Source organism: Budorcas taxicolor, chromosome 17 (assembly GCF_023091745.1).
Source record: "Budorcas taxicolor isolate Tak-1 chromosome 17, Takin1.1, whole genome shotgun sequence".
NCBI classification, from domain to species: domain Eukaryota; kingdom Metazoa; phylum Chordata; class Mammalia; order Artiodactyla; family Bovidae; genus Budorcas; species Budorcas taxicolor.
This window is the reverse complement of record NC_068926.1, coordinates 62,266,191-62,338,279: the sequence shown is the minus strand read 5'-3', so window position 1 is coordinate 62,338,279 and position 72,089 is coordinate 62,266,191. Positions and strand designations below refer to the sequence as shown.

The following is a 72,089-nucleotide window of genomic DNA, read 5'->3' as shown; positions in this document are numbered from 1 at the left end:
AAAAAGCAAAGAGATTTTAAGTGGAAATACATTCACTGTTTCACTAATTAATACACTGTTTGGCATTACATTTTGGTAAATGGTCTTTACCTGGTTATGCATATCCTCCCCTTCATGGATCACAGCCTTGTTGTGGTGAAGGGGTTTGTGTAACTCAACGAAGCTATGAGCCATGCCATGCAGGGCCAACCAAGATGGACTGGTCACAGTGGAGAGTTCTAACAAAACGTGGTCTACTGGAGGAGGCATGGCAAACCACTCCAGTATTCTTGCCTCAAGAACTCCATGAACAGAATGAAAAGGCAAAAAACATGACACTGGAAGATGTGCCCCCCAGATCGGAAGGTGTCCAATATGCTACAAGGGAAGGGTGGAGAAATAGCTACAGAAAGAATGAAGAGGTTGGGCCAAAGCAGAAACAACGCTCAGTTATGGATGTCTGCAGGTGAAAGTAAAGTCCAATGCTCTAAAGAACAATATTGCATAGGAAACTGGAATGTTAGATCCATGAGCCAGAGTAAATTGGACATGATCATGTAGGAAATGATAGCAAGAGTGAATGTCAACATCTTAGGAATCAGTGAACTAAAATGGTTGGGAACAGGCAAATTTAATACAGATGACCATTATACCTACTATGGTGGGCAAGAATCCCTTAGAAGAAATAGGAATAGCCCTCATGGTCAACAGAAGAGTTAGAAATACAGTACTTGGGTACAATCTCAAAAACAACAGAATGATCTTGGTTTGTATCCAAGGCAAACCATTCAACATCACAATAATCCCCACCTGTGCCCTACCACTAATGCTGAAGAAGATGAAGTTGAACGGTTCTACAAAGATCTACAAGACCTTCCAGAACTAACACCCAAAAAAGATGTTCTTTTCATCACAGGGGACTGGGATGAAAAGTAGGAAGCAACTTGCCTGGAGTAACAGGCAAGTTTGGCCTTGGAGTACAGAATGAAGCAGGCAAAGGCTAACAGAGTTTTGTCAAAAGAACATGCTGGTCATAGCAAACATCCTCTTCCAACAACACCAGAGACAACTCTACACATGGGCATCACCAGATGGTTAATACTGAAATAAGATTAATTATGTTCTCTGCAGTCAAAGACGGAGAAGCTCTATACATTAGCAAACACAAGACTGGAGCTGACCATGGCTCACATCATGAGCTCCTTATTGCAAAACTCAGGCTTAAATTGAAGAAAGTAGGGAAAGCCATTAGGCCATTCCAGTAAAACCTAAATCAAATTCATTATGATTATAAAGTAGAGGTGACAACAGATTGAAGGCGTCAGATCTGGTATACAGAGTGCCTAAAGAAGTATGGACAGAGGTTCATAACATTGTATAGGAGGCAGCGACCAAAACTATCCCAAAGAAAAAGAAATGAAAGAAGGCAAATTGGTTGTCTGAGGAGATTTTACAAATACCTGAGAAAAGAAGAGAAGCAAAAAACAAAGGAGAAAGGGAAATATAAACCCAAATGAATACAGAATTCCAGACAACAGCAAGGAGAGATAAGAAAGCCTTTTTAAGTGAACAATTCAAAGAAACAGAGGAACATAAGAGAATAGGAAAGACTAGAGACCTCTTCAAGAAAATTGGAGAGATCCAGGGAACATTTCAAGCAAGGACAGGCCAAGTAAAGGGCACAAATGGTAAGGATAATAGAAGCAGAAAGGACTAAGAAGAGGTAGCAAGAATACATAGAACTATACAAAAAGGGTCTTAATGACCCAGATAACCACGACAGTGTGGTCACTCACCTGGAGCCAGACGTCCTGGAGTGTGAAGTCAAGTGGAAGCATTACTACAAACAGGAAGCATTACTACAGACAAAGCTAGAGGAAGTGGTGGAATTCAAGCTGAGCTATTTACAATCCTAAAAGATGATGCTGTTAAAGTGTTGCACTCAATATGTCATCAAATTTGGAAAACTCATAGGACTGGAGAAGGTCTTTTCATTCCAATTGCAAAGAAGGGCAATGCCAAAAAAAGCTCAAACTACTGTGCAATTGCACTCATTTCACATGCTAACAAGGTAATGTTCAAAATCCTTTAAGTTATGCTTCAGCAGTACATGAATAGAGAACTTCCAGATGTACAATCTGGATTTAGAAAAGGCAGCAGAACCAGAGATCAAGTTGCCAGCATTTGTTGGATCATAAAGGGAATTCCAGAGAAACATATTACTTCTGCTTCGTTGACTGTGTGAATCACAACAAACTGTGGAAAATTCTTAAAAGAGATGGGAATACCAGAATACCTTACCTGTCTCATGAGAAGCCCATATGCAGGTCAAGAAACAACAGTTAGAACTGACTGTGGGAAAATGAACCAGTTCAAAACTGGGAAAGGAGTAAGACGAAGCTGTATATTGTCATCCTGCTTATTTAATTTATATGTAGAGTACATTGTGTGAAATGCCACACTGGATGAATCACAAGATGGAAGCAAGATTGCCAGGAGAAAGCACCTCAGATATGCAGATGATACCACTCTAATGGCAGAAAGTGAAGAGGAACTAAAGAGCTTCTTATTGAAGATGAAAGAGGAGAGTGAAAAAGCTGGCTGAAAACCTAACATTCATAAAATGAAGATCATGGCACCAGTCCCATCACTCCATGGCAAACAGAAGGGGAAATGGGGGAAATAGCGACAGATTTTATTTTCTTGGGCTCCAAAATCACTGCAGACGGTGACTGCAGCCATGATATTCAAAGATGCTTGCTCCTTGGAAGGAAAGCTATGACAAACCTAGACAGTGTATTAAAAAGCAGAGACATCACTTTGCTGACAAAGGTCCATATGGTCAAAGCCACGGTTTTTCCAGTAGTCATATATGGATGTGAGAGTTGGATCATAAAGAAGGCTGAGAGCTGAAGAATTTATGCTTTCGAATTGTGGTGCTAGAAAAGAATCTTAAGAGTCCCATGGACTGCAAGGAGATCAAACCAGTCAATCCTAAAGGAAAACAACCCTGAGTATTCTTTGGAAGGATTGATGCTGAGGTTGAAGCTCCAATACTTTGGCCACCTGATGTGAAGAGCTGAGTTACTGGAAAAGACCCTAATGCTGGGGAAGATTGATGGCAGGAGAAGAGGGCAACAGAGGATGAAATGGTTAGATAGCATTGCCAACACAGTGGACATGAGTTTGGGAAAACTCTGGGAGATAGTGAAGGATGGGATTGCAAAGAGTCTGACACGATTTAGCGACTGGACAACAATAACAATGTAGCATTTTCGTATTCCCATTAAAGTTTTAAAATATGAATAACTAGCGACTTTTAACAACTTTTGGGCATGTACTCATATGTTCATTTTATTTCTCTTTTAGTTTGTGATGTGATGAATTATGATAATGTATTTCTTAATGCTAAACTCATGCTTATGTTTCTGGCATAAACTTTTTTTAGCATGGTGTTTGCCTTGAATATTGTACAAGATTTTAATTATAATATATTTCTAAAATTGTTTTAATCTACATCCAGAAAAAGTGAAATTTATTTCTGACTTTTTAGAAATGCCAGCTCTATCAAGTTAGGGAATTAAGATTATATTACCTCCACAAAGAATTTTTCACATTTTCCTTTAGATTTTAAAATTTAGTAATGAAGGAGTTGCACAAATAGTCTTATATAATTTAAAATCTTCTGTACACATATTATACATTTCTAACTTACTCACTTCTTATTGTGGTAAGAATACAACAATTCTTAACAAAATTTTAAGTGTATAATACAGTACTGTTGACTCTAGGTACAATGCTGTACAGCAGATCTGCAGAATTTATTAATCTTGCTGAACTGAAATTTTTTTATCATTAGTGGGTAAAGCTCCATTTCCTCATAGCCCTACTCTATGGCAATCACCATTCAACTCTCAGATTCTATAAATATGACTAATTTAGATGCCTCATGTAAATAGAATGATGAGGTATTTGTATTTCTATGACTGGTCTATTTGACTCAGCATAACATCCTCAAGGTTCATCCATGTTGTCACATGTTGCAAGATATCTTTATTTTTTAAGGCTCAGGAGTATGATATCAGAGAAGGCAATGGTACCCCACTCCAGTACTCTTGCCTGGAGACTCCCATGGATGGAGGAGCCTGGTAGGCTACAGTCCATGGGGTCGCTGAGTCGGATGCGACTGAGCGACTTCACTTTCGCTTTTCACTTTCATGCACTGGGGAAGGAAATGGCAACCCATTCCAATGTTCTTGCCTGGAGAATCCCAGGGACAGAGGAGCCTATTGGGCTGCCACTATGGGGTCGCACAGAGTTGGACACGACTGATGCGACTTAGCAGCAGCAGCGGCAGTATGATATATATCACATTTTCTGTATCTGTTGAAAAAACATTACCTTGTTGTGAATCTTGGTCACAGTGAACAAGGAAATGCTAATATCTTTTTAATACCATTCTGGCCTACAAAGTTCTTGCTGGAAAAACTAATGAGAATTTTTGGACATTTCTTAACAAAGAAAAATTCTGAGTAGTCAATTTTCTATAGCCTCTTTCAAAGTCCACTCTTTGACTTTAGATAATTTGTTTATATGCGTCTCAGTGTGAATTATCTTCAGATTCATTTTGCTTGGTGATCTCTGGGGTTTGTGGATATGTATGGCCATTTGCTTCTCTACATTTGGGAAATTTTCAAAATTTTTAACAAGCTGTTTGGTCTTATTTTCTCTGTTCCAATTAGAACTCCTAAAATGTGTCTATTGGTTGGCTTGATGATACTGCATAAAATCCTTAAGCTGTCTTCACTGCTTTTCATTCTTCCTTTTTCCTTCTCTGCCTGAATTACTTCCAGTGCTCTTTGAGTTCACTGATCCTTTCTTCTGCTTGATCTACTCTAATGTTGAACCCTTCTATTGACTTTCTTTTTCAGTTTAATTATTGTGTTCTTAAGTTTCATGACTTAGTTATGGAGTCCATGGGGATAGTTAGTTAGTTGTGGGGTCACAAAGAGTCATGACTTAGTGACTGAGCAACAATAACAATGTAGTATCTTTGTATTCCCATTATAGTTTTAAAGTATGAATACCTAGTGAGTTTTTAGTATCTGATACTTTTTAGTATCTTCCATCTCCCTGTTGAAATTCTCACTTTGTTCATGTGCTGTTCTCTTTGACTTCAGTTTGGACATGGAACAACAGACTGGTTTCAAATAGGAAAAGGAGTGCGTCAAGGCTGTATATTGTCACCCTGCTTATTTAACTTATATGCAGAGTACATCATGAGAAACGCTGGACTGGAAGAAACACAAGCTGGAATCAAGACTGCCGGGAGAAGTATCAATAACCTCAGATGTGCAGATGACACCACCCTTATGGCAGAAAGTGAAGAGGAACTAAAAAGCCTCTTGATGAAAGTGAAAGAGGAGAGTGAAAAAGTTGGCTTAAAGCTCAACATTCAGAAAACTAAGATCATGGCATCCGGTCCCATCACTTCATGGCAAATAGATGGGGAAACTGTGTCAGACTTTATTTTTTTGGGCTCCAAACTCACTGCAGATGGTGACTGCAGCCATGAAATTAAAAGATGCTTACTCCTTGGAAGAAAAGTTATGACCAACCTAGATAGCATATTGAAAAGCAGAGACATTACTTTGCCAACTAAAGTCCATCTAGTCAAGGCTATGGTTTTTCCTGTGGTCATGTATGGACGTGAGAGTTGGACTGTGAAGAAGGCTGAGCGCTGAAGAATTGATGCGTTTGAACTGTGGTGTTGGAGAAGACTCTTGAGAGTCCCTTCAACTGCAAGGAGATCCAACCAGTCCATTCTGAAGGAGATCAGCCCTGGGATTTCTTTGGAAGGATGATGCTAAAGCTGAAACTCCAATACTTTGGCCACCTCATGTGAAGAGTTGACTCATTGGAAAAGACTCTGACGCTGGGAGGGATTGGGGGCAGGAGGAGAAGGGGACGACAGAGGATGAGATGGCTGGATGGCATCACGGACTCGATGGACGTGAGTCTGAGTGAACTCCGGGAGTTGGTGATGGACAGGGAGGCCTGGAGTGACATGACTGAGTGACTGAACTGAACTGAGCATTTTCATAAGTTATTTTGGATTCTCTATCAGGTAAATAATCTACCTCCATTTCATTAGGGTCAGTTTCTGGAGATCTATCTTGTTCCTTTATGTGAAACATGTTTGCCTGATTCTTCATTTCTTTAACTTTCTCTGTTGGTGTCTGTGTCAGACAAACCAGGTACCTCTCTGTCTTCACAGACTGGCCAAATACAGGACAAGACCTCCACCAGTAACTCTGGCCAGAGATTCCTGGGGCCTTTCCCAACTTTTTCTCTCCCCCAGGAAGCAGCAGGAAGTGAGTCACAGCTACCTCTCAACTCTGTCTCCGCAGGAGATCCTCCTACAGTAGCAGGTAAATCTAGCCCAGTCTTTTAGGTTGTTTTTGTTCAGTTGCTGAATCGTGCCCTACTCTTTACAACCCCATGAACTATAGCACACCAGGCTACTCTGTTCCTCCCACATTATTCATTCCCAAAATTATTTAAATTTGAGTTTGTTCAAATTCATGTCCATTGAGTCGGTGATGTTAACTAACCATCTCAACCTCTGTCGCCCTCTTCTACTGCCCTCAATCATTCCCAGAAACAGTGGGAAGTTGCTGTGGGAAGTTCCAGTGCACTGGCTCTTCCCATCAGGTGGCCAAAGTACTGGAACTTCAGCAACACTTTCTTTTGAGGTCCCTGCTTTATTCCTTGGGTCCTGGTGCATACAAGACCTTGTATGTGCCCTCCAAGAGTGGAGTTTTTGTTTCCCCCAGTCCTGTGGAATTCCTATAATCAAGCTTCACTGGCCTTCAAAGCCAGATTTTCTGGGGCCGCCTCCTCCTGTTGCCAGACATCCAGGCAGGGGAGCCTCACATGGGGCTCAATATTTTCACTCCTGTGGGAGAACTTCTGTGGTATAATTATTTTCTAGTTTGTGAACTGCCCACCTGGTGGGTATGGGATTTGATTTTATTACACTTGCACCCCTCCTACCGTCTCACTGACTGGAAAATCCCATGGATGGAGGAGCCTGGCAGGCTACAGTCCATGGGGTCACAAAGAGTCGGACAAGACTGAGCAACTTCACTTCACTTCACCATCTCATTTGTGGCTTCTTTCTCTTTGGATGAAGGGGATCATTTTTGGTAGGTTCCAGCAATTTTTGTTGGTGGTTGTTCAGTAGTTAGTTGTGATTTGGTGTTTTCATAAGAAGCGGTAAGCTCACATTCTTCTACTCTTGCCATCTTGTCTCTGTCTCAGCTTAAGGTTCTTGACAAAAGCTTTTACTTTGATTAGGTCCAATTTATGGATTTTAAAATTTTATGGATCATGCTTTTGGTGCCACGTTTAAGAATTCTTCAGCAAGTCTTTGATCTAAAATATATGCTATGTTTTTTTCTAAAAAGTTTTATATTTTACATTTATATCTATGATCCATTTTGAGGTAATTTTTGTATGAAGTGTTAGGTTTAGGTTAAAGTTCCTCTTTTTTGTCCATGTATGTCCAATTTTCCAGCAAGATTTGTTGAAAAGACTATTCTCCTTCCACAGAATTGCTTTTCCCCTTTTGTCAAAAATCAGATGACCATACATGTGGGTTCTCTATTTCTGAATTCTTTATTCTGTTCCATTGATCTATGTGTCTATCCCATCACCAATACCACACAGTCTTGAAACTCAGTAGAGTGGTTCCTCCCACATTATTCATTCCCAAAATTATTTAAACTATTCTATTTATTGTCTTTTATAAAATTTATATTCACAATAAATATTTCACAATTATACATACATCAAATCATGTTGTACACTTCAAATACATTTTATTTGTAAATTATACTTCAATAAAGCTACAGGGAGAAAATTGAGAAAAAAATACCAAGAGCTTGATAAGAAAAAATATTAACAATTATTAAAAGATACAAAAATGGCTTTTAAACATATTCAATATTTAAATTCACTCAAAATTAAAAAAAGTAAATGTTAATACTGACATGCTACTTATACTCTATCAGTTTGGTGAACTGATATATTGCGAACATTCTGTTGCTTAGATTTTGGGGAAACAGGCATTCTAATACATTGCTAGTGGGAATTAAAAGTGGCAAAAAGCTTCTGAAGTTCCCTTCATACATTTGGGAATATCAGACAAGCTATAACTGTCATTAGTATGAACACAATCTTCTCATTTCTAAGAATATTCTTCCACAAAATAATGTATGTGCAACATTATTTGCTGGTGATAGTGTATTAATTTCAAAATAAACAACCTAAAAGCCCACATATAGGAGAGTGACTGAATAAATTATGGTATATCCATAAATCTAAATACTACACAATTATAAAAAAGAGAATGAGGAAGATTTTTTATAAACTGATATGAAGTGATTTACAAGCTATATCTTTAAGTTTAGAAAGGAAAGTGAAAGTTCAGGGCAAGGTCGGGCGTGTTGAGGCATGCCTGGGCATGCCCGGGCATGTTGGGACACGCCCCGGAGGCGGGCCGACAACCAAGCCGTCCAATCAGGAGCCGACACGGAGCCCTCGCCGTCCAATCAGGAGCCGACAGGGAGCCCTTGGACACCAATCACCGCTGAGCCCGCGTTTTCTTCCTTATATGGGAGCCCGGCCCGGGCTATAAAACCCTTCCCCACCCCTCATACCTCGCAGACTCCCTTTGCTTCGCAGACCCCCCTCGCTCCCTTGCTTACCCGCCCCTGGGAGTTCTGCCCGAGAGCGACCGCCCAATAAAAGGCCCTGATCAATGGTCCATAGGGGTGGCTCCTTCTTCCCGCGGCGTTTCTTACATCTGGCGCCCAACGTGGGGCTCGAGGTGAGGGCCTCCGACACTCACTGTAGAGGCCCCCTCGAGCTCCACCGCCGCGGTAGCCCCCAGACCCAGGCGGCTGACCGACCCCCCGGACGGCAGGATCCGGGGTAAGTCCCTTCGGCTTTGGGGCCCGCCCTCCCTGGCGACCACTTCCTAGGACCTGGTAACAAGTGGCCACTTACTGGGCCCTCCCAGTCACCAGCTCGTGACGGAGACGTCCCGAACGGCTGTGTAGACCTCCGGCTTCGGCCTCCCCGGTCCCCAGCTCGGGAGGGAGACGTCCCGAACGGTTGTACGGACCTCCGGCTTCGGCCTCCGGCTTTGGCCTTTCCGGTCCCCCAGCTCGGGAGGAAGACGTTCCGAACGGCTGTACGGACCTCCGGCTTCCTTGGCGCACCCGAAGACGTTCGGGCAGCGGGGGTTGCCTCCAAGCTCAGTGATCGCCATGGGATCGACGGCCTCCAAACCCGATCCCCAATACTCCACCCCCTTAGAGTGCCTGCTGGCTAACCTGCGGACCCTAAGACTAAAGGGATATATCCGCCCCAAGCAGCTTACTTTTCTGTGTTCACAAGCCTGGCCTCAGTATCCCCTAGATAATGGCTCACAGTGGCCAGCCACAGTGACATTTGACTTTGACGTCCTCTGTGATTTAGATAACTACTGCCGGAGAACGGGAAACTGGTCTGAGGCCCCCTATGTTCAGGCCTTTTGGGCGTTGCGCTCTTGCCCCACCCTGTGCACCACGTGCACTCCCCGCCAAATCCTGCTTACCATGGCTCCCCCAATTCCACCCTCCCGGGCCAAACCAGCTCCTCCCGTCTCTGAGTCCTCTGCTTTCTCTGTTCCCCTGGAAGATCTGGTGGCCCCTCCTCCCTATACCTCTCCCACGGCCCTTACCCCTTCCACTCCAGTTTCTGCTACCTCTCCCTCCACTCCGGACTCTCCTACCTCCGCTCCAGCCCCCGAGACTCCACCGCTGGACCCGGATCCTCCGGCCCTTAACCCTATCTTGTATCCTCCTCTTCCCCTCGTCACTCCCTCCCCTTCTCCGGTTAGCTCCCACACTCGCTCCCACAGCAATCCTCCGGGAGCCTCCCCTCCCCCTCCCCCAGCCCCGCTACTCCCTCTCCGACAAGTAGCCGGAGTTGAGGGCCTAGCCCAAGTCCATGTCCCCTTCTCCCTCTAAGACTTAGCACAGATTGAGGCTAAACTGGGTTCCTTCTCCTCCAACCCCACTCAGTACATTAAGCAGTTTACTGGTCTGACCCGGGCCTACGCCTTGACATGGCAGGACATATATGTCATCCTAGGGTCTACCACCACCCCCGAAGAGAGGCAGGCTATCTGGACGGCAGCCAAGGCTCAGGCCAACCAGCGGCACTATGCCAACCCCTCCCCCGAGCGCCCCCCCGGGGGCTCAGGCGGTTCCTGACACTGACCCTGATTGGAACTACCAGGAAAGGGGTGGTGGCCAGCTGCGAGTACGCTATATGATAGAGTGTGTCCTTGACAGGATGGAAACGTCCTCTCATAAGGTTGTAAACCTCCTCAAACTAGATGAGGTGACCCAGGGGCCCGACGAAAACCCAGCCATGTTCCTTAATTGGCTGACCGAGGCCCTCGTCCAATACACCAGGCTGTCACCTGAGTCCCCCATCGGGGCGGCCACCTTGGCCAATCGTTTTATTTCCCAGTCTGCCCCCGATATCCGAAAAAAGTTGGCCAAGGCCGAGGACAGCCCTTAGACCCCTATCCGAGACCTGGTAAAAATGGCTTTTAAGGTCTACCATGCCCGCGAGGAAACTGCTGAGGCCAGCCGAAAGGCAAGGCTCAAGCAAAAGGCCGAATTTCAGGCAAGCCTCCTAAACCAGCAAACCCAGGCCTTGGTAGCGGCCCTGCGGCCGGTGGCGGGCTCAGGGCCCCAAAACCCCCCTCTGGGGGCCTGCTTCAAGTGCGGCCAAGAAGGGCACTGGGCCAGGATGTGCCCCGGTCCACGACCTCCTTCCACGCCGTGCCCGTTGTGCAAACGACGAGGACACTGGGCTAGTGACTGTCCCCAGGCCTCTCGGGCCTCGACCTCTAGGGGCCGGGGACCAGAGCGCCCCAGGGAGACCTCCTGCCCTCTTTCGGCTTCGGAGCTGCTGAACTTCGATGGTGACTGACGCCGCCCAGACTCAGGGACCCCAATAACCCAAGCCGAGCCCAGGGTAATGCTCCAGGTAGCGGGTAAGTCCATCAATTTTTTGGTTGATACGGGGGCTACTTATTCGGTCCTTCCCTCTTTTGGAGGCACTTTACGTCCTTCCCAGGTTTCGGTTATGGGCATTGACGGCCAACCCTCGTGTCCGCTCCAAACCCAACCACTATCCTGTCAATTAGATTCCTGTCTATTTACCCACTCCTTTTCAGTCATCCCCTCCTGCCCTGCTCCTCTCTTGGGAAGAGATATACTTGCTAAGCTGAAGGCCACTCTTCAGCTAGCTCCAGGATCGGCTCGCATGTCAGGGGCCTTTCTAATGCTACTGGTTGACCCTCCAACCCCTTCTGTTAATCCTGAGGTCTGGGACACCCGAGTCCCGGTGGTGGCTCGACATCACCCTCCGGTCCTCATCCGGCTAAGGGACTCCACCTGTTTCCCAGCCCGGTCCCAGTTTCCTTTGTCTACTCGCAACCTCATGGGGCTAAAGCCCATCATCGACCGTCTCATGGGACAGGGTCTCCTGATCCCCATGACCTCCCCCTGTAACACGCCTATCCTCCCTGTTTGGAAGGCTTCAGGAGACTACCGGCTAGTGCAGGATCTCCGCCTGATCAACGCGGCGGTAATCCCTGCCCATCCACTTGTCCCTAACCCCTACACCCTCCTTTCTTCCATACCTCCTCAGACCTCTCATTTCACCGTTATTGACCTCAAGGATGCCTTTTTTACCATCCCACTCCACCCCGACTGCCAATTCCTCTTTGCGTTCACCTGGACTGACCCCTACACCCAGCTGACCACACAACTCACATGGACCGTACTCCCTCAGGGGTTCAGAGACAGTCCCCACTACTTCGGGCAAGCTCTGTCCCGGGATCTGGCTAGGTGCTCACTTCGCCCTAGCACCCTCCTCCAATATGTAGACGACTTGCTCCTTTGCAGCCCCTCAGAAGAGACCTCCTGACAACATACTACAACTCTCCTCAATTTCCTTGGTTCCCAGGGTTACAGAGCCTCACAATCCAAAGCCCAACTGACTCAGACTTCTGTCGTCTATCTGGGCCTCCAAATCACTCTGACCACTAAAGCCCTGACAGCAGAGCGGTGTAGCCTCCTCCGGTCCATTTGCCCTCCGGCCGACGGAGATCAGATATTGTCCTTCTTAGGACTGACGGGATTCTTCCGACACTGGGTCCCAAATTATGCTACCCTGGCCAAACCTCTATATGCGGCAGCTAAAGAGACTCCCACAGGGCCGCTGTCTTCCCCCACCGAAGTGATTCGGGTCTTCCACGCTTTACGCTCAACTCTACTGGCTGCACCCCCTCTCTTTCTCCCAAATCCCAACTATCTGCACCATCTATACTCTAATGAAAAGGGAGGGATAGCCTTTGGAGCCTTGGTGCAACCGATTGGCCCCGAATTGCTGCCTATTGCTTACATATCCAAACAACTTGACCCCACAGCCAGGGGATGGTTCCCCTGCCTGCGGGCACTAGCGGCGGCGACAACGTTGTACGCCGATGCAAGAAAGCTGATTCATGACCAACCCCTGACCATCTTCTTGCCTCACCGTCTTGGTGACCTTTTAGCCTCTAGATTTCTTTCTGAACTCAGCGAGTCCAGGCTCCAACAATTTCACCTGGTATTCCTGGACAATCCTCAGGTTTCCGTGGGCCGCTCCCCACAATTAAACCCGCTTTCCTCGCTACCCTCACTCCCTCTCTCCTCAGAACCCCCAGCCCACTCATGCTCGGAGGTCCTTGAGTCCCTTATGCAACCACCCCACAACCTGTTCTCCAAACCTCTACCAAATCCAGAGCTAACTGTTCATCGATGGGAGCTCAAAGCGAGATCCCAATGGAAACCAAAGGGCGGCTTATGCTGTGGTAACCACCCGGGAAGTCCTGGAGGCTCAGCCCTTGCCACCCGGGACGACTTCTCAGAAGGCTGAACTAACAGCCCTAACTAGAGCCTTACACCTAGCAGAAGGAAAAAGGGCCAATATTTACACAGACTCCAAATATGCCTTCTTGATTGCCCATTCTCACGCGGCAATCTGGAAAGAACGGGGCTTCCTGACCACTAAAGGATCCCCCATCTGTAATGCCCCCCACATTACTCGACTGTTGGATGCCTTGTCCCTGCCCAAAGAGGTCACTATCATACACTGCAAGGGACACCAAAATACTCATGACACTGTCGCTCTGGGTAACAACATGGCAGATCAAGTGGCTCGACAAATTACCTTACAACAAGCCCCCGAGCCCCTGCTGACTTTGAGATCCACCCTCAACCCAGATTATTCAAGCAAGGAAGCCAGAGCCTTGCTGGCGCAAGAAGGGGCTCAGAGCACCCGTTGGGATGGATACTACTCCATAATAAACCGGTGCTTCCTGAGCGCCAGGCTAAGACCATAATATCCCAAATTCACAATACCCTCCACATCGGACCAAGGGCTCTCTTTTCCTTCCTCAGCCCTGTCTTTTCTCCCTTACATCTCAGACAGACCATATATGCCGTCCACCAATCCTGCCTAACATGCGCCTCCACCTCTCCTCAGAGAGGACTCCGACCCCCACAGGAGACTCACCAGTTGAGGGGACATATGCCCAGGCAGGATTGGCAGATAGACTTCACCCACATGCCCAGATATCGAACCTACCGCTATCTGCTAGCCTTGGTGGACACCTTTTCAGGATGGGTCGAGGCCTTCCCCACAGCCTGGGAGACGGCAGCGGCAGTGGCGGAGGTCTTGACGGCTCATCTCATTCCCAGATTTGGGTTGCCAAACTCTCTCCAGTCTGACAATGGGCCTGCATTTATCTCACAGATCTCTCAGCAGGTAGCTGCGGCCCTAGGTATCGGCTGGCATCTCCACATCCCCTATCGGCCCCAATCGTCAGGCAAGGTAGAGCGGGTGAACGGCATCATCAAGACACATCTGTCCAAGCTAGCCTCAGAACTGTGGCTGTCTTGGGTCGACCTCCTTCCTCTGGCGCTCACTCGCATTCGCACCACACCACACTCCAAAACAGGTTTGACCCCTTTTGAACTGCTCTATGGCAGGCCCTATCTCCTGACTTACCTCCCAGAGGGAGAGGCTCCCCCACTCGTGGGGTACCTCCCCCTCTTCTCCCTCCTACGATCCTTGCTGAGGGAACACGCAGATCGGGTCCTGCCACAACCGACAGATGATGAGGGGCCCACCCAGCCTCTGGCCCCAGGAGATCAGGTACTGCTAAAAACCCTGAGTCCCCGCCCACTACAGCCTCGCTGGACGGGACCCCATACTGTAATCCTCACCACTCCTACAGCAGACAAACTCCTGGGACACGAGCCCTGGTACCACCTGACCCAACTCAAACGAGCTCCCCCGGGTCTCCCGGAGACAGGGGTGGCCCTGGCCCCGACTCCTTCTCCCGATCACTCCTATCGCTCCACCCCCACGGGGCTGACCAAACTGACCATTACCCAAACCCCTGTTGCCGATTCCTGAGTGACTGAGAGACCATCGTCCAAATCTTTTATTAAGGGGGGACAGTTTGGGGAGGCCTCTCACTGCACAGCCTGTTCATTGGTGCTGCTTCCTGAGTCCTGTGGAGACCTTTCTGTCCCCAGGCTGAGAAGGCTGGGCTGGAAGAGGCTGGGGGTGGGACACACACACACCAGGAAGGGGCACGCCTGACACAGGAGAGGGTGTGCAGAAAGAGGCAGCAAGGAACAGGAAAGAGAAATGAAAGAAAAGGTATCCAAGTAGGAAGGAATCGAGAAAGAATCAGCAGAAGAGAAAGAGGAGAGGGAGGAAGACATTAGGGAGAGCAACAGAGAGAGAGGACAGAAGGAGTAAGACAGAGAGGAGGAGACACAGAGAAAGGAAGGAAGACGAGGGAAGGAAAGAACAAGGGGGAAATGAAACCAGAGAAAGAGCTGAAGAGAGCAAAAGAAAGTCAGAGAAAGGAAAGAGAAAGAGAGAAAGGAAAGAGAAAGAGCTGAAGAGCGAAAAGGAGAGGAACGGAGGAGGAGAGAGAAATAGAGTAGCGGAGAGAGCGAGGAGAGAAAGAGGAGATGAAGAGAAACAGAGAAAGAGAAAAGGAACGTAGAGAGGAAGAAAGATAAAGACTGAAACTGAAAAAGGAAAGAGAGACAGAAAGGAGTTAGAGAGTGAGACAGGAGAGAAAGGAGAGAGCAAGGCAGAGAAGCAGAGAAGAGAGACAGAATCGAAGGAAGCGAGAGACAGAGAATACAGAGGATCAAAGGAAGGAAGGAAGGCAAAAAGTGAGAGAGAGGGAGGCTCAGCAGGGCTGGTTCGAGTCCTGGTTCCAGACCTCGCCTTGACTGACAACTTTGCTATCCTCCCTAATGGGACCGATCATCATTCTGCTGCTCCTGACTTTCGAGCCCTGGATCCTAAATAAGCTTTTGGCTTTCATCAAACAACGGCTCAGCACGGTCCAGCTGATGGTACGCCGACAGCAGTACCAAGGGCTTCCAACAAGCACTCCGTGGCAAGATTAACGGCAGACGCCCCCTGTCATCCTGGCCTCACCCTACCCCTCGTCGCCCCCGTTCAGCAGGAAGTAGCCAGAGAGAATCGGCGCCCCTTGTCCTGTATCAAAAAGGCCGGGATGAAAGGTCAGGGCAAGGTCGGGCGTGTTGAGGCATGCCTGGGCATGCCCGGGCATGTCGGGACATGTCCCGGCCGAGAGTGCTGCAGACACGCCCCGGAGGAGGGCTGACAACCAAGCCGTCCAATCAGGAGCCGACACAGAGCCCTCGCCGTCCAATCAGGAGCCGACACGGAGCCCTTGGACACCAATCACCGCTGAGCCCGTGTTTTCTTCCTTATATGGGAGCCCGGCCCGGGCTATAAAACCCTTCCCCACCCCTCATACCTCGCAGACTCCCTTTGCTTCACAGAACCCCCTCGCTCCCTTGCTTACCCGCCCCCGGGAGTTCTGCCCGAGAGCAACCGCCCAATAAAAGGCCCTGACCAACAGTCCATAGGGGTGGCTCCTTCTTCCCGCGGCGTTTCTTACAGAAAGTAGATAATGTTATGCTATATTTACATATGAAAAATGGGAATGTAAGGAAATACACATGTATATACTTACTGCTACTGCTAAGTCGCTTCAGTCGTGTCCGACTCTGTGCGACCCCATAGACGACAGCCCACCAGGCTTCCCCGTCCCTGGGATTCTCCAGGCAAGAACACTAGAGTGGGTTGCCATTTCCTTCTCCAATGCATGAAAGTTGAAAGTGAAAGTGAAGTCGCTCAGTCGTGTCCAACTCTTTGCGACCCCATGGACTGCAGCCCACCAGACTCCTCCATCCATGGGATTTTCCAGGCAAAAGTACTGGAAAATCTGCTTATTTGTGCAGAAAGAAATACAGGAAAAATAAACCAAGTACTATTGAGACTGATGACTGAAAACTGAGTGGAAAGAATGAGGACATGGGAACAGATTAAAGGCTCAAGGAGGTGTACTATGAATACACTTTTTTGGTATAGTAGGTGGCACTAGTGGTAAAGAACTCACTTGCCAATGCATGAAATGTAAGAGACGTGGGTTCAATCCCTGGGTTGGGAAGATCCCTTTGAGGAGAGCATTGCAACGCACTCCAGTATTTCTCATGACAGAAGCATCTCGTGGACAAAGGAGCCTGGCAGGCTACAGTCCACAGTGTCACAACGAGTCAGACACAACTGAAGCAACTTAGCATGCACTGACTTTTAGAATCATGGTAACATTTCACATACTCCCTCAAAATAATAAGCATCATCCAAAATATGGGAGCAAATCAGAATGAAATACAAAAAGTAACATATGACCTTAACTGTATTAGAAATGAATAACATGACCACACTGAATAGGTCTGGATAAAACAGTACCAATCTAAATAATTCTTGGAAACATTATTTTGACCTCATATGTAAGGCTAAAAATAAAGGAACTGAACATAAACTCTGTTCTCTAGTTCATAGACTTCCTTTTCACAGAGGCCTGGGTTAGTTCCTCTAAAAATACTTCACATGTATTCTAGGATTGAGCAAATAAACAAACATTGTGAATAATGTAAAAAAAGGAAAAGGACTGGAGGTTTGAAATGGGCTATAAGATATAGAGCAGAGAATGGTGTAAATGGCATTAAACAGCAGAGGCCGGTGACTTACTCAGAAATCCACGAACCCCTGCTCTGGAAACTTTATAGTGTCAATATTCAAAAGCGTACTAGATGATAGGAGGAGAAAGCTGTTCCACAGAAACTAGGACTGAGGGAAGAGGTTATATACTTTTCTTTTCTTGGGGCCTGATCTGTTATCACTGTACTGGCTGGACGTCTAAAAGTTTCCTCTCCTTGATATACCTTTCTATGAAGACAGCAGGAACTCGGCTAAAGAGTACTGCTGCTGCTAAGTCGCTTCAGTCATGCCTGACTCTGTGTGACCCCACAGACAGCAGCCCACCAGGCTCCCCCATCCCTGGGATTCTCCAGGCAAGAACACTGGAGTGGGTTGCCATTTCCTTCTCCAATGCATGAAAGTGAAAAGCGAAAGTGAAGTCGCTCAGTCATGTCTGACTCATAGTGACCCTATGGACTGCAGCCCACCAGGCTCCTCCATCCATGGGATTCTCCAGGCAAGAGTACTGGAGTGGGGTGCCATTGCCTTCTCCAAAGAGTACTACAACTGCTGTTTTTTGAGGGTGGTTACAAAGTGAGGACACCCCTAAAGAGTGAGAGCTCGAGAGGAATAGGAAGTGACATAGACAAAAGGTAGGTGTCATCATGTAGTACTCTGAGGGTGGGAGCAGCTATTCTTCTTGCAGGCAACACACTTTTGATCTTTGTCTAAACAACTGTGTCACTGACAAATAACTGTGTCCCAGGGAAATCAACTCACAATCAATTTGCTGTTTCACTTGGGCCATGATAATGACGACCCCAGTTTGTTACTCTGCCTGCCTCCTATCCTTTCTTCTATGAAATCAAGTGATAATGGGTTAAGTTTTGGAGTGATTTCTCTTTTAGGAATCCCACTTAGGGCATTTGAGAATGGGCCCTTCCCATATAAAGCCTAGTGTCACTTGACTGGTAATTCTGACTGTTTTTCCAGGGATACATTGTAGCATGAATCTCTTTATTATAAAAGTCTTTCCTAGGAACCTGATGATATTCAGAGGACAAGAAGAAAAAGCATAAAAAGTGTACAAAGTCCTGCCCAAACAAGGGAAATGACATATTATTATTAATTTGAAGCAAAAAAAAGGATTATTTGTTTCTGTTTTACACAAGTTCCCTCTTCATACATGTCAAAATGGGAAACTAGTCTTGCTTTTATTCAGGATGACTGAGTACTCAGAGGATGACCTGGATTCTTTTGCGATAATCAGCCCTTGCTCCGGTCAAAAGGGAATCCTGACCTTATATGGCACTGTCTTTAGCATCAAGCCTATACATCCTCAGCATATGGTTTATGCATATCTTCAAAATCAGGTTAGTCTTGTGTAATCCGTGAAGATAAATAAGAGGAACTCTTAAGCATGTCACAATTTCAGAGCAGAACAGGACTTCCTCAGTTCCTATGCCTTATATATGGCCACTTCCCAAGTATGTTCAAGTTGACTGTGGTTGACAGTGATTCCAAATGTGGGAATAATAAGTTACCAAGATCCCAAAGATGTTAACAGATTCCATGCTCTGGTCAATAGGTGGTGGTGGTGGTTTAATCACTAAGTCATGTCCGACTCTTGAGACACCACGGACTAAAAGCCTGCCAGGCTCCTCTGTCCACGGGATTCTCGAGGCAAGAATAGTGGATTGGGTTGCCATTTCCTTCTCCACTGGTCAACAGGTACACCAAGGATATAACATGAAAGTGGTACTTACTAAGTTAGAGATATGGGCAGAAAACAACCATTGTGCAAATCTTCCTGAATTTGTACCAAACACTTAAAAATTTTAACCACTAGAGAGACTGGCATCTCTTGGGAGAGGTGAACATGATGCTGCTCATGTGACTACTGGCCAAAGTTTTGGGAATTACCAGGGCCATGCATTATTTCTGTGGTATCTGCACTGCCAAGAATGCAACCTTGATGAATCTTTCTTTCAAAAAGATACACCAAACTTCACAGCTTTCATAGCTCATGAGGTTGGCCATCATTTGGGAATGAAGCATGACCATGTGGTCTGTAAATTCCATGGCCAGAATCTCTATACAGCCCATGAATTTATTATAGATATGAGCTTCAGCAATTGCAGCTTCCGTATTTCCACATGTTGTTGCACAGAAAGGGCTGCCTATTTAATAAACCTGAGGTCCAAAGCTCCTTTTGAACGCTGTACTGTGGGAAAAAGACAGTAGATAAGGGTGAAGAATGTGACTATGGCAGTGTTCTTCAAAAGAATCACTGTTGTCTGCCCTCATGCCAGCTGAAGAAGGGGTCAGATTTTGCATTTGGATCTTGCTGCAAAAACCACAAATCTCTAAAGACAACCACACCTTGCCCCCTCAGTGTGGATGAGCGTGACCTCCCAGAATACTGTAATGTCACCCCAAGTGGTGCCACACAGATACCTACAAGCAAAATGGCACCCCTTGCAAGGAACAAGCTTATTGTTGCCAAGGCCAGGGTTGAAGCCTAGACAATCTCTTTGTTAAAATCTTTGAAAGGGGTACAAAGGTTGCCCAGGAAAGTTGCTAATGTGAATGAATACCAAGGGAGACAGGTTTTGGAACTGTGGCAGTGAAGTCTTCAGCCAGTGCAACGCCAAAGATGTAAAATGTGGGAGGTGCCTATGTGAAAATATCCAAAGGCTCTCATGCATTGAAAAAAACCTCAAACATTTACCCATTTCTCCATGCAGGACATGTGGTGGTGCAGTGCAGAGATTTTTGAAGCCACGGACAGGGCTAATGAGGGGAAGGTGACAGATGATACAACATGTGGTCTAAGAAAGATCTGTATTAATCAAAGCTGCATAGATATCACTGTATCCCACTAGGACTGCAACCTAGACAAGTATCAGAGTCACAGGAGGGGTGTTCACAGAAATTTTAAGAACTGCCACTGTTATCTATGTCTATGCTCCTCCTACATGTGAATTCAAGGGCGACAGGGGCAGTCTGAATAGTGGCCCTCCTACTCTCAGTATAATGAAGAGCTGATGATCCTAATCTTGCCTAACCTTCTATTATTTTTCATTCCTACTATCTTTTTGCTTGCCTACATCTATAGAATATCCAAGACCAGTGTCAATGCAAAAAATTCATCAGAGAAAATAAACAAACCTGACAGACATTTGATAATTATCTTCTTTTTGGAAATAAAGTCAAATATAAAGTGATACTGATAGGACTTTTTAAGAAATGGGCTCCTTACCTCAGGTATCCCTCAAGGCCTATGGAAAGAATTCTTGTTTCCATCTGTCTTTCTATATGCTGAATTCTTATTAGTTTTTAAATTAAAAGAAGTGAAGGCAGCTCTCTAGGTGAGGTATCTTTATCATTCTGTGCTACCCAAAAATCTGTGCTACACCCCTTGAAAGGCCTCAAGATATCTTGATAGAATGAGGTCAGGTTACCATCCTTAGAAAGGCTGAAGCTCATGGCCTAAAACCTAAAGAGTTTCCTAACATTTCTATTGGTTGGATGGCATCACCAACTCAATGGACATGAGTTTGAGCAAACTCCTGGAACAGTAAAGGACAGGGAAGCCTGGCATGCTGCAGTTCATGGGATCGCAAAAAGTCAGACATGACTTAGCAACTGAACAACATTTCTATTGAGAATTCCTTTGGGAAGATCTCTGGTACTTACTTTTCAGAGTATATTGTCTTCAGTTCAGTTCAGTCGCCTAGTCGTGTCCAACTCTTTGTGACCCCATGGGCTGCAGCACACCAGGCTTCCCTGTCTATCACCAACTCCCGGAGCTTACTTAAACTCATGTCCATCGAGTCGGTGATGCCATCCAACCATCTCATCCTCTGTCGTCCCCTTCTCCTCCTGCCTTCAATCTTTCCCAGCATCAGGGTCTTTTCTAATGAGTCAGTTCTTCGCATCAGGTGGCTGAAGTATTGGAGTTTCAGCTTCAACATCAGTCCTTCCAATGAATATTCAGGACTGATTTCTAATATATAATCTAATATATTTCTAATATATTGTATACTGTTTTATCTCCCATTATAATCTACTCTGTCAATTTTCTCTAATCTTAATGATTTTAGCTTGCACAGGCCAAGGAAATATATTAGGCGAAAAGTATCTGATTTAATAAACATTCTAGATGTTTTAGTTGATTATCATTCTAGTTTTTGTCCATTTGGCTTTCCCCTTTGTTTAGACATCACAGCATCTGATGCCCTGGCCCTGGTTTGGCTTTGCTCTTGACTTAACTGGAGAGACCAAACATCATTTGTTACATGACTAAAGAGGAAGAAACATTAAACATCCCTACCCACGAATGAGCCTCTTCAGTGTGGGAGTCTTTTCTTTCCCAAAGGTTCAATTCTACTTGTTAGTCATTCATTCACCTGTTTATTCATTTATTCAATAAACATATATTTAGCACTTCCAGTCAGGTTGAACCATGTAAAATAGATGACATTAGACCATTTTAACCTACAAAAATGGCAAGTTCATAATGTTCAATCTAATTCCACATCTAAGCACTATGAAACCTACAACCTAGGATTTCTGCTTATAAATGAGAGTTGAGAAGTTTTTGTTTCAGTTTTAGTCCTGATTTCTCTGAAATCTTATTATCCACTGTAACTTCAAAAGACTGGCCTTAACTTTCTAGAAGGGAATGGTTTCTATTCTTAAGACCTAGAACAGCATGGAATATATACGAGACTAGGATGTCAAGTGTCTGAGGATCTCCCTATCACTTTTTTGACACCTTCTGTCCTTGCTTCTTCTGAATTTCCAAAACTCTGTTCAAAGAATGTAAAACCAGGACTTTCTTTGTTCAACAGAAGGAAAAGCAATGTAAATATCTGAGAAAGTTGTTGCATGCCACACTGCTTCCCCCACAACCACTCAGTAGAGGGCCTGGAAATATTTTGTATAAATAATAACTAATAATAACTTGAAATTTATTTTTTTCCAGAAGAGACTCCACAAATCTAATATCTATTCAAGTAATATGAGTGTATCTTAGGTGGAAAGTAGCTTCATCTCCCTGAACAGTGACTTAATCTGTGGATCTAAGAATAATGGATAGATTCCACCCACTTCAACTACAGTAGCTACTAATCATGGTACTATATTCTCTTTCACTTCTATACCTTAAGGTATGGTTAGAAAAGACTTAAGATGTTGGCCGCAAACACTCTGCCCAAACCACTAGTGCAGAATAATTCCAGTTCTGGATGTTCTAGTTTTTAGTTTCAAAGAATGGTAGAGGTGCTAGTAGCAAAAGCAAGAGTTGACTCCAACGGATCCAGGCCCCTGCAATAGAATCTTTTCTGTGAGCATAATAATGGTGTCTGGGTGTCTGCATCACGCCGAGCCTCTTGCTTTAGTTGGTAGAACTTGTACTGTGTCCAGCCATATACTCCACAGTTGAGCAGACCCAGAGATGATGTTGTTAGAGCCTGGAGGAGATGAAGGGGTGATGGAGCCCATCCTTCAGGTTTTCAGAGATTTAGGGAGGAGTTCCATTCCTCTTATTTATAAATCATTGTTATATTCACTTCAAAAATCAAGATTCGGTGTTGTTTTTAAAAACTATTTTTCATCTCTTCCTGAACTCACTTTTCACACTGTTCTTTGTCATGAGAGTTAGTCATATTTCTTACTATATACATACAGACAATGAAGTGGTTTCAATATCCCACCTTATTCCCCTATTTCCTGGGTTAGGCTTGAGGAAACTGCCAAGCAGCATAGTCTGAGAGCCCCCAAAAACCTACTTAAATCTGACAAGGGGGGAAAGAATCATTCTTTTCTTTGTTTCTTTCTCTCTGTTCACCTAGAATAGCTAATTTATCTATTCATTTCACTCTGGATGAGAGACAGTCATGTCACTATCAGTGTTTCATAAGAACATTACCTGGAAGAGCTTGTCTTTTGTTACCCATCCCTTAAAAAAACACATCAATAAAATGAAATTGGCTAGAGACACACAAGCTCTGAAATGCATGGCAGCGCTTTCATAAAGATATCTACCTCATCAATGAGGAAATCTTCACATTTTTCAGAACTGAATGCAAATAATATATTTTTCTCTTGCAATGTAGAAAGAAATACCCTAAGTGGGGGAAAAGGTGCTTACTGAATTTTGGCAGTGTAAGAGAACAGGATAACAAAGTGTAAGAACAGACATGCTGGATGTTTTTTTGAAGATGTTACCTGGAGAACATAGAGGGCCATATGAAGTCTGGTGTCCTGTAGTTTTGTCAGCTTTATGATCATCAGAATGACAGCTGTGAAAACACAAAGCACAGATCTTGTTGCCAGTTCTGGGTATCTGAGCATAAATTTTTTCAGTATAAACACTTGAGCACTGTGAGAATTAGAGGCATGATGAAGACTAGCAGTGAGATAAACCAGTTATATAAACCACTGGCTTCAGGTCTCCTCCAACAGCAGGTCTCCACTGCTATTCCTCAGTGATTAAACTTTGCAGATTATTAAGAGTAGTAATGGAAGCAAAACATACTATAGGGAGGACACAAGTTATGATTTTTAACATGTTTATCAAGCCTTTTCATAAACATTATCCAATCTGATCCTCACATTACAACTCTGTGCAGTCGGAAGGGCAGGTGTTAATATTTCTGAGTTCTGTCATGACATTTCCTCTCATATTATTACATGTCTAATTCTCTCAGCTTCTAAAAACATAAGAAGGAAAAGAAGTTAAGGAGGTTGAGAAAAACTGGAAATATGGGTGGGACCAAAGTAAATTTTATATGCTGGATGGGAATTTCTAGTCATACTTTTTGGTGAAACTACTTTGCTTGATTACAGTCTAACAATTATCCTTTTCACTGCCTAGATCTTTCAGTTAAGATACCCACCTGGGCTCCAGCAGCAAAAGAAGGCCACTGGGTAGAAACGTACTCGCTGCTCCAAGATGTGAATCACTGCCCACTGTTCACTCCCCAGAAAGCCAGTCGATTTCAGAAACTTCTTGTAGAGTGTCTGGGCTTGAATGAGTAAAACCTAAACATGGATTAGAGCAGTGAGTAGTCTGCCTAACACTTACTAAAACTTCCCTGTCTAGTCTGTCATTTTGGAGAGAGCCTTCTCTTAGGATCTGACAGCAGGAAAGACCATCCTCTTATCTTTATTGTCTTTACTATCTGAGATAAGGTTTTTCTTTTTTTCTTTTTTCTTTTTTGGAGAGAAAATTCTCCAGAGTGATCCTTTGCTTGGCCAAGGAAATGGACAAATGTTAGTCAAACTTGTGGTTATCATGTTCAATATGTAAAATTTACATCAACCCTAAGGCTTTTATTTTTCTCAATGAGGTTACCTACAATATGCATGGGAAGTTAAAACTAAGATATAACCAGATTCTCTTACAAAATACTTTCTTAGAGGTTGTGTTAGACAGTGTTCTAGCTTAAAACCTTTTAAATAAATAGTTTAGCACTTGGCAGAGCTTAATATTCTCAGCTCCCCCCAAAAAAAGTTTTAGGAAGATTCTTACTATCTTTAGATGGAAAACAGATTGTTTTTCCCTTTCAACTGGGAGCAATTTGAACACGCTTTAGTTAACGAAATAAATATAAATCAGTTAAATATCTTTTCTGTTGGGGAGTAAATTAGGTAATAAACCTGAGCTTCCCAGGTGGCTCTGTGGTAAAGAATCTGCCTGCCAATGCAGGAGATGTGGGTTCTATCCCTGGGTTGGGAAGATCTCCCTGGAGAAGGAAATGGCAACCCACTCCAGTATTCTTGCCTGGGAAATCCCATGGACAAAGGAGCCTGGGTGGGGCTATAGTCCATAGAATTGCAAAAGAGTTGGACACAACTTTAGTGAGTAAAACAAGTAAAACAACAACAACAAAAAAAAAGTGACCAAATCTGAAACTTTTTTCAAATAATCCAGATCTTCCTGGTGGCTCAGATGGTAAAGTGTCTGCCTGCAATGTGGGAGACCCAGGTTCGATTTCTGGGTCGGGAAGATCCCCTGGAGAAGGAAATGGCAATCCACTCCAGCACTCTCGCCTGGAAAATCCCATGGACGGAGGAGCCTGATAGGCTACAGTCCATGGGGTCGGAAAGAGTCGGACACGACTGAGCAACTTCACTTTCACTTTTCACTATCTAAGTTAATAACCCAATTCCTTAAGTTCAGTCATGCATTTTCCTTTACCCACAGATACAGGAATCAAAAGGAGGCCAAAACTTGATTTGAGATTATTTATGTCTAGTAGAAATCAGTTCACCATCTTCCAATTAAAAAAGAATCAGAATGCCAGTTCTGAATGCCCATTGAAGTCTAGGTTATTCTGAAGGAGCAAACAGGAATCCCCAGGGTCTCATGTTTTGGGAGACTGGTCTCTCTTGTCAATCAGTTCTAAGCGAAAACCATCAAGGTCATTTTAACATAAAGTAGTCACTGTGCTTTCTTTACAAAGTTGCTGATTTGATCAAAGCTACCTCCATAACTTACTTTTGAATTATCAAAGAAAATATTCCACAACTGCATTTCATTCACACATGCTAGGTATGCTAGCAAAAAGAAAAAAATTGTGGGATAAAGTTGGTCTACAAGCATAATTTATAATCCCTGAACTAGCATGTAAAGAGGAGAAAATGATACTGAAAAGTAGATTTGGCAAATAAAAAGGCATATTTCCTTGCTTACTGATTTTGTCCTAGGCAGTTATATATAAATAACATATTGTCCCACAGATGATTATTTGTCCATCATTCTGATGATATCAAAGGAGTATTTAGTAACTGTATGAACCACTCAATACTTTAAACTCAGTTAGATATAGGATAAGCACAAATTTATATTCAATGAAGAACCAAGAAAAGAAAACTCTTAATTATTTGGAAAATTAAATCAAAGAACATGTTCTGTGCTCCAGAAAATCATACTATATAAAGAATATACTTGACACATACTAGTTTTCTGGTCTGGTCCTTCGTGAGGATCCATAGGAACACATACTAGTTCTAGAGTGAGCATAATTCTCACCTAATGAATACAGGCTCTTATCCCCACTCATCATTTGACTTTGGGAAGTACAAAAGATTGAGAAAGTAATTAAATTATCAATATGTACCAGTCACTTCCTTGGTTCTAAGACTATAAGAAGTGCCTATGTACCACATCTTTCCCATGGAGGCCCAGAAATATTGCGCCACCTCACCCCACCCCATCCCACTTTCCATAAAGGCAGATAGGGAGGTACAGTACCACAATGGTGAAGAAGCTGAGTACAAAGCTGGCCAGGAAAATGATGAGCCCATAAAAATAAAGTGTGCTACAGACTGATGTGTTGGCAGAAGGCAGGAGCTCAGCCATGGCTGGTGGTGGTGAGTACATCAGGATACACCTAGGAAGAGAATCAATGGTCTGGAGTGTTGCTACAGGTGTAAGACCAGAGAGAGAGCCATTCAGTGCGACAAAACTTAATGAGTATGCAATTTTACTTATCATCTAGCTAAGCCTTGTCCATAATACCTTGTTCCTTCTCACTGAAACATTCTCATCTAGTCACTTTATGTCATATTTCTACTTAATGTACTTTTAGCCTTGACTATAGCCCCTATCCATAGCCTATTTAAAATACAAGCACCTTGGATAGCATGGATGTACAAAGTCATCTTCCATCTTTATTTACAGAAAAGAATAGGTGTAGTCTACCATGAAAATGATAGGTTTGGTCCTTACTTACCTGTGGCTCTGGCTGAAGTTGCGGAAACATTCACTGACGTTGCCCAAACAGAATACAGGTACCATCAACAGTAGAGGTATCAGACTGGGAGGGAAAAAAATTATCACCCTAATATTCAGACTTTTTTATGCCTTTTTCCCTGTGCAAAATATTCTCCTATCCTTCTCCCAATACCATTACCCTATCCACTCTCCATGAAAACATACACATTTAATTTCTTCAAGAAAAATACTTCAAAAATTTTAAGTATACTTTCTTTTCAAGTTCCTGGTGAAATGAAGCACGAAATGCATTTTATATCTAGGTTAATAAAACCTAACAGATTTTCACAGTCTCTGGGAGCTATGGGCTTCCCAGGTGGCAAAGCAGTAAAGAATCTACCTGCTAAGGCAGGAGACATAAGAGATGTGAGTTCAGTTTCTGGGTTGGTAGGGTTCCTTGAGCAGAAAATGGCAACCCACTCCAGCATTCTTGCTTGGAAAATTCTATGGACAGAGGAGCCTGGCAGGCTACAGTCCATGGTATTGCAGAGTCGGACATGTCTGAGTGACTAAGCATGCACTCTGGGAGTTGCATGATCAGATTAAAAAACCAAGTGGGTCAAAATGAAATGAAAAATCTATCAAGGACCTATGTGCTCTGTCCATTCCCTGAGAAATTTTCCAAAACACAGCCTTAAGCAAACAGTTATTTATCCAGCTTAATATATGCAGATTCCTATAACTGGAAAAGATCCAGGAGTAAAAGATAACAATGTCTAAAATCAACTCAATGTGACCATCACTTTAGGTCAGATACTTTCTGAGTTTAGTAAAAGAGTCTCACCCAATGTTATAAAGGTGAATAAGTTCTTAAAAATCATCTATTACAGCTTTCATGATATATGAAAAGGAATCTGAAGTCAAAAGGCTTAGAGGAAAAATATTCACTCAAGGTCACACACAGTTCATGGCAGAACTGGGGCTAAAACCCAGTCTGTAACTTCAAATTGCTTGCCTATTTACCTGGGAAAATGAAATCAGTAATTACACATTTGTTGCTTCCTACTCAGTAAAGCTATGTGAGGACCAAGGAGTGACAGAATGAATGGAAATAAGAGCTCTGTCCTTTTAATTGTTCCCACCTGGACCCAAGAATAATGAGTCTACACCATGCTAGGAAGGAAAAAAAAATCTTACCTGGACAAAATGATGGCTATTTGACTAATTCGGCAGGTATAATCTATAACCTATGAAAATAATAAATGTGACTATGTCTCAGGATATTGCCAATCATATTATAATAATACCAGGTCATCACTTACTATTTGATAGTACAAAAATTCCCAATAGCAGGTTTGCTTCAGTTAAGCAATATTTGATAAAAAAGTAAATGAAATGAATAGTTCCTTAGCACTGAAGATAAAGAGAATTTATCTGTATTATTGTATATTAAAAAATACACCAGTAGAGGGCCTGCAGAGAGTAGCTTAATATAAGATTTGGATACCACAACAAATTCTCTTAAGAAGAAAGGCAAATATGAAATTACATAGTAAATCTTCATCTTCTAATAACTGCTCAATCCTCTCCTCTTTTAGATCAAGGGAGGTGTAAACTGTTCAGACCTTATAGGTGGAGTAAAAGTCTATGTATAAGATGACCAGCAGAAACCACTCACAACCCAGGGTTAGTATAAGACAGAATCAAAAAAGGCACCTTGAATATAAGACCTATCTAGAAAATAGGAACCCATGTTCCCTGCATTGGAAGGTGGATATTTAACCACTGGACCATGAGGAAGTCCCCCAGCACTTCATTTTTATGATGAAAAATTGAGGCCCAAGAAAGGAAGATGATGTGCCCAAGGTCATACAGGAGATAAATGACAGAAATAGGTTTAGAGGACAGATCTCCTAATTTACTTTCAAATGCTCTTTTCACAATGCTATAATACCACTTATTCATTCAACAAACATTTGCTGCATTTCATCATGTGCATGACAGGATACCACTTTCATTTGTTCTAAAACTGTAGGCTTTGGAAAAAATATGCTGGGAGGCTTTCTAGATTCATTTATTCTATGGTGCTCTTGAACAAAAATTTTCCTTCAAAAAGCCATGACAGAATGGATACGGCATAAATAAAATGACTAGAATACTGAGTAAGATAAAATAAACATAGACAGTTAAAGAAATGAACATTGCTAACAACATAAAAATGTAATCTGCTAAATCACCTAGTGATTTACTTAAAGAATCAAAAATAAGGAACTAAGAGTACTATACAATGGAATACTATTTAGCAATAGAAAGGAATGCATTACTTATATACAATGAATGAACTTCAAAAGCATTATGCCAAATAAACCAGACACCAAAATATTTTGTATGATATATAAAATATCTATATGAAATGTCCAGAAAATGAAAATCTACAGACATAGAAAGTGTATCAGCAGTTGCCTAGGGCAGGGTGAGCCAAATACGACATAGAGACTGAACAACAAGGGCAGGGCAGGGTATGGAAAACAAATTTAACAGTAAATATGCATGAAGGATTTTACTGGAGTGAAGAAAATATTCTGAAACTGATTTAAGATAATTTTACAACCTGATAAGTTTAGTTTTAAAACCACTGAACTGTACACATGAAATAGGTGAATTATATATGTAAGATATGTATACACAGAAAAGGATCCAGGTATATTGACTTATTTACCAAGTGTTCTCTTCTCTTTCTGTAATGCTAGACAGTGTCCAAAACTCTTGTGACTCAAAGAAGGAACAGGTTGCTTCCTGGATCCATCCTGTTTTCTAATTACCACGCATTTATTCCTCTGCCCTTCTGCAAACCAATATGTGTAACCCACACATACCAACAAAATACTTTAGAGCACAACACTCTGCCTTTCCAATATCCACAACCCAAATCCCAGGTTAACTAGCTGGGCATTTCCCTATCTGCTCACCAAGATCATCTTCTTTAACAATGATGGATTGGCATAGAGCCAAGAAGGATTTCCCCTACTGAAAGGAACCAGGCAAGAATGGTAATATTGTAAATAATGTTTCCTATAATCAAATCCTGTTGGTGGTGGTGGTGGTGGCAAAAGAGTAGAGAAATCATGTCAACAGAGTGGAAATTCCATGAGTTTTCTCTTTTATTAACTCCCATGATTTCACCTAGTCAGTGCTAAGTGCTCAACTATTTGTCAAAGACATGTGGATTTGTTTTAGCATACTGTTCTTAACTATCACCTCTGAATAAAACTTACCAGTGAAAATGTCCTCTGTGCACTCTGGCTAGGTTTCATCCTCAGTTCTTTGTACAGATACCAGATATAATTGATGGTGTAGAAAAATGAGGAGATGTACAATACCTAGATGAAAATCAAAACAACTGATCATAACTGTCCCACTATGGAACAACAGACTGGTTCCAAATGGGAAAAGGAGTACGTCAAGGCTGTATATTGTCACTCTGCTTATTTAACTTATATGCAGAGTACATCATGAGAAACGCTGGACTGGAAGAAACACAAGCTGGAATCAAGATTGCCAGGAGAAATATCAATAACCTCAGATATGTAGATGATACCACCCTTATGGCAGAAAGTGAAGAGGAACTAAAAAGCCTCTTGATGAAAGTGAAACAGGAGAGTGAAAAAGTTGGCTTAAAGCTCAACATTCAGAAAACAAAGATCATGGCATCCAGTCCCATCAATTCATGGCAAATAGATGGGGAAACAGTGGAAACAGTGTCAGACTTTATTTTGGGGGGCTCCAAACTCACTGCAGATGGTGATTGCAGCCATGAAATTAAAAGACTCTTACTCCTTGGAAGGAAAGTTATGAGCAACCTAGATAGTATATTCAAAAGCAGAGACATTACTTTGCCGACTAAGGTCCGTCTAGTCAAGGCTATGGTTTTTCCAGTAGTCATGTGTGGATGTGAGAGTTGGACTGTGAAGAAGGCTGAGCGCTGAAGAATTGATGCTTTTGAACTGTGGTGTTGAAGAAGACTCTTGAGAGTCCCTTGGACTGTAAGGAGATCCAACCAGTCCATTCTGAAGGAGATCAGCCCTGGGATTTCTTTGGAAGGAATGATGCTAAAGCTGAAACTCCAGTACTTTGGCCACCTCATGCGAAGAGTTGACTCCTTGGAAAAGACTCTGATGCTGGGAGGGATTGGGGGCAGGAGGAGAAGGGGACGACAGAGGATGAGATGGCCGGATGGCATCACTGACCTGATGGATGTGAGTTTGAGTGAACTCCAGGAGTCGGTGATGAACAGGGAGGCCTGTCATGCTGCGATTCATGGGGTCGCAAAGAGTCGGACACGACTGAGCAACTGAACTGAACTGATGGCTTCTTTCAATTTATTTCATTATTTTCTACTGTAAGAATCCTAACTACTGGTCTATTAGTAACTTACCATCTAGTATCTCTATTATGCAAAACTGGGCCAAGTCAGAATTCAACCCAGGCCTACCTAAAATATGTCCCAGCGTCCTTATTTTATCCTTTTGACTGTTCAGAGGAACCACATTATTCACTTCCTCTCAGTCAACTGTTCTATTTTTATAAGGATATCATAGAATCTTTTCCTATTTCATTTTTTAATTGAAAAAAGGACATCAGAAGGGTACAAACGAACGTTTTTTACAAAACAGAAGTAAAATCACAGATGTAGAAAATAAACTTAAATTTACCAGGGGATAAGGGGTGGGGGAGGGATAAATTGTGAGATTGGAACTGACATATAGAGTTCAGTTCAGTTCAGTCGCTCAGTCGTGTCCGACTCTTTGCGACCCCATGAATCGCAGCAGGCATCCCTGTCCCATCACCAACTCCCAGAGTTCACTCAGACTCACATCCATCAGGTCAGTGATGCCATCCAGCCATCTCATCCTCTGTCGTCCCCTTCTCCTCCTGCCCCCAATCCCTCCCAGCATCAGAGTCTTTTCCAAGGAGTCAACTCTTCGCATGAGGTGGCCAAAGTACTGGAGTTTCAGCTTTAGCATCATTCCTTCCAAAGATATTCCAGGGCTGATCTCCTTCAGAATGGACTGGTTGGATCTCCTTGCAGTCCAAGGGACTCTCAAGAGTCTTCTCCAACACCAGAGCTCAAAAGCATCAATTCTTCAGCGCTCAGCCTTCTTCACAGTCAAACTCTCACATCCATACATGACCACTGGAAAAACCATAGCCTTGACTAGACGGACCTTAGTCGGCAAAGTAACGTCTCTGCTTTTCAATATGCTATCTAGGTTGCTCATAACTTGTCTTCCAAGAAGTAAGCATCTTTTAATTTCATGGCTGCAATCACCATCTGCAGTGATTTTGGAGCCCCAGAAAATAAAGTCTGACACTGTTTCCACTGTTTCCCCATCTATTTGCCATGAAGTGATGGGACCGGATGCCATGATCTTTGTTTTCTGAATGTTGAGCTTTAAGCCAACTTTTTCACTCTCCTCTTTCACTTTCATCAAGAGGCTTTTACAGACTCCTATATAAAAAATACTTAACTAGTAAGGGCCTACTGTATAGCACAGGGAACTCTATTCAATACTCTGAAATGGCCTATGTGGGAAAAGAATCTAAAAAAAGAGTGGATATTTGTTTATGTAGAACAGATTCACTTTGTTGTATACCTGAAACTAACACAATATTGTAAATCAACTATACTCCTATAAAAATTTAAAAAATAAAGAAAAGAAAAAAAAATAAAGAAAAGGACATAAGAATTTCCATTTCTAATAATGAAAGCCTAGACTATCCAAACTGAACTTTCCATTCAAAAGAACTAAACATGAATATTTTTTTAATCTTTAAAAACATCGAAGAGCTGACAAGATTGCAACAAGCCAGCACGACAAAAATCCAAGAGAAGGAACTTTTGCTTCCATCTTTGATGAAATAAAAGGAATAGAATTTGCACCTCAGCCTTAAAAACCTAAAACCTGGACAAAATACATGAAAATACTCTGTTTTCAAACATCGGATAACAATCAGTACAGAACAGTAATCCCTGAAAAAAGAAAAACAAACAAGTTGAACCCAGCTACCCAGCTGGGCAAAGTGAGTGTGGTGAAGGGGAATCCAAAAGAAATAAGCTGTCTATGAGCTGAGACAGATTTCAGTGTTCATGGAGGCCAAGGCAGCTAAAATGTGTGAAGCAACTTATCAGAGAAGAGGCAGATACATAGAGACCTAGCGCTCTGCAGGTTTGCAGAGGTACCTTCAAGTCTTTGGTTAAGTATTAATCTATACACATGAGAGAGAAAACCATGAAGAACAGAGAAAGAAGCACCAGAAAGGAACATGTAGAACAATCTTCAAAAGAAAAAAATCCCTAAAGGAATAGTTTATGTCTCCATAAGCCAGTGCGGAAAGACTTCTTAATCCATAGGCTGAATGGCAGTATTGTAGAATAATAATGTAAAATCGTAAGAAGAGTACTGCCCTACTAATTAAACCAAATTAGCTATACATGAAATACTGCCCTAACTAAGCTTAAAAGCAAGCCTTCAAAACAAACCAAGGATCAAATGAACTCAGAGTTAACTACATTGAAGACAAAATTACTGAATTTAAAGGGGATTTATATGTATATATAAAACCTAATAGTCAACAATATAAAATCTATAATATCTGGTGTGTATTAAAATATTTTAAGTCATGTAGATAAGCAGGATATTATGGCCCATATCAAGAGAAAAATTAATCAATAGCAATGGACCCAGAAACAACCTAGATTATAAAAATTGGGGGAAAAAAGTTAAAGGAACTACTGTAAATATACTCAGTATGTCCAAGAAGGTAGAGGAAAGCATTAGCACAACATTGAGAAATGAAAGATATAAAAAAGATCCAAGTTGAAAGTCTAGAGATGAAAAATATATGGGAAAATTAGAAACTGCAAAAAATTAGTAAGCTTGAAGACACAGAATTGGAAACTAAAATGAGACACCTAGAGATAAAAGACTTTGAAAAGAAGGAACAAAACTTCAGTGAGTTATGTAACAATACAAGCAGGCTAATAATCCCTAATATGGAATTGGAATTCCAGCAGGAGTAGAGAGGAAGGGAGGAAAAAATATATATATTTGAGGGAATAATAACCAAAAATTTTCCAAATTTGATGAAAATACAACCACCATGTCCAAGAAACTTAATAAAACCAAACATAAGAAACATGAAGAAACCATACCAAGGTACAACATAATCATGAAATTAGATGTCAAAATCCTCAACAAAATATTAGCAAACCAAATTCAACAATACATAAAAAGGAACATATACCATGATCAAGTGGAATTTATCCCAGAATGCAAGAATGGTTCAATATCCACAAATCAGTCAATGTGTTATACCATATTAACAAACAGGAAAATAAAAATCATGATGATCACAATAGATGCAGAAAAAGCTTCTGACAAAATTCAATATCCATTTATTAAAAAAACTCTCCACAAATTGGGTATAGAGGGAACATACCTCAATATAATAAAGGTCATGGATGACAAAACCACAGCTAATATCATACTCAACAGTGAAAAGTGGTCCTCGAAGATCAGGAATAAGACAAAGGTGCCCATTCTCACCACTTCTATTCAACAGTAATAGAAGTCTTAGCTACAACAATCAGACAAGAAAAAGAAAAGGCCTCCAAGTTAGAAGAGAAGAAGTAAAATGGTCACCATCTGTAGATGACATGATACTACACATACAGAATTTAAAAATCTCTACCAAAAAACTACTAGAGCTCATCAGTGAATTCAGTAAAGTTGCAAGACACAAGACTGATATACAGAAATCTGTTGCTTTTCTATACGTTAATAAAGAACTATCAGAAAGAGAAAGCAAAAAAACTAATTCCATTTAAAATAGCATCAAAAAAAAAAATAAACAACTAAAGAGGTGAAAGACATATTCTGAAAACTATAGAATGGTGACAAAGGCAACTAGATGATACCAAGAAATAGAAAGATACACCATGTTTACGGATTGGAAGAATTAATATTGTTAAAATGTCCATAGTATCCAAAGCAATCTACAGACTCAAGGCAATAATCTCTATCAAAATACCTAGGAGTACTAGAACAAATAATCCTAAAATTTATATGGAACCACAGAAGACCCAGAATAGCCAAAGAAAGCTTGAAAAAAAAAGAACAAAGCTAGAAGTATCACATTCCCTGACTTCAGACTACAGTACAAAGGTAAGTCATCAAAACAGTATGGTATTGGCATAAAAACAGGCACACAGATCAATGGAACAAAATAATGAGTCCAGAAATTAACCATACACTTATGGTCAATTAATCTATCAAAAGAGGTAAAAATAAACAATGTGAAAAGATACTCCTCAATAAGTGTTGCTGGGAAAACTGGACAGCTATGTGTAAAAGGATGAAATTCAAACATTTTACCACACCATACAATGCTTCCCTTGGCAGCTCAACAGTAAAGAATCAGCCTGCCATGCAGCAGATGCAGGTTTGATCCCTGAGTCAGGAAGACCTGTGGAAAAGGAAATGGCAACCCACTCCAGTATTTCTGCCCCAGCAATCCCATGGACAGAGGAGCCTAGTGTGCTACAGTCCAAGGGGTCGTAAAAGATTGGACACGACCTAGCAACCAAACAACAACAACTCCTATGATCACACCATATACAAACATAAACTAAAAATGGATCAAAGACTTAAATGTAGGACAGGAAACCATAAAACTCTTAGAAGAAAACATAGGCAGAATACTCTGACACAGAAATATTTTTTAGGATGTCTCCTCATGCAATGGAAACAAAAGCAAAATAAACAAATGAGATCTAATTAAACTTAAAAGCTTTCGCCCAGCAAAGCAAACCAGTGAGAAAAAGAATAGACAAACTACAGAACAGGAGAAAATATCTGCAAATGATATATCCAATATGGAGCTAATATATGAATAGCTCATACAACTCAATATCAAGAAGCCAAAAAACCAAATTTTTAAATGGGCAGAAGAACTAAATAGACATTTTTCCAAAGAAGACATACAGATGGCCAACAGGCACACACAAAAATGTTCAGTGTTGCTAATTATCAGGATAATGCAAATAAAAACCACAATGAGATATTAGCTCACATCTGTCAGAATGGATATCACCAAAATGACCACCAATAACAAATGTTGGTGAGGATGTGGGGAAAAGGAGAACCCTAGAACAGCTGGTAATGTAAACTGGTTCAGCCACTATGGAAAACAGTATGGAGGTTCATGAAAAAAATATAATTACCGTATGATCCAGCAATTCTACTCCTGAGCATATATAGCCACAGAAAAAGAAAACAGTAATTTGAAAAGACAATTTCAAACTCCAATATTCAGTTCAGTTCAGTTCAGTCGCTCAGTCGTGTCCGACTCTTTGTGACCCCATGAATCGCAGCACGCCAGGCCTCCCTGTTCATCACCATCTCCCGGAGTTCACTCAGACTCATGTCCATCGAGTCTGTGATGCCATCCAGCCATCTCATCCTTGGTCGTCCTCTTCTCCTCCTGCCCCCAATCCCTCCCAGCATCAAAGTCTTTTCCAATGAGTCAACTCTTCGCATGAGGTGGCCAATGTACTGGAGTTTCAGCTTTAGCATCATTCCTTCCAAAGAAATCCCAGGGCTGATCTCCTTCAGAATGGACTGGTTGGATCTCCTTACAGTCCAAGGGACTCTCAAGAGTCTTCTCCAACACCACAGTTCAAAAGCATCAATTCTTTGGCACTCAGCCTTCTTCACAGTCCAACTCTCACATCCATACATGACCACAGGAAAAACCAAAGCCTTGACTAGACGGACCTTAGTCGGCAAAGTAATGTCTCTGCTTTTCAATATACTATCTAGGTTGGTCATAACTTTTCCCAATATTCATAGTAGCATTATTTATATAACCAAGATATGAAAGAAACTTAACTGTCCATCAACAAATGAACACATACAAAATACATGGTATAAATAAATAAACACACACACAAACACACACAAAATAGAATATTACTCAGCCATAAGTAAGAATGAAAATTTGCCATTTACGACAACATAGATGGAATGGGAAAGTATAATGTTTAGTGAAATAATCAGAGAAAGATAAATACTATATGTTACTACCTATATGTGGAATCTAAAAAATAAAACAAATGAATAAATGTAACAAAACAGAAACAAACTCACAGATATACCTAATAAACAACTGGTTGTGCTAAGTTGCTTCAGTCCTGTGTGACTCTCTGAGACCCTATGGATTGAAACCACTTGTTTATATTCTTGCCTGGAATATTAACAAGTGGTTACCAGTGGAAAAAAACAGATGAGGGAGGGGCAAAAAATGGATAGGGGATGAACAAGTACAAGCTACTATGTATAAAATAAACGATAATCTATTAAAAAGTGAATCATTAGGTTGTACATCTGAAATTAATAAAATATTATGCATCAATTATATCTTAAATTTAAAAAAAAAGAAATTCTGACACATGCTACAACATGGATACACCTTGAAGACATTAAGCTCGGTGAAACAAGCTAACACAAAAGGTCAAATACTGTATTATTCTACTGATATGAGGTACCCAGTGCTTTCCAGGTGGTGCTAATGGTAAAGAACCCACCTACCAATGCAGGAGACAAAAGAGACATGGGATCAATCCCTGCATTGGGAAGATCCCCTAGAAGAGGGCATGGCAACCCACTCCAGTATTCTTGCCTGGAGAATCCCCATGACAGAGGAGCTTTGTGGGCTTTAGTCCACAGGGTCGCAAAGAGTTGGACATGAAGAGTCAGACAAGAAGCAACTTAGTACACACATGAGGTACCCAGAGTAGTCAAATTCACAGGTGGTTACCAGAGGCTGGAAGGTACAAGAAATGGAAAGGTATTATTTAAAGGATACAGAATTTCAGTCTGGGATAATAAAAATATCTAGAGGTGAATAGTGGTAACAGTTGCACAGCAATGTGAATGTATGCTGCTGAACTGTATACTTAAAAGTGGCTAAACTACTAAAGTTTGTTATGTATTTTTACCAAAACCTAAAATTTTTTAATGGTTAAATGGAAAATTCTATGTTAAATGTGTTTTACCACAATTTCAAAAACTACAACTAATTCATTAAATAAATAAGCTACTGTGTTTAAGCCCTCTATAGTCCATCCCTTCCACTGATTACAAACAAAAACTGTCTGGTAAAAATATAAAAATCAACTACTTGAGGACTGTGAAAAGTAAACAAAAGCAACTGGATTACAGAAGGGAATCAAATGTGAAGAAGTGAACTGCACAGAAATAAGTTTCCCAAACTTTTTCTCACAGTTTTGCCTCAAATGTGTGCCCCAATCATGATGCTGCTCAATGTAGGCACCTAAAACTCTAATAGAAACCCATCCTTTAGGCTACAGAAACCGGAGAAGGGCTCCCATCAGGTAGGAAGGTATGGAAATGTATGGGGAGAATCCCAGAAATGATAAGAGTCAGAAATGAGGATGCTCTGATTCTGTGTGTGATTCCACAGAAGTCTCAGCCTAATCCCTACACCATGCATGAGCATGGCAGTCCCAAAACAGCATAGCCAAGGATTAGAGAAACAGACTGAGATTTGAACCACTGCCTAAAGATGATGAGATGATAATTACATTCTATATATAAAGAAAAGAAAAATGTCACTGACTCTCATGGGAGAAGATAATCATCAAACATCAACTCAGAAATGAGCCAGATGTTGGAAACATCCAACCAGTATTTTTTTATTTATTTATTTTTTGGTGTGTGTAGCAGAGTTTTATTAAAGTGTAAAGGGATAGAGAAAGCTTCTGACATAGACATCAGAAGGGGACATAAACAGTGGCCCCTTGTTAGTTTTTAGCAAAGCATTACATACTGATCACCAAGAATTTTGAGATAGTTGTTAGTTTTTAGCAAAGCATTCTATACTGGTTAGCAAGCATTTTGAGATAGAATTGGTAGAAAGAGAGTCATCTCTGGCCATAAAACAATTGACATGAATCTTGAAGACAGGCAGATTTCCAAGCAAATACAGAGGTTCATTAATACAGCTAATTAAGAAAAACATTTTCATGAGTAAGACATACTGGTTTGCTGAGCCAATAGCAGCTCAATGCTTGAGAAAAACGAGTTCAGGAGGAACCAAGTGTCGTCATGGAGCCTCTTTTAATCCTGTGTAAAAGAAAGAAAGTGAAGTCGCTCAGTCATGTCCAACGGACTGTAGTCTACCAGGCTTCTCCATCCATGGGATTTTCCAGGCAAGAATACTGGAGTGGGTTGCCATTTTCTTCTTCCCAACTAGTATTTTTAAAAGCAACTATTTATAATGCATTTAAGGGAAAAAACACTTGAAATAATTTTAGGGGGTGACAGAAATAGGAATGTTTATTAACTTGATTGCAGTGACGATTTCATACATATATAAAAAAATGTACACTTTAAATATATGTAGTTTTTGAATACATAGCTCAGTAAAGTTCAAAAAATAAAGTAACAATCACATCCGTGCCAAACACAACGTAACTGTTACTAGTGACAGTTTTATAGATTTAGGAGACTGAGTGTGGAAAGATGAAGTACTTGCCTAAGGTCACAAAGTTAATCAGGTTCAGAATTCCAATGCAGATTTTTTTTTCCTAGTAAGATAATGCTCAAAAGCCTTCAAACTAGGCTTCAACAGTACATGAACTGAGAACTTCCAGATGTACAAGCTGGATTTAGAAAAGGCAGAGGAGCCAAAGATCAAGTTGCCAATATCCCCTGGATCACAGAAAAAGCAAGAGAATTCCAGAAAAACTTCTCCTTCATGGACTATAGTAAAGCCTTTGACTGTGTGGATCACACCAAACTGTGGAAAATTCTTATAGAGAATTTTACCAGACCACCATAACTGCCTTCTGAGAAACCTGTATATAGGTCAGGAAACAACAGTTAGAACCGGACATGGAAAAATGGACTGGTTCAAAATTAAGAAAATAGTACATCAAAAAAAAAAAAAAAGAAAATAGTACATCAAAGGCTGTATATTGTCACCCTGCTTATTTAACTTATATACGGAGTACATCATGTGAAATGCCAGGTTGGATAAAGCACAAGCTAGAATCAAGATTGCCAGGAGAAATATTAGTAACCTCAGAAAAACAGATGACACCACCCTTATGGCAGAAAATTAAGAGGAACTAAAGAATCTCTTGATGAAGGTGAAAGAGGAAAGTGAAAAAGCTGGCTTAAAACTTAACATTCAAAAAACTAAGATACACCATCTGATCCAATCACTTCATGGCAAATAGATGGGGAAGAAAATAGCAACAGTGACAGACTTTTAATTTCTTGTGCTCCAAAATCACTGTGGACTGTGACTGCTGTCATGAAATTAAAAGACACTTGCTCCTTAGAAGGAAAGCTATGACAAACCTAGACAGCATGTTAAAAAGCAGAGACACCACTTTGCCAACAAAGGTCCATATAGTCAAAGGTATGGTTTTTCCAGTAGTCATGTACAGATGTGAGAGTTGGACCCTACAGAAGGCTGAGCATCGAAGAACTGATGCTTTCAAACTGTGTGCTGAATGAAGAATCATCTTCAGAGTCCCTTGGACTGCAAGGAGATCAATCCAGTCAATCCTAAAGGAAATCAACCCTGAACTTTCACTGGAAGGACTGATGCTGGAGCTCCAATATTTGGCCACCTGATGCAAAGAACTGACTCACTGGAGTAGACCCTGATGCTGGGAAAGACTGAAAGCAGGAAAAGAAGGAGGCAACAGAAGATGAGTTGGTTGGATGGCATCACTGACTCAATGGACATGAGTTTGAGCAAGCTCCGGGAGTTGGTGACGGACAGGGAAGCCTGGTGTGCTGCAGTCCATGTGGTTGCAAAGAGCTGGACACAACTGAACGACTGAACTGAACTGAACTGAATGAAGGCCAGGGAAGCCTGAAGGGCTGCAGTCCATGGGGTTGCAAAGAGTCAGACACAACTGAAACTACTGAACAACAACAAAGATTATAATATTATAATATAATAATTGTTTATTATTACCTGAGAAAACACAGCCTTAACCCTATTTATGAGGTTATAAGCAGGACTGAATAAAGTATGTCTCTAAGATACTTAAATTCATATGAGATAGGTAACATATTATCAGTACCTGGAGTTCATATCACTAATTACATATTAGTATTTTCCTACTAAATTAAAACAAATTTACCCTCTTGCAACAACTCCCAGAGGAAGTAACCAGCAGTGAGTATAGACTGCACATTAACCTCTACTTTTTTCACATCCCAAGTCTCAGAAACATTATATACTGATAGTACTAGATAGGTTAATCCACTGATAAAATCTATGAAAGATATATAACTTACATATAATCATATGTAGTATTTCTAAAAGTCAATGTTTATTATATTAATAAAAAATGCAATAATCGCAGAAGATGTTGAAATATACTCCATTATGTGAAAGTATGGTCACAGTATGTTGAATAATAAGAGCAGATTATAAAGAGTATTAATATAGTATATTTGCTCTAAAATGCATTTATCTATAGAGAAGATTGAAAACATTATATATTATGTATATTACATATAATATATATTATGTATATTATAATATAGATAAAATATTAAAGAGTAATTATAGCTGGGTGATTTAATTACCTTTTTGCTTCTCCATATTTTCCAAGTTTTCTATAGTAAGTAGTTTTTTAATGTGGAAAAACAGTAAAAGCTATTATTTCAAAGTGTAACAATAAATAAAAGGGTCCCACTTTCCAGAATGGGTTTTCTTCACTTCTTATTTAGATCAGAGTGTGCCTTTCATACAAGATGTTGTCACAATCTAGTAGCACTCACCTGTCCAACTACTTGCAGGTTATAGCAGACAATGTCCTTATTGGCTGTTGAAGTACCATAGAGAAGTGCCTCAGTGAGCCAGTATATCCCCAAAAGGAGGTCAGAGAAGCTCAGGTAAAAAAGTGGTCTTCTCTGTCAAAGCAAGAAAATTCATACTTTCAAAAATGATGCAGCCAAAAGAATGTAACAATCAATTAGGTTTAACCTTTCTAATATAAAACTGGGCATAATTTCTCTGGGCCCTCTGCTACTGGCTAACTGTAGGGAATCTAAATGAACAATCCAGGTAGGAAGGAATCTGAAATCTCAATTATTCCAACTGTTCTGGAACCAGAGGAACTTCTCCCTCACAGAGACATTCCTTCCTCAGATACAGGGTCAAAGGAAACAAAGAAAAAATGAAAAATTTTGTAATGGAGACATAGCTCAAATGGGAAATTTTAAGTGTTCTAGCTGCACAGCCAACATCTTCTAACAACAAGAAATGAGATCTGAGTGTTTTAGGATATGGTTAAGAACACAAAGAACATGAAAACAGGTGTTTTTAAATTTTCATATAGTTTTAATTTGCAATATTTCTTTACTGATATATAACTGACAAATAAAATTATAAGATAATTAAAGTATATGTGATGATCTGATGTATATATACACTGTGAAAGGATTTCCCTCAAGTTAGTGAACACATCCATCACCTCACATATTTACCTATGTAACATAAATGTGTGTGAGAACATTTAACATTTACAGTCTATCCTCTGAGCAAATTTCAACTATACAATATAGTGTTATCAACTATGGTTATCATGTTATGGACAAGATCCTAAGATTTTATTCATCTTATAGGCTTTCATATTAATGAAAGTCAAGGTAGAGAAAAATACCAGCAAGAATTATATATGTTGTCTTTCAATTTCTAGCTACATTCTGAAGTTTGTCTGTCTCACTTTCTAGTATCCTTCTCCTTTTGGTCTACACACTCCCACTTTCTTGAAAACAGTTTTGGACCCCCATGGAGAAAATAATAAAATGTTTATTAAAAGACCCCAAAGATCTAAGGTGAATGCTCATGAACTGTAAGATCCAGTATTATGAAAATGTCAGTTCTCCTTTAACTGATACACAGATTAAATGTAAATCATTATATCTCAACATATTTTCTTATATAGTTTGATGAAGTTAGCTCTAAATTTGATACTGAAACACAAAATATCAAGTTAACCATGACATTCTTCAAGAAAAATGAGAAAGAGGACTTATCCTACACATACCAAAACAATATAAAGCTGGATATAATATAAAGCAGATACAGTGGTACTAGCCCAGAGACGGACAAATAGATCAATGGAACAGAATGGAGTCTCAAACAAGCCCAAGCATGCAAACATATATATATATATATAAGATTTATAAACTTTTGATACAAGACAGAGGTAGCTTTCTGGGTGGAGAAAGAACAGGCTTTTCAAAATGTGATACTAGAACAACTGGGTATCCATATGGATAAAAATGAAATTGGGCCCCAACTTTCTATTTCACACACTCAGAATGTCTTCAATTTTAGGGAAAGTTTTTCCTAAACAAAATTCTAAAAGAAATAGTTAAAAATTTGCCCACATTAAAATGAAAAATGTTTGTCAAAAGATACCATAAAGAAAGTGAAAAGACAAGCTACAAAGTGGGAGATCTTTGTAACACATATGACTAACAAAGGAATAGTATCCAAACAATATTAAAGACAAACAAAAACTCTTAAAATGCAATAAGAAAAACTAATTAAAAAAAAGGACATAAGCTTTGAACAGGTAGTTAAGAAAGAAATTCAAATAACCATAAACATGTGAAAATACATCTGACCCAATCAGTAATAAAAGAAATTAAAAAATTAAAATTATAAGGAGACCAAAGTCAATCAATCATAAACTACAAGGGGACCAAAAGTCAAATCAACCAATCGACAATGAGACTGGGACTTCCCTGGTGGCCCAATTAAGTGGTTAAGAATTTGCCTGTCAATGCAGGGGACACAAGTTCAATTCCTGGTCTGGGATCTAAGATCCCACATGCCTTGGGACAACTAAGCCTGTGCACCACAACAGGAGAATAGCCCCTGCTTACTGCAGCTAGAGAAAGCCCACATTTAGCAACGAAGATCCAGCACAGTCAAAAATAAATAAACTTTAGTTTTTAAAAAAATCTACAGTGAGACAAAAATTACACACCATGACAAAAAATTTTAAAGTCTGACAATATCAACTACTGAGGGGAACATGAAGCAATGAGACATTTCATACACCGTTGGCACAACCATTTGAAGAAAGCTTGGCATTATCTACGGGATATCCATATCCTATAGCAACTCTATTATTAGGTAAATACATTAGATAAATTTTTGCATGTGGGCATCAGAAGACATCTACCAGATTGTTTAAAGTAGCACAGATAGATAAACTGTGGTATGTTCATAATACAGAGTGCTAAACATCAATGAAAAAGAAATGAAGCAGAGCTATACACAACACCATGGACAAACCTCAGAAGTAATAATGAGGGAAAAAAGCAAATCACAAAGCAATACATCCTCAAAAATGCAGTGTTATCCCATCTATATTAAGCTCAAAAATGCAAAACCTAAATTCTTTCACAGATTTTACTGGTCTATGACCTACCACAAGTTTATAACTGTTAATGGGTAAAAAATTAAAACAGAATACAAAATAAACTCTGGAGCAGAAAGGCAGCCAAGCAGCTCTTGTGAGCAAGAACATAATTATAGTCAATGATTCAACAAATAACCTTAAACATAGGGAACTGCTGGTCATTAAAACATACCTAAGGTTGTTCATGGAGAAATAAAGGATAAAAAGAGGTTTATATACTTTCACTCATGGATGGAAAATCATGAGTTCTATTAACAGGAGACAAAATCAAATAAACAACAAAACCTGGGACTTCCCTGGTGGTTCAGTGGCTGAGACTCCCAACTCCCAGTGCAGGCGATCCAGGTTCAATCCCTGGTCAGGGAACTAGATCCCACATAATGAAACTAACAGTTTGCATGCCACAACTAAAGGATCTCATGTGATGCAACTAAGACCAGGAACAGTCAAATAAATAAATAATATTTCTAAAAAATATATATGTAAAGAATATACCATTAAAAAACAAAACTGATGCATCCATTATTGAACTAAAAAAATATGTCACCCCTTCGGTTTAACAAGATACTATATAAAAGGCAACACAAAGACATGTATGATAGAAGCCATACTTTAAGAAAAATACAAAATATAGAAAATTTAAAACTTTTTTAAAAAGGTACTTTCCTGGTGGTCCATGCTTCCACTACAAGGGGCACTGGTTTGATCCCTGGTCAGGGAACTAAGATCCCACATGCCATGTGGCCTGGCCAAATATTTTTTTAAAATAAAAAATGTTTTAATAAAAATACAATCAGAACAGTAGTTAAGAAAGACATGAAAAAGCTTAATAATGATCCTAAACATGAAAGAAAAATCTTAAAAAAAAACATGTATCTGTATTTACTTAATTAAAATCAAGAGCAAAATAAAATGCAGAGACAGAATGCATTATGTGAAAGGCTTTCCCTGAGAAGGTTCTGGGTCCAGGTCTATCTGGAAAGGTAAAACACCTAAAGCAACCCATATTAACACTCTTCCAAAACCCCACTTCCCAATATTTCCAGTGAAATCAAGTTACAAAGAATATCAAAAGTGACCTTCATAAGGAAATGAAGCCACACAAGTGTAGTGAAGTACATCTGCCTTTTTTTTTTAACATTGGCTGGCCTAAGCCACTTTCTTCTCTTTTAAGGTTGCCTCTCCGAGTCACTGTCTAATCAGCTAGTCCACTCAAAGATTTCCCATGGATTTCTCCAATTTACCATAATTATTAATTTAATAATTATCTTTCATTCAGATTATTGCTCATATGTCTTTGTTGTTAAAAATGTTATTTAACAAATAAAAAAAAAGTGTAGTATAGCTGACCAGAGAAGGCCATGGCACCCCACTCCAGTACTCTTGCCTGGAAAATCCCATGGACAGAGGAGCCTGGGAGGCTGCAGTCCATGGGGTTGCTAAGAGTCGGACACAACTGAGCGACTTCACTTTCACTTTTCACTTTCATGCACTGGAGAAGGAAATGGCAACCCACTCCAGTGTTCTTGCCTGGAGAATCCCAGGGACCGGGGAACCTAGTGGGCTGCCGTCTCGGGGGTCGCACAGAGTTGGACACGACTGAAGCGATGCAGCAGCAGCAGTATGACTGATATTTAAGCTGGAAAAATTGGAATCTTCCCTAAACCAAGAAAACAGAATGTGTAGGAACTACTGAATTAATAATTACTAATATCCTGGAATGTGAAGTCAAGTGAGCCTTAGAAAGCATCACTACGAACAAAGCTAGTGGAGGTGATAGAATTCCAGTGGAGCTATTTCAAATCCTAAAAGATGATGCTGTGAAAGTGCTGCACTCAATATGCCAGCAAATCTGGAAAACTCAGCAGTGGCCACAGGACTGGAAAAGGTCAGTTTTCATTCCAATCCCAAAGAAAAGCAATGCCAAAGAATGCTCAAACTACCGCACAATTGCGCTCATCTCACATGCTAGTAAAGTAATGCTCAAAATTCTCCAAGCCAGGCTTCAGCAATACGTGAACCGTGAACTTCCTGATGTTCAAGCTGGTTTTAGAAAACGCAGAGGAACCAGAGATCAAATTGCCAACATCTGCTGGATCATGGAAAAAGCAAGAGAGTTCCAGAAAAACATCTATTTCTGCTTGACTGACTATGCCAAAGCCTTTGACTGTGTGGATCACAATAAACTGTGGAAAATTCTGAGAGAGATGGGAATACCAGACCACCTGACCTGCCTCTTGAGAAACCTGTATGCAGGTCAGGAAGCAACAGTTAGAACTGGACATGGAACAACAGACTGGTTTCAAATAGGAAAAGGAGTACGTCAAGGCTGTATATTGTCACTCTGCTTATTTAACTTATATGCAGAGTACATCATGAGAAACGCTGGGCTGGAAGAAGCACAAGCTGGAATCAAGATTGCCGGGAGAAATATCAATAATCTCAGATATGCAGATGACACCACCCTTATGGCAGAAAGTGAAGAGGAACTAAAAAGCCTCTTGATGAAAGTGAAAGAGGAGAGTGAAAAAGTTGGCTTAAAGCTCAACATTCAGAAAACAAAGATCATGGCGTCTGGTCCCATCACTTCATGGGAAATAGATGGGGAAACAGTGGAAACAGTGTCAGACTTTATTTTTGGAGGCTCCAGAATCACTGCAGATGGTGACTGCAGCCATGAAATTAAAAGACGCTTACTCCTTGGAAGAAAAGTTATGACCAACCTAGATAGTATATTGAAAAGCAGAGACATTACTTTGCTGACTAAGGTCCGTCTAGTCAAGGCTATGGTTTTTCCAGTGGTCATGTATGGATGTGAGAGTTGGAATGTGAAGAAGGCTGAGCACCGAAGAATTGATGCTTTTGAATTGTGGTGTTGGAGAAGACTCTGGAGAGTCCCTTGGACTGCAAGGAGATCCAACCAGTCCATTCTGAAGGAGATCAGTCCTGGGATTTCTTTGGAAGGACTGATGCTAAAGCTGAAACTCCAGTACTTTGGCCACCTCATGTGAAGAGTTGACTCCTTCGAAAAGACTCCGATGCTGGGAGGGATTGGAGGCAGGAGGAGAAGGGGATGACAGAGGATGAGATGGCTGGATGGCATCACGGACTCGATGGACGTGAGTCTGAGTGAACTCCGGGAGTTGGTGATGGACAGGGAGGCCTGGCATGCTGCGATTCATGGGGTCGCAGAGTCAGACAAAACTGAGCGATTGAACTGAACTGAACTGAAGGTCCTTCAGGCTCTGGTTATGTGAAAGGTATGAGCACTGAAGCCAGAGAAATTAAAGGTTGTACCCCAGGCCAAACTAGACACCACATCTTTATAAAGCTCTAACCCACTGTCATGGCAGAGGTCACCCTAGAGCAGCGATTTTCAATCAGGAGTGACTGTCTCTTCCAGGAGACATCTGACAACATTTGAACAACTGGGTTATAACAACTGGGTGAGGAAGATTTCTGTAACATCCAATAGGTAAAGTCTGCTAAACATCCTAAGATGCAGGACAGCCACTTATAACAAATAATCATATAATTCTAAAGGTCAATAGTGGCTGAGACTGAGAATCTCTGCTTACTCCTTTCTATGTAACTTATATTTTATTAACTTAATCACACCTGGATGAAAATTTTAATAAACATCCAGGAAGCAAACATTAAGTAATTTCACCTCACAGGAAGATGTGTGGCCTGATTACTTTGGCAGGCAACTAACAATACAGTATCAAGACTTCTACTTTCTAGTTTTACTTACATAGCCACATTCTATCTCTGAAATTCAAAATTCTCTTTTCATTAGACACTATATTTCAGCGGTTTAAAGCGTATGGGAGAGGGACTTCCCTGGTGGTCCAGCGGTTAGGATTTTGCCTTCCAGTGCCGGGGGTACAGATTCGATCAGGGAGCTAATATCCTACATGCCTCAGGGCCAAAGAAACAAAACATAAAACAGAAGCAATATTGTAACAAATTCAGTTAAGACTTTTAAAATAGTCCACATTAAAAAAAAAAATCTTCAACAACAAAAAAAATACAGGTGAGGAGAGGCTCTGGAACAAGATAAGTCTGCATCCAAATACTAGTTTTAATACTTACTAGCTATGAGACCTTAGGAAAATCCATCAATTTAATAAGGATTCCATTTCTCCATCTATAATATCAGACTAATAATATCTACCTCACAGGATTATTTTAAGGATTAAATGAAAAATGTTTCTTTTTTTTTGGCTGCCCTAAGCAGCATGCGGAACTTTCCCAACCAGGGATCAAACCTATGCCCACTGCAGTGGAAGCAGAGTATTAACCACTGGACCACCAGGGAAGTCCTGAAGAGCGTGTTTAAAATGCTGGGCATATGTAGCAATAATACAATAATTATGAAAATTGCGTTTAATTTGAAGGGGGATTGTAGTTAAGAGTTAAGGCTTTTGAAAAATCCCTGCTCTGCTACTTACCGTGTAACTTGAACAACTTATTTCATGACTTTGAGTCTCAATTTCCTTATCTGCAAAATTTAGCTAATACCATTCTTCTCACAGGACAGTGATGAGGACCAACAAGATAAAGTATTTAACATATGGAGTTAAAGTGGGCCAAATAAAACCTAGTGACATTTTCTACATTACAAAAGTTCTCTAATACATGTTCTAAATTACATTTTGCTTAATTCTGTGCCACCTGGCCTGATTTTTAAAGTTTCCTTATATTTTTCTTAAAATATTTTTTCAAGGCAGTGAAAGCCCAGAAACCTACCCACTAGGACACTGAGGAACTCCCTGGTTGGTTTTTTTTAATACCTAAAGAATATTCAATTTTTATTTGTCAATTACATCTCAACAAAAGGAAAGGGGTTTTTTGGTATGATTAGTTTTACATAGGATGTATTTTTGTTCTGTTTTCACTGTTAAATGTAATTGCCAGAAGGCCAGAACAGCAAAATAAATATCTTTTGTATAGCAGTCTTTGAACTATTTCCAGCCCCACTAGCAACTTTACCGACATATCAACATCAGAAAACTCACCTCTTGGCAGGACCCTGCCATGCTTAGAGCAAATTATAGGCTTCCATCTCCTTGACTTTAATAATTAATGCATACTCCAAAAAAATCTACATTTATCCACTAATCCACATCTAGTCCATTTCTCAGTATTAAAAATTATAGTTAAAATAACTACTAAAAGAAAAGGGAGATCTACTGGCAATGTCTAAAGCATCCCAATGGATCAAAATGACAAATTCACAAGCAACTTATAGATTCCATCACTTACAGGGGACACCCACCTCACTTAATTATTTCAAAGGCTAAGTCACTGAAAATTCAAATCCAACACGAAAACAGATGGCTCACCTCTGGAGACTTCTGTATGTTCTGGAATACAGCATAGGCAACAAGTGAGCTTGAACCTATAACACTGACAGAGATAAAAGACTTTCATTAAACAGGACAATTGGGGCTCCTTTGTTTTTGCTATTGATTTTATATAGTTACTGACATATAATTGATATAAATTAAACTGCACAGTTTTAAAAATATGGAATGCTTCATGAATTTGTGTGTTATCCTTAAGCAGGGGCTATGCTAATCTCTGTAACGTTACAATTTTTAGTATATGGGCTACCAAAGTGAACACTTTGCAACTGGTTTTGAAAATCAATCCTGTTGACCGAAATATCCTTTGATTTCTTCAATCTGTTTTTTTATTATTGTAGTTGTTGATGTTATTGCATTTTATTATTCAGAAAAAATCAGCACGGTAAAGAAGAGCATCTCTCTCTAAAGAATAAAAGTAAATCCCCAGGGGGTGGGGGGTGGAGATATAGAAACTACAAGAATTCTCCAGTTCTGCTTGTAGTAGTTTAAACAGTCACATTACATGAGATTAAATAAACTTACCTCAGAGTAGCCATGACAAACTGTATCCACTGTATTGCAGAAAAAAACTAAATAAAAAGAGAAAATGAGAATAAAATAAAGTCTTTAAATTTTAATATTCAACCTTACTCTAATTTCACTATTTATTAACTGTCTGCGCAGAACACAAACCTTCCATTGCCTAATCAAAACATGTTAGGTCTGAAAATGAGTAAAAGGGGTGAATAGGCCCCTGGAAAGCCAGGGTGGCCCTTTTTCCTCCCTTATTGCTACATCGCTGGGAAACACTAAGATAAAAAGAATAGAGAGGTGGACAGAAAATGACTGAATAAAAAGAGTTGGATGAGAAAATTAAGAGAGTCAAGAATAAAATGGGGACGAGGTAGAAAAAGTTAAATTTTGAGAGAGAACAGTCAGGTAAGTGGAAAGAGTAGGTAACAGAAAAGGCAAACAGACACTAAATGAAGTTGACTGCCAGAGAGCTAGACAGAGAAAAAACAGAATAGTAAGCAACAGGGGAAAAGGAAGAAGAAAAGTTAATCGCATGGAGAGAGATACTGTTAGTGAAAAATACAGACCAGGGAGGAAGGAAGGGGGAACCAAAAAGAAGAGAGGGGCTGCTTCTAGTCTCACCAAATCCCAACTGTCCTCCAAAATGCTAGTCTCCAGTAGGAAGGCCATACGGAACTCAGCCTCAGCTAAATTTAAGCAGCCTGATCCTTCCTGGTCAGGTTCTGAATTCCAAGCAGTAAACAGGTAGCTCCACCCTTAACCAGCTGGGCTCCTCCCTACCCAATCCTGCCCTGTATCTTGAGGGCAAGGAGAGAAAGTAGTGAGAAGTGGAGGAGAAAGCCTAGCAGAAAGAACAAAAATAGAAAGAGCAGGTGACAAGGAAACAAAGTTCTAAAAAGCATGAGGAATTCTAAGAAGGGGCAAGAGGTAGGAATAATAAAAAGTACACAGAATGAGTCACTAAGAAAAGATAAATGGAGCTGCAAGGGAGAAATGGAATAGAAAAAAATGGAGAGAAAAATAGGGAAGAAGGGAGTTCTGTTTGAAATCTGTTCCTGTTTAGGGACAATAGCCTGTATTGGGGAAGAGAGACTGTATATTCACTCAATTAGTCAGTTTTTAGTAATATCTGGAAAAGGTGTGAAAGAAGAAGTGGTTATTAATGTCTCATATTTATTTAACAGTAACATTTTCTTCAATATTCTGTACCAAAATTCCCACCATATAATTACATTACTAAATTACATAATTTAATATGCTTATGTTTATATATCAACTTTGTACAAAACACTGGTATGAAATATATAAAGACAAAAAAGACACAGACCTAGACTTCCAGGACCTTATACTATAGTAAGAAAAATAACTTGAATTCCAAAATCTTGAATAATTGTCACAAAAAATAATGTACACTGATTGTCATTTGAACATTATCTGAAAGAATTGGAAAAATTTGGACAAAAATTGGGGGAAGGAGAAAGCAGAAGGAAGAATATTTCATTTACATAACTATATTTCATCTAACCATTCCCTTATACATTTCACAAATATTTAATGATAATATAAGTTCAATCATGAGTAACTTAAATATATTATTCATATTTTCACATGAAATTAAGAATATCATGTGCAGTGGAAGACAGGACATTGTTAAGTGGAGGTAGGCTCTAATCACTTTGCTTAAATTATTAGATAAACAAATTAAAATACCAGTATATTTCTGGATCAGAAACTCCTACCATAAAGTCTTAGGGAATGTTTTGAGGCCTCTAATCACACATCTATCTAATAAGGGTGAAGGACTAATGACAGTCTCACCAGTGATAAGAGAATGCTTTTGAACAAAGGACTCTTGTCTCAGTCAAGAACAAATGTCAAGAACAGCCACGGCAAATCAGTCTGCTACTCTTGGCAAGAGAACTTTTCTCTTTTGGTCTCTCTTCTAAAATGGCTTATACCACCAACCAACATTTAGGGATTTATTTTCTATTTTTCTCTATAAATTAATCCCCTGCCTGTATATTTAGCACTGTTTCCCTGTGAAATGTCTTTGGAAACATAATCCTCCCAAATCCTTTTCTACAAGGGCTAATCCAAGTCCAAATGATGAAGTGGGTGATATATATTTTCAGTTTTCTCTTTTCTTCTTAGCAAGTTAAAATGCATCCCAGTTTGCAATGTAATGGGCTACTAGTATATGTTCAGTTCAGTTCAGTTCAGTTGCTCAGTCGTGTCCGACTCTCTGCAACCCCATGAACCACAGCACGCCAGGCCTCACTGTCCATCACCAGCTCCCAGAGTTTACCCAAACTCATGTCCATTGAGTCGGTGATGCCATCCAACCATCTCATCCTCTGTCGTCCCCTTCTCCTCCTGCCCTCAATCTTTCCCAGCATCAGAGTCTTTTCAACTGAGTCAGCGCCTCGCTGGCCGAAGTATTGGAGTTTCAGCTTCAACATTAGTCCTTCCAACAAACACCCAGGACTGATCTCCTTTAGGATGGACTGGTTGGATCTCCTTGCAGTCCAAGGGACTCTCAAGAGTCTTCTCCAACACCACAGTTCAAAAGCATCAATTCTTCTGCACTAGTATATGTGCATGTGTGCTAAGTCACTTCAGTCACGTCTGATTTCGTGTGACCCTATGGATTGCAGCCTGCAAGGCTCCTCTGTCTGTGGGATTCTCCAGGAAAGAATACTAGAGCGGGTTGCTGTGCCCTCCTCCAGGGGATCTTCCCAAACGAGGGATTGAGCCTGAGTCTCTTAAATCTACTGGACTGGCAGGTGGATTCTCGATCACTAGCACCACCTGAGAAGCCCTACTAGTATATAGGACATATCAATTTAACAGATATTCACTAAATTTCTACCAGAATCAAGTTACTGCAGTGGGGTACAAAGTCAAGAAAAACACCTATGTAATAAAGTATTTTAATTAAGCAAAAATAGTACTTAAAGAAAACTTTTAATAATAATCATTACCAGTTATCAAGTGCTTTCTATGTAAGCATTTTAATCCTCAACACAATCTTTGAGGTAAGAAGTACTATTCCTATTTTACAGATGACGAAATAGAGGCTTAAAGAAGTTGAGTCAGTTTCCTTCTGATTACAGAATTATCAAGTGATAACACCTACAATCAAACTCAGTCTGATCACAGTTCTTACTCTTAACAGTACAGTGATACTAATAGGAAACTGGTTAATGGGGAAACAGAGAAAGGTAATTTAAAAATTAATGGGACATCAAGAGAACTCTTTTATTAGACAATTTCATCTTAGATATGATAACAAAAGCACAAGCAACAAAAGAAAAATATATATAAATTGGCTTCTTCAAAATTAGAAACTTTAGTTCTTCAAAGGATACCATCAAGACAGGAAAAAAGACAACCCACGGAAGTATTTATAAACCATATATCTAATAAGGGGATTTGTATATAGAGAATTCCTATAACTCAATAATACAATCCCATTTAAAAATGGGCAACAGGTTTTGTTTTGTTTCTCCTGCACTTCACAGCTTGTAGGATCTCAGTTCCCCAACCAGGGATCCAACCTGAGCTCTGGCAGTGAAAGCACAAAGCCTTAACCACTGGACCACCAGGGAATTCATAGACAAAGGCTTAAAATAAAAGGCTTATCCCAGAAATTATACAAATAACCAATAAACACATGAAAAGATGATCAACACCATAAGTCACCAGGGAAATACAAATTAAAATCACGAGATGACATTTCACACCTACTCAGTTCAGTCAGTTCAGTCGCTCAGTCGTGTCCGACTTTTTGCAACCCCATGAATCGCAGCACACCAGGCCTCCCTGTCCATCACCAACTCCCGGAGTTCACTCAGACTCACATCCATCGAATCAGGGATGCCATCCAGCCATCTCATCCTGTCGTCCCCTTCTCCTCCTGCCTCCAATCCCTCCCAGCATCATAGTCTTTTCCAATGAGTCAACTCTTCGCATGAGGTGGCCAAAATACTGAAGTTTCAGCTTTAGCATCATTCCTTCCAAAGAACACCCAGGACTGACCTCCTTCAGAATAGACTGGTTGGATCTCCTTGCAGTCCAAGGGACTCTCAGGAGTCTTCTCCAGCACCACAGTTCAAAAGCATCAATTCTTCGGTGCTCAGCTTTCTTCACAGTCCAACTCTCACATCCATACATGACCACTGGAAAAACCATAGCCTTGACTAGATGGACCTTTGTTGGCAAAGTAATGTCTCTGCTTTTGAATATGCTATCTAGGTTGGTCATAACTTTCCTTCCAAGGAGTAAGTGTCTTGAAGTCATTAGGCTAGGAGAAAAAGCCAATCACAAAGGGCAACATATTATACAATTTCATTCATACAAAAAGTCCAAAACAGGCAAATTTACAGTGACAGAAAGTAGATTAGTGTTGTTTAGGGCAAGAAAGTTTGGGAGGGAACTGAGGAGTGACTGCTAATGGGTACAGGCTTTCTTTTCAGGGTGATAAAAAATATTCTAAAATTAACTAGTGGTGATAGTTGTACAATTCTACTGGAAACCACTGAATTGTATACTTTAAAAGGATGAATTGTATGGTATCTAAATTGTATCTCAAAACTCTAATGTCTAAAAAAATGAAGTTTGGTACAAAAGCAAGGAAGGATATTTCCCATTGCTGAAATTCATGATATAACGATTAACGGATAACATGTTTCTGTCTTTCCTACTGAAAAGAATGTTATTTAGAATAAAAAGTGTAAAACAAACACTGTTAAGAGGGAACCGAAGATAAACATTTTAAGAGAGCACCTGACTGCTCTAAATGAATACACCACTCCTCGCCTGAACAAATTACACTCCAGGGCCTTGGTAAAACTTGGAAGTTAACCCAATAAACCACTGAATGAAACGTGAGAGTTCATGTAAAGCTGGAAAAATTGCTAAAGTTGTAGAAAACTGTAGAAATTGCTAGGAGTCCTAGAAATTGTAGAAAGCCATTGATAACTAAAACATTTTTATAAGGAGAAAGGATGGTAGACTTGTATATTTATGTGTATATGTGCTTAATGTTAGTCTCTCCTCTAGGACTGCAGCGGCACATCTGTTTTTTTCACCAGTGTAACCCTTGTCCCCAGAAGCGTGTGAGTAAAAGATGTTCAGTAAATGGTTATTAAATATTGAAAGCTTCTTAAAGGAGTACAAGGCTTGGAGAAAATCATACTGTGGAGCAAATCTTCCCTCTGTAACAATTTTTTAATGAGAAGTCTGCCTTAAGTGTTCATTAAGACATCTCTGTTAAAAGAACTATTGTTAATATCACCAAAACCTTGCAGGGGAAAAGCAATTAGCTCTAAGGGAGAGGATAGTGCCAAAGAACAAGATGTGATCTAAGAAGGGAATGAAGAAAGAATCAATGGAATTTTGAAAGAGGCATGGAATAGTTTCTCTCTCATTGACTTGATTCATTTATTCACAGAACAAGAATGTACTGAGCATGTACCATGTGCCACTGTTCTAGGTGCTGGGAACAGTGAACCCAAAAGACAAAACAATAAGAAAAACAAAACCAAATTCATCCTTTACGGGAAACAGACACTAAGTAAAATAAGGAAATTATACAATATGTTAAGTTGAAGAGTGTTATGGAGAAAAAAATAAGGGAGAAGAGAGATGGAAAGCAGACAGTTTTAAGCCCAGTTAGGGGAGAATCTTGAAAATCAAATGCTGTTTTGTCCTGCAGTCAATGTGTGCTTAGTCACGTAGTCAAGTCTGACTCTTTGTGACCCCATGTCTGGTAGCCGCCAGTCCCCTCTGTCCATGGAGATGCTCCAGGCAAAAAGACTGGAGTGGGTGGCATGCCCTCCTCCAACCCAGGGATCTTCCCAACCCAGGGATCAAACCCAGGTCTCCCACACTGCAGGCGGATTCTTTATGTTTGAGCCACCAGGGAAGCCCCCTGTAGTCAATAAGGAGCTATTATCCACTTCGGAGTATATGAATGCTCAGCGAGAACCGATTTTTTCAAGGATGGTCAGGGTAGATCTTAGGAAGCTGACATTTAAGCAAAGGCTTGAGGGAAATGCAGGAGCCAGCCATATGAGTATCTTGAAAAAAAAATGTTCTAGAGAGAGAAAGCCAGTATAAAAGCTCTGAGGCAGGAATATGCCTTGTGTATAAGAGAAAGAGCAAAGAGATCAGTGAGATTGGGGGGTCATCAGCTTGATGATGTTAGGAAAAAAAGATGGGAGAATTTATATATTAGTTGTCTCAGTAAACCATGTCCTTTTCCTTCCTTCTTATTTCACTAAACCAACATGCCTTGCCACCTCCTCCTTCCTACCTCCATACAATACCCAGGGTGAGCCTTTTGATTTTCCACAAGTGTCAACTGGGATTTTATGACTTCCTAAATATGGAGACTTATACTTGGCTTATTTGTATAGATGATGGTTGTCAAGGTCCTGAAGCCAAGAAATCTAATTATATCATGAGGTAACTAACTGGGACCAGTGCACTATAGAAAGGGAGCTTAATACAATTACTATATGTTTGCAGTTCATAGCAAAAGTACTAGTGTTTCCCTTTCCTCTCCAACCAAGCCACTTCTTTCACTTTTTTCAAAACCCACTTCTAAGTGAATCATGACTAGAAAGTCACTCCTGATCAATCATACTAACTACCACAGATGTACTCTAGGCATTCATATACTCAGAAGTGGATAATAGCTCCTTATTGACTACAGGGGGCTTCCCTGGTGGCTCAAACATAAAGAATCCGCCTGCAATGTGGGAGACCTGGCTTTGATCCCTGGGTTGGGAAGATCCCCTGGAGGAGGGCATGCCACCCACTCCAGTCTTTTTGCCTGGAGCATCTCCATGGACAGAGGAGACTGGTGGCTACCAGACATGCGGTCACAGAGTCAGACTCGACTACGTGACTAAGCACACACTGACTACAGGACAAAACAGCATTTGATTTTCAAGATTCTCCCCTAACTGGGCTTAAAACTGTCTTAACTTCCTGTTTCAAGAACTCCTTCAAGCCAAGCCAGTCATTCCCCAAAGCATCCTGCTCATTACAACTTCTCCTTTTTAATCTGTTCTTCATCTAAAACATTTTTTCTTCTAAGGCTTAACTCCAACTCCTACACGAAGACTTTTTAAACCACCTCACAGTAATTATCACTTCCTCCAACTTCTATTCATTTGTCTATGTGGCACATTTTATTTAATAATTTACCAGGGAAAACTCAAATGTTTCTGAACCTTCCCAACACACATACAGAGGGTTCTCTCAAAATTTCTATCTAAACTGGCCATCCAAGATTGGCTATTATCTTTGATGACTCTTTTATACATACATATATACATACACACATTTATTGGACACCTGCAGTGGTTACTCTGGGCTTCCCAGGTGGCTCAATGAGAAGACTCCACCTGCCAAAGCAGGAGATGGAACACATAGAGGTTCGATCCTGGGTTAAGAAGATCCCCTGGAGAAGTAAATGGCTACCCAGCCCTGTACTCTTGCCTGGAGAATCCCAGGGACAGAGCAGCTTGGAGAGCTACTGTCTCTGGGGTGGCAAAAGAGTTGGACGTGACGCAGTGACTATTCAACAACACAACAATGCTTAATCTGGTGCTAAGCCCCTTATAATGTGTTATATAACTTATTCTTTTATCAGCACATCCATTTGTTCATCAAGTCTTGTGAATTCTACTCTATAAAAGTTTCTCAATTCCATCCTCATCTCTTCATCTTTACTGTTAGGATCTATTACTGGATCTTAGTCTCTCCCACCAAGACTACTGCGATGAATTTCCCTGCCCTCAGCTTTCTGCCTTCCAGTGCACCCCCTTTATTGCTGAGTGATGGCAAATCTAAGTCACTCTCCTGGATAAAAGCTCTGGTGGCTCCAAACCTCTTATCTTGATAAGATCCTTACAACGCAACCCCCGTTTACCGCCACAGATTCATTATACTTTCCCCCTTGCTAGAAATACTCTTTGGTGTTTGCCTTGTAAACACCTCTTTTTTCAAGACCCAGCCACCAGAGGGTTTCCCATCCAGAACTTTCCTTGGCACTCCTGGCTGACTGAATCTCCATTTGTGTTTGCACGAAATTAAGTCTTATTTTCTACCAATTACATTATAATGGTTATAAGGCTATTTCCGCGTCTCCATCTCCCACCACTGAATCTGTTCAGTACACAGCTCTGCATTCTGTATTCCCGCGGGCAAAACCAGGATATGGTGCAAACTACCCTGAACAAACACCGGTTGAAGACAATTACCAGAACTTTCAAAAAAATTTTCAGAGCGCCTAGGACATAGGTAGACCTATGTCACATGTCAACTTTCAAGGAAGCCTATTTTTATAGGAGTCCAGAGCCTCCCTGGTGAGGCACTCACCACAGAGCAGGCCTAATATCGGATTTGGGCAGCGGCAGGAAAGGCCTGACCGCCACACCGACGAAGAGTTGAGTCTCACTGTCCAACTGCGGTCGCAGCTGAGGGAGCGGAGTGTGACTGACTGAGAAAAATTCTGGGCCACCTGACGGAGGGTTTGTTGCAGTCATACTGGCTAACAAAGTAGCAAGAGGTCCCAGCCGACTGCCTGACGGGCTAGAGGCAGAAACAAATGAAGGCCTGCCTCGTCGCCTTCGAAAAAGGAGACAGCAAACGAAAAGTTGCAGACACGCCAAACACGAGCTTCCGGCCGCGCCTCAGGCGTAGGATGAGCGGAAAAGGCCGGGTGGACGGGCAACCTCGCAGAGTGCGCGTGCGCAGTAGACTCTTCGTCTCCTCCGCCGCTTCCTCATCCTCTCCCCCGGCCTCCCCGGCACTGCCGTCCGTCCTCCTTCCCCCCTACGCGGCCCCGCCCTCACCCTCGACCTGCGCGGGCTTCGCCGAGTGCGCACGCGCGGCAGCTCCATTTCCCCGCCCCTCGCGTGGCTCCTCCCTCTCAGCCTAGGCCGGCGTGTGCCTCGTGGGCTGTACACGTGCGCGCACCCGAGCCTGCCCGCCTGAACTTCGTGGTCCCTGGCTCGGCGTTTCCTCCTCTGCAGCCTTCCCAGCACCTACTGCCAGAATCCGGCGTTATGGCTGCCGCCATTCCCCGCGCCGCTTCTCTCTCCCCATTATTTCCACTTCTCCTGTTCCTCCTCTCCGCTCCGCAAGACAGCAGTGGCCTGCACACCAAGGGCGCCCTTCCCCTGGATACAATCACTTTCTACAAGGTAAAGGGGCCGGGAATCTAGCGCGCAGGTGCAGCCAGACCGCCCAAGGGAGCGCGCACCCGTGAGGGGACGCAGGGGACTGACAGCTGGCAGGAGGTGGTCTGTGGCGACGGTCCGGGGACTTCCCACCGTCCTGTAGGACTGATGGACTCTGGGCCCAGACCGTATCCTGACCATAGAGCATACGATCGAGGGTCCCCAAACACCTTTGCAGTATTTGCATTTGCTTCCTCTTTTGCTAAAGTATTGCGGAGATGCAGCCTTCCCGTCGCCTAAGGGAAGAGGGCGGTGCCGGGCGAGATCCAATCCTTGAGTCCCAAGTTGGAGAACCGGAGGGCGGTGCGAGGCGGATGCCACCAAGCTCCAGGCGCAGCTGGGACGAAGGTCGAAACGCGGCTTGTTAGCCTGCGTTTCAGCGCCTCTCTCGCGTTGGCTTCCATTGCAATCACTGTATAGATATTCTGCGTCTCCTTAAAAAGTGCAGGTTTTAAGAATAAGTTTCGTTTCCGTCCACCCTGTAGTGAATGTCTTGGGCCTGGTGACAGATAAAATCGGGTCGAGACATGGAAGGATTTGCCTCTACCCCTGCCTCCATATTTACAGAATTGGGGTCTTGGCCTGGGTAAATGGACGTTAGGAATGTTGAAGGCTGAATGCAGTCCCTGTCCTCTAATTTTGCACCCACTGGCACCTTTTTCGATGAAGGCGATGGCACCCCACTCCAGTACTCTTGCCTGGAAAATCCCATGGACGGAGGAGCCTGGGAGGCTGCAGTCCATGGGGTCGCTAAGAGTGGGACACGACTGAGTGACTCCACTTTCACTTTTCACTTTCATGCATTGGAGAAGAAAATGGCAACCCACTCCAGTGTTCTTGCCTGGAGAATCCCAGGGACAGGGGAGCCTGGTGGGCTGCCGTCTGTGGGGTCGCACAGAGTCGGACACGACTGAAGCGACTTAGCAGCAGCAGGCACCTTTTTAATCTCGCCCATTGTGATGGGCAAGCTGAGTGTTGAGAGAGAGCCAGTCGTTTTATTTTCTTAACTTGTACCCATTGCTGGGAAGTGAAACCAAGAAGTGGAGCTCTAAATATGTCTCAGTTGGTTGAACTCAGTATTTTTGAAAGGGTTCCCTGTTGTGGAGTTGGCACCTGTGGCTCTTTGAATGCAAAGTTTAAAAATTCAAAAGTGTAGGTATGACCAGTTGGTTGTCAGGCACACCCCCACAGCACCCTTTGCTTTGGGGGCCTTTCTTGGCAAAGGGAACCCACTACCACCCAAACATGGATATGGGATAACATCACAGACCAAATGTGACTTAGAGGGAAACTTTGCACTGTTAATGGTAGCAGTATTTCCTCATCTATTAGTGTATCTCCATCTTTATAGCTACCACCCTAGTCTAGGCTATATCTCAAGTAGTTTCCTCACTAGTCTGCAGATTTCCACTCTGGAGCCTCTCAGTCCACTCACACAGTAGCTGAATTCCTGCATGATCTGATCCCTGCTTCCCTCTCCTTTCCTCAAACCTTAACAATTCACCTCTTTGCCCCCTCTGCTTCAACCACACTTGCCGTGCTCTGTCCTCTGGCTATTCTTAGCTCCTTATTGCCTTAGGCCCTTGTACTTGCAGTTCTTTGTGACTAGAACATTCTTTGCTCAATCTTTGAAAGGTTGGTTGCTGCTCTTCATTCAGGCTTGGGTTAAATGTTATCTTTTCAAATTACCTCCACCCCCTCCATTCCAGGGGTTTTTCTGATGGCTCACACAGGAAAAAATCTGCCTGCAGTGCAGGAAACCTGGGTTCCATCCTGGGTGAGGGAGATCCCCTGGAGAAGGGAATGGGTACCCACTCCAGTATTGCCTAGAGAATCCCCATGGACAGAGGGTCCTGGCAGGCTACAGTCCACAGGGTTTCAGAGTTGCACACGACTGAGTGATAAACACTTGAGCTTTCTCAGATTTCCCCCTCGTGCAATCTGAAGTGCCAGTCACATTGCTCTGTTTGATTTCTCTGAACTCTCATCACTGTTTTGTTTTCTCTTGCCTAGTGTATCGTCTCCCACACTAGAATATTATATACTTGTGAAGAACTACCTTGTCTATCTTGTTCACTGATCATCTGCACGACCTAACAGTTTACCTGTTACCTAGAAGATGCTCAGTAATAATGTGTTGACTGAACAAATGTTTTCTGCAGTCTGTTTCTAAATCTCACTCTCTTCCATCACTGTAGAACAAAAGGGGAGCTTCCTAGGGTTACTGTATCCAGGGGTCTTTCTATGATCTCCAGTGTTGTTTCTTTTTTGTTTGTTTCTTGCCCTTTATGACCACTAAAAGTAAGAGATCCTGTCTGTTTCCTTTACTTCTGTATTCACTTAGAACAGTGCCTGGCAATGATAGGCTGTCAGTACCTTTTTGTTCAATGAATGAATGATGAATTCATCAATACATTGAAGAAACAAGGTGCCTAAATGTAGGTTAATGTGGAACAGAGTCCTCAAGGATGAGGAAAGGAGAGAGATTTCTAAAGCAGTTCAAAGGTACAGATTGAATAAAAGAACAAGAAAAAATTAATCATCCAAATGTTTGCCATTCAAACAAGGGCTTCCCTTGTGGCTCAGCTGGTAAAGAATCCACCTGCAATGCGGGAGACCTGGCTTTGATCCCTGGGTTGGGAAGATCCCCTGGAGAAGGGAAAGGCTACCCACTCCAGTATTCTGGCCTGGAGAATTCCATGGACTATATATAGTCTATGGGGTTGCAAAGAGTCGGACATGACTTAGTGACTTTTACTTTGCCATTCAAAACCATTCTGTGATGGCTAAAAATGGTGAAAATAAAAGATGAAGTCCTCTCTATTCTATTTCAGTATTAAATCACTGTCTGATTATTAATCCTGGAGAAGGGAATGGCAACCCACTCCGGTATTCTTGTCTGGAAAATTCCATGGACAGAGGAGCCTGGTGAACTATAGTCCATGGGGTCACAGAGTCGGACACGACTGAGTGACCTAACACACAGAGAGACATGATTATTAATATTATTCTATAATATAAGTGGAACTCCCTTTGAAGGTAGGTTATCATGTGTTTTCATAAAAAATTTTCTCCTTGGACATGTTGCATCTGCTACCAAAGCCTATCCTGGGTTTGTTCATTTATTAGATATTTTTGGAGTATCTGTCACATGCTAGGTGCTGTTGGGCACTAGGGATACAGGAGAAAACAGGTCAGAGAGGGTCCTTATTCTCATAAATGTATATTTTAGTGGAGAGGACTGACAACAAGCAAATAAGGATTTCAGAGTGATTAATGCAGTGAAGAAACTGGTGCATGGTGGCATGATAGAGTTTGATGGAAAGGAAGCAGAATTAGATGGTATGAGCGCAGGAGGCCTCTCTGTTCGGAGAGGACATTTGTACTCAGCTTTGATAACCATGGAAAGGCCCAGGGAAAGGGCACTCCAGCCAGTAGAGATAGCAAATGAAAAGGATCTGAGTAGAAATGTTTGTTGAAACTAAAATAAGGCCAGATGGGCCAGAGGGATGTGGTCTGATTTATATTTTTAAGTCTTCCCTGCTTGTTAGGCTCCAGAGCTCAGACTTCCAGGGATCAATGACCATTTAAAGATTACCTGTTCTGGACCCTTCTCCCTCTTCCTTTGTGTCCCTGGGCACTGTTATATATTTTTTAAAACCAAATAGACATCAAAAAAAAAATAAGGAACACGGACTAACAAAAACTGGAATAGTGTCAGCTTGATTTAATTACAGCAGTGATTGCCTGTGTTGAAAAATTAACCAGCCATGATGACTTTGATTAGAAAAATAAAAGGTTGTAGGAGGGAAGGCAGTGCTACTGACCTGAGGGAGCTTATTAGATAAAAATCTGTGCATTGGGTAAAACCATCAAAGTGAAGTTTTGCATTTCTTCGTTAAGTTAAACATAGAATTGCTATATGACTCTGCAATTCCACTCCTAGGTATGTTCCCAGAAGAGCTGAAAAGAGGTGTTCAGACAAAAGCCTGTACACAAGTGTTGATAACAACACTATTCACAAATAACCATTAGGTGGAAACAACCCAAATATCCCTCAACTGATGAATGGATAAACAAAATATGATATATCCATACAATGGAATATTTATTTGACCATAAAAAGGAATGAAATACTGATGCATGCTACAGCATGAATGAATCTTGAAAACATTATGCTAAGGGAAACAAGCCACACACAAAAGGTCACTTAGGAGGAGGACTGAGGAATGACGGCTTAATGGATATGTGGTTCCTTTTCAATGATGAAAATGGAAAATATTCTGGAAGTAGGTATTAGTGATGGTTGTGCAGCATAGTTAATGCAATAAATTCCACTGAGTCGTACACTTTAAAATGGCAAATTTTATGTGATGTAGATTTTACAATTAAAATAAACATCTTGATCCTGACAGTTTAGATCCTAGAGATCTAACATAACTGCTTGCGTTAACCAATCTAAACTGAATCCAACTCGCTTAGAGAGGGGACACTGTCCCAAGCCTAGCCTCCCAGCAACTTCCTGTGAACCCTGAAATTGCAGAGTTCAAACTCTGGACCTCTTCACCAGAGTGTCTTTCATGGTGCCAGCTCCTTTATAGATGGTTGGCTGGTTCCAGAAAGGCCCCCTGGGATGATGGGCGTGACAGGGGCTAACCTAGTGTGTGCTAACGGTAGGCTTCCTTAGTCTTAACCAAAGGGCCACTGGAAGAGAAGGCCTTAGAACGTCTGTAGCATTGTTTATTGCAGACAGTTTGATTAGTGTGAGCAACTACTTAATGGGGTCCCCGGGACACAGCAAACATCATCAAATTGTTAAATGAATCGAGGGATGAAGGAACGAATGAATGTTTGTGAGTTTGTCTCCCTTGTGGGCTTGGTTTCCACCCTGAAAGAGGTCCCTGGGGAAAGGGAATTAGCCCCAAAGGTCCTTGGGAACCCTCACTTGCTCAGCTCTATGTGCCCTCAGGTCATTCCCAAAAGCAAGTTCGTCCTGGTGAAGTTTGACACCCAGTACCCCTATGGTGAGAAGCAGGATGAGTTCAAGCGTCTGGCTGAAAACTCAGCTTCCAGTGATGATCTCCTGGTGGCAGAGGTGGGGATCTCAGGTATGGATAAGTCTGGAATGACTGAGGAGGGCAGAGAGGGAAGAAACTAGGGGTTACTTCCCTATTTGTCAGAACACCCCAGCATCTTCCTGTCTGAGCCACACACATCTAGTGTAAATGGGGTCATTGCCTTTCAAGGAGTCTGATACCCATGGCAGGCTTAGCTTGAGCAGATTCTATGACCACAGAAACTCAGCTCAAATGTTTACTGTGTGCCAGGCTACTGTGCCAAGTGTTTTACATGTATGTCATCCTTGTGGCAACTGTGAAAAGTTTTATGATCCCCGAATGAAGAAACAGATGCTTTGAGAAACTTGCTCAAGATTATAAAGTGACAGACCTAGGATTGGAACCCCACTCTTCCTATACCACTACCCAGTAACAGGTGGTCTTGGCGAGGTATAAGCAAGTAGTTGTCATCGTGTCAGCCCTTGGGGCTCCCACTGCCTGTTGGGAAAGACATAGCAAATAGTAACAGCTACCACGTCGGACTTTCCTGATGGCTCAGTGGTAAAGAATCCACCTGCCAACGGAGGAGACACAGGTTCGATCCCTGGGTCGGAAAGACGCCCTGAAGAAGGGAATGGCAACCCACTCCAGTATTCTTGCCTGGGCAATCCCTGGACAGAGGAGCCTAATGGGCTACAGTCCATGGGGTTGCAAAGGAGTCAGACACATCTGAGCAACCAAAACAACCACCACCACATATTAAACACTTAACTCTGCCAGGTTAAGTGGCACATATCCCCTTATTGGGTCCTCCCAAGAGCGTTCAAGCGTTAGGGGACGTGTTCATTACCTACCACACATTCCCATAATCCTTAAACACATGCAGCTCATTCCTGCCTCAGAGCTTTTGCACTTGCAGTCCTTTCTGCCTGAAACACTCTTCCCACATCTTGATATGTCTGGCTGCTGCGTTTTCAGGTCCATGAGTTCATGTCATCTTCACATGTCACCGTTTCATTTTTGTCATGGCGCTAATCACTTAAGTTCTTTTATTATCTCTTCTCACCCTTTGAAGAGTGTAAGCTCTTGAGGTCAGGGAGTGTGGTACTCTTAATCACAACTAAATCCCGAGCACTTAGAGGACAGTCCCTGGCACATAGTGGCACGTATAATAAATGTGCAGAATTCCCCCTTTTCAAATGAGGAAAATGAAGGTCAGAGAGGTAAAGGACTTGACTAATGCCCCGTGGTTAGGGAGTAGCAGAGGAGGAATTCTGACAGCTGGAATTCTCAGCTCGGGCCTCACAGCAACCTCCTGCCATGCCTTCCTTGGGGTCTTGTTCCTCATTTCTGGTTTCCATTCACAGATTATGGCGACAAGCTGAATATGGAGTTGAGTGAGAAATACAAGCTGGACAAAGAGAGCTACCCAGTCTTCTATCTCTTCCAGGATGGGGACTTTGAGAACCCAATCCTGTATAGTGGGGCAGTTAAGGTTGGAGCCATCCAGCGCTGGCTAAAGGGACATGGGATCTACCTAGGTATGCCTGGTTGCCTGCCTGCGTATGACACCCTTGCTGGGGAGTTCATCAGGGCCTCTGGTGTGGAGGCCCGCCAGTACCTCTTGAAGCAGGGGCAGGACAACCTCGCGAGTGTGAAAGAGACTGACAAGAAGTGGGCTGAGCAATACCTTAAGATCATGGGAAAGATCTTGGACCAAGGTGAGGATTTCCCAGCATCAGAGATGACCAGGATCACCAAGCTGATTGAGAAGAACAAGATGAGTGATGGGAAGAAGGAAGAACTCCAGAAGAGCTTAAACATTTTGACTGCCTTCCAGAAGAAGGGGGGTGAGAAGGAGGAGCTGTGAGAAGGCACTCCAGGGTTTGGTGGGGTGGGGAGGGGTAAGTTACCTTCTGGCTGTGAAACTCTCCTGGGATATCAGGGAGTTGTAGGCAAAGTGGCACGAAACCAGAAATCTAAGCATGCGTGGATACTGACGCTGATGTGACTAGGCTCGGAACATCTCTGTAGCCGGTCGCGGATAGCTGGTGAACACTTAGATGGCTTGTGAAATTCCCCCTCAGAAGAAATTGGTGCTATAAAGAGGAGTATACTGCCCAGGTTCTTGAAAGGTATGATTCTGATCCCAATTAAAGTTTCTGTGTTTTCGTTAAGTAGACCTGTAGCCATTTAGTTTTCTTTTACAAATTATACTTTGGCCTGTGGCCTGCTTTTTCCTTGGAACTTATTTTTTTAAAGCTAAGGTGGTGTGGACTCTGCTCTACCAGGGTAACAGACTAACCTGGTAACACTGTGGAAACTAGGCTGAGCTCAAGACCTACCTTTAATTTCCTTTCCACAGGTGTTCAGATTCAGGTGGACCGATTGCAGCTGGTCGAATCCATTGTCCGTTTTCTGGTCCTTGAAGTTGAATAGCAGTAAATTCTTTCCCATACTCCATAAGATACATATAGCAGATTCTTAGTTTTACCAGTATAATCTGGTAAGTTTCTTTAAGAGTCGCATCTAGACAGCTAAATGATATAACTCAGTTCAATTTGAAAGTTTCTTTAGAAGGGGATTGTTGTCCATCTAAGTCACCTTGTCACTGCTGATTACTCAGTAACCACCAGCTTTTTAATAAGCAGAGTGGGAGAGCACTGTACTGACTTTCAAATCTCTTCTCAAGAGTGATGAGCAATTATCTGCAATAGTAAGCTTCATGGTAGCATTCACACTTCCATACTTAACTATTTGAAAATATCAAACTGCAGCTTATAAAATGTCTAACTGCACCCACACAAAGAAATTTAAGTCGAGCAGAGCTGGCAAGTAAAACTTTAAATTCCTCCATTTCAGCCATATTGGGTATTTAAAATCACTTGGAACAAAAAATACAGCAAAACTCATGTGTTTAATTGGATGGAACAACAACAAAAGAAATCGCACAGCTTAGGCTAACAATTCAAACCAACTAGATAAAAGATGTTTAAGCCTAAACACCTGCCCATGGCCAGCATCGATACTCTCAATATTTGACAAAAGAATAACTATTTATATATTAGGCACAATAATTTCAGTATGTCCCCTACTCATTATTTCAGTTCTAACTGAAAAATCCGGAAGATCTTTTTCCATACTTCTCACTGGTAAACTTGTTGAGCTGTCCTAGTTTTTTCTCATCTACCTTAAACAGTCATTTCCATTCTTTCAAGTATTCGTTGTCTTATAGAAATTAAGAGTAAGACAAATGACAGGTAGAGAAAGGACTCTCAAACTAAATTCAGTCCTCGAATATGGTCTCATTTCTCAATTTAAGGGGAAAGACAGGAAAGTGGCAACCCACCCACGGGCATTTCATTGGATGGGTCCATGCCTTCTATCATTATAAGCCTAGGGTTTTGAGTTGAAGAAATGCGGGCTATTGGATGGCACTGGATTATCATACATCAAAGACTCTTTGCATAAATATTTTTCATTAAAGGTAGGCCGTGTTTCTCATTTAGAATCTGCAGTGATTTGTATATGCCACACAAAAATCTTCCCTAACACGTCCAATGGATTCCTTCCCTCTACTTACTAGCATATAATTTACTAATATTGTGTGGACAATAACTAGACTGTAATAAAGGCTATGGCTTCCTAGAATCAAATCCTACACAATTTTTAAGGGAATTTCCAGATAAACTGAAGCACAATGAGCCCCTGGAGCCAACATGAGTCCTGTTCTAAAGAACCTGCAAGTTATCTCAAATAGTGCCAAGGGTAATTTTACTAATAGTCCTTGGTAATTGGTCACACACACACACACACACACACACACACACGAGGCATTAGGATTGCTTTAGGAAAGAATGGTTCTTCAATAGAGAACCTCTAAGATAGAATCAAGATGAAGAATGTGAGGTGGGTGGGCGGTGGGGGGTGGGGAGAGACACTGATTTTTAGCTCATTTCATCAATGCTTAAGAGTTTGAATCTTACCCATCCCTTACCTTACTGCCTGGCCTTAGTAGCCTTATCTGCAATAACTGCTTTTCTCATCCGTAAAACAGTATATTATCTAGAACCCATTTTTACTAGGTATGTGGAAGCTGAGGTTGCAAAAAACTACTACGTTCAAGCATAAACACAGGTACCCCACAAATAATTTTTATGAGCATTTGGCTCATGATTGCTTACCCTCTGCTTGTTACTATGAAATACATGTCTGCATCGAGGCAGTGACAGCATCTCAAAAACAGGGAACATGACAAAAAATAGAAACCTGAGTCCACCTTTTGAGGAACTCAAAAATGGCAGTGAGAAATAGCCAAGTGCCCACTTTTTGTTAAAGGGGAAAAAAATGTTGAGGTGACATTAATTCATAACTGAAGAAGCAAAACTGACTTTTCCGGGGCTCAATTAAGGGCATTTAATATCACAGAACAGAAAGGAAACTAGAAAGAAAAACAGCTCTTCCCACTGTGTTGCATGTATGAATAAACGTTTGATCTCAGCCTGTACGTTCATATACTCTTGTATAAAAAAAACCCATGTCATCAGCCTGCCTGAAATCCTCCAGTAACTTCCCACTAAATTTAGAAATCTCATTCCTTCCCCAGGCTACGATTTCCTGATTGCTCTAATCCCACTCTACCTTCTATCTCAATCTGTACTCCTCTTCCACTCCTTTAAGTCCCAGGCACTTGAACCATTTTTCCCAGTCACTGGAACATGCTCAGCAGTCTCCTGCCTTTGACTTGTATTCCCTTTTCCAAGGCTGACTCTTCGTCATTCAGGTTAGATGGCACCATCTGAGAGGTCCTCTGGTAACCCTGCCTATCATATATCCTGACTTTTATTTTATTAGTCAGGAATTAATTACAAACTAATATTTACCTTTATTGTCTCTTCCCCCACTTCAGCCACTAACTAGGATACACAGTCTCATTTACCATTATATCAGCAGAGCCTAACATGGAATCTGGCACACAATAAATGCCCAATACATGCATAAATCTAACTAATGAATACTAAAGCGCAAAGTGCTATTAAACAAAAGGACTAGTGTGGCCTTGGAGTAATTTTAAATTCACAAGTATTATCATTTTTCTGAGGAATGTAACAATACAAAATTGAAATGAATTATACCATTTAAAAAGTTGTGGCTTCTAAGAACATGAACAAAAATGAACCAGGCAAAAGTGCCAAACTGAAAGTGTTTTATATAAATTAACCCATCCAGTTTAAAGTAGATTTGCTATGCTTCACTTAATTCTGAAGAAGGAAGAATATATGCTTCCCACGTTAATAAATCAGACAAAAAAGTAGGAAGAGTTTCAATAACAAGGCTGTAGATACATTGAAACCCCTTTTTATATTAAAAGTTAAAATGAAAGACAAATCCAGATTGAACATAGTGACTGCAAAATATAATGCAATTTTGAACAATTAAAATTATGAAAATATACAAAATTGATGGGCAACACAACTAGGCATTTGTACATTTTCCATTATGTGGAGAACACTAAAAATTTCTCTACCTTTTATCCACATCAGATATATGATTTAAACCAAATGTTTGCTTTGGAGAGTCTTAACTTAGGATCTCAGTAGTATAAAAAGCAGTAATTTTTCAGTCTGTAAACAGTAGTCTTTTTTTTTCTCCTTTCCTTTTTTTTTAAATATCAATTTTCCACACAAAATAAAAACAAAAAACCCAAACAAAGTAAAAACAGCAGCAGCAGCAATGAGTTATTTGGGAATTCTCTTCAAATACCAATGACATACAATTGCTGGAGAGGGTGCTTTTTACTCATGTAAGAATATATATATATATATATATATTTTTTAAACTGTACACAATTTATAGTGCATGACAGTTTCCAAAAGAACAGATCAATAAAAGATATTGGCCATTTCTGCATAATTTCATTCTTTTTACAATTCTCTCAAAATGTAAGAGGTTGGATCTAATTGAAATGCTACATTTAGTAGGGAAATCAGTTAAGCAACCAAGAAGCATAACCCCAATGTAACATTGTTTGTCACTAAAACCAGTAGAGGACCCAGATGCCCCTAGGAAAGAAAACAGGTAGGCAGACCACTGGAGTCACACACTGTCCCTGAGGACCAAGGCCAGCTCACTGAGCACACATATTCTAGAATGATCATGGTCAGTTGATAGACTTGTTTCAAAGAGCATTTCTACTTCTATGTACAGTATTTTTGGATATTCAGAGAAACATCATTTCAAGAACACATGCCATACACACATAGCCCCACCCCCCCATACACAAAGTTCCATCTAAATAGGCCATAGTTTTGTGAAATGTTATTAGATTTGGAATCAATTTTTAATTCATCTTGTTCAAAGCAGTTCTTTCCTTTTGGGATGGGGTATGACAGCTCTGGCTACCAATTAACATCAAATCTAGTTTTTTCAAATTACTAGATGGACTAAGATTTCCAACAAGTCTTATTTTGAAAAGGTAATTCAGTAATTTTCAAAACAGTTTCCTTGCAAGTTGAGACAGTTATCACCCTATCAAATTGTGAATCTAAAGTCCAAATGATGGAAACAAAATGCAGTTGCTTTGCATAAAGAGATTTTCTAAGCTCTTTTTCTGGTTGCTTTTAAAAGAAAAAAGTATCACATTTCACTGGAGAAGTGAGTTGGAGATAACTTGGAAGGCCTTCAAGACCAATCCTCCATTAGATACTTGAATTTCCTCATCAAATTCATTTCTTTCCTTTTTCAGAATTACTAACTTTAATGGTATTTGGATAACAAAGACCAAAGACTAAAGCACAGATTTCAACACAAAAAAATTACCAAAGCAATTGTATAAAATGTGTAACATTTTCAAGAGCAATGTTTACGTTTTCTGTCAGACCAACCTCTAAAGCTACAGTCTTGGGGAGCTCCAGGTGAACAAGGTTAAACACCATCCTGGTATAACTCTCAAGTTTGAAAAAAGTAAATGCAACCTCAAACCCAACTGATAATGTTTCTTTTGCCAGCCTAAAACTTAAAACCTAGATTAAATCCATATTAATATACATTCTTTCCTTTCTTCCTTCCCAAACCCCCCACTTAAAAAACACTATTAAATCTTTATTTTCAAGCATATATACACATGTATATATGCTTGAAAATATACGTATATATGTAAAAGCATATACATATATATATATGTATCTCAAAACCAATGACACTGGTATTAGACTTGCCTGCATAAATTATGTACACCTCTCTTCTTTAAAACAGTGATTCCTGTCTTTCCCAAACAGACAAAAGATAGCAAGCTAGTCCTCAGCAGGCTTATAAGTGGTCTGCACTACTTTCCCCTCCAAACAGCTGTAAGTTAACAGAAGCCTGTCTGATTTAACTCTTGCAGGAGCCAGGATGGGGATGTCTTGGCCACTGGCATTA

The 72,089-nt window shown here is 41.3% G+C and overlaps 3 protein-coding genes and 1 non-coding gene across 4 annotated transcripts in view; 1 reads left to right on the top strand and 3 right to left on the bottom strand.

Moving 5' to 3' along the window:
• Positions 1–22,466: 22,466 nt before the first annotated feature.
• Positions 22,467–50,382, bottom strand: TMEM116 (transmembrane protein 116). The gene is made up of 10 exons (XM_052654460.1): positions 50,369–50,382; positions 49,823–49,886; positions 41,815–41,946; positions 30,199–30,303; positions 28,121–28,170; positions 26,943–27,026; positions 26,462–26,600; positions 24,102–24,246; positions 23,431–23,504; positions 22,467–22,673 (listed from the first exon to the last, which is right to left on the bottom strand). The coding sequence occupies exons 1-10, from the start codon at positions 50,380–50,382 to the stop codon at positions 22,467–22,469; spliced, it is 1,014 nt and encodes a 337-aa protein (XP_052510420.1).
• LOC128062688 (U6 spliceosomal RNA) lies at positions 50,001–50,105 on the bottom strand. The gene has a single exon (XR_008200841.1). It is a non-coding gene; the product is annotated as a U6 spliceosomal RNA (small nuclear RNA).
• Positions 50,383–59,318: 8,936 nt separating the features above from the next.
• On the top strand, positions 59,319–66,850 carry ERP29 (endoplasmic reticulum protein 29). Its single transcript, XM_052654817.1, has 3 exons — positions 59,319–59,577; positions 64,583–64,721; positions 66,038–66,850. Exons 1-3 carry the CDS (start codon positions 59,440–59,442, stop codon positions 66,538–66,540), a joined length of 780 nt encoding a protein of 259 aa, XP_052510777.1. The 5' UTR covers positions 59,319–59,439; the 3' UTR covers positions 66,541–66,850.
• Positions 66,851–70,464: 3,614 nt separating this feature from the next.
• The window catches only part of NAA25 (N-alpha-acetyltransferase 25, NatB auxiliary subunit), a 64,723-nt gene continuing 63,098 nt past the window's right edge, over positions 70,465–72,089 (bottom strand). Inside the window, exon 24 of the mRNA XM_052654598.1 lies at positions 70,465–72,089. This exon is cut by the window's right edge and continues 737 nt beyond it. The gene's annotated coding sequence lies outside the window, so the exon portion shown is untranslated.

Coding starts and splice junctions, on each gene's coding strand:
- TMEM116 (XM_052654460.1), bottom strand. Junction 41,947..49,822: donor ACATACAGAAGTCTCCAGAG/GTGAGCCATCTG, acceptor TTGCTTTGACAG/AGAAGACCACTTTTTTACCT. Junction 26,601..26,942: donor AACTTCAGCCAGAGCCACAG/GTAAGTAAGGAC, acceptor TTCTCTTCCTAG/GTGTATCCTGATGTACTCAC.
- ERP29 (XM_052654817.1), top strand. CDS start 59,440: ATGGCTGCCGCCATTCCCCGCGCCGCTTCTCTCTCCCCATTATTTCCA. Junction 59,578..64,582: donor ATACAATCACTTTCTACAAG/GTAAAGGGGCCG, acceptor ATGTGCCCTCAG/GTCATTCCCAAAAGCAAGTT. Junction 64,722..66,037: donor GGCAGAGGTGGGGATCTCAG/GTATGGATAAGT, acceptor TTCCATTCACAG/ATTATGGCGACAAGCTGAAT.